This window comes from Lacerta agilis, chromosome 3 (genome assembly GCF_009819535.1).
Source record: "Lacerta agilis isolate rLacAgi1 chromosome 3, rLacAgi1.pri, whole genome shotgun sequence".
Taxonomy (NCBI): domain Eukaryota; kingdom Metazoa; phylum Chordata; class Lepidosauria; order Squamata; family Lacertidae; genus Lacerta; species Lacerta agilis.
In genome coordinates, this window is record NC_046314.1 from 15,938,284 (window position 1) to 16,010,372 (window position 72,089).

Sequence of the window (72,089 nt, forward strand, 5' to 3'; positions counted from 1 at the left end):
CCATTCCTTGGGGGCAGAAAGTTTGCCGGCTCTTAATTGAAACGGCTTATTCAATAAAAGGTTATCGCATCTCCTCTCTCTGTAACAAAATAAAATCAATCCGATAAATGACAAGTGTTGCAGAACGGACGTGAGTGAATGCTGCTTGACATTAGCCCACGAGGAACCTGGGTGCAAATCTAATGTAGGCGAAGCAGGGACATTTAGCATTTCACTATGGTACTTACCTGCAGTCTTCAGCAATTAATCGGCCCAAATGGACGTAGCGTATATTGATGGGGATGCTTAAATCTTGTGATGGGTTATTATGGCAAGAAAGCTGTAAACTAGGACTTGCTGGTCTTCCAGGTATTGTTAGACTCCAGTTCCCATCAGCCAGCATGGCCACTGGTCAGGGATGATGGGAGTTGTAGTCTACAAGCATCTAGAGTGGCATAGGTTCTCTATTCCTTCTCTTTGTCTTTAGCAGCTTGTGTCAAGCAAGAATATGAAACCATTCCACCACTCCTTGAAATTGTCTTCAGTGAGGGCTGAATGTGGCTTTTTTAAGTACCTGGAAGCCATCAGTTCAAGCCCTGCTTGGTGTAAATTGTGTTCCTGAGTTACCGGTACTTACTCTTCATGAAAAGATGCCTGTAAATGAAGGATTACCGTATGTCTAATCTTTTTCTCTCTCCGCGAAACCTCCTTCGTCCCATTGGTTTCAACGGGAGCAGTTTAAATCAGTGGCTAACAGCCGGATCCTATTAATGTTTACTTGAGAGTAAACCCCACGGGGACCATTGGCGCTTACTCTAACATGAACACAGGTAAGACTGGGCTGCAAGTCTCCCACTGAACTTAAAGGTATTTAAAATGCTTAATTCATCCAGCTTGTCGTCGTCAATGGTGATGATGTTGTTCTCTTTCTCCGTGTGGCAAGCATTCAAAATTAAACAAGATATGGGTTTTTCAAGATGGAAGATATTAAGGCTTGCTTTAAAAACGAAGCCCTGTCTTCTTAATATTTCATTTTTAAACAAAATTTAGGAAAAAATAAACGAGGAGTTATGCTGCTGAGCTGACCCTCCATACAGTGGCGAAGCTACATGGCACTGGGGGCAGAGAGCAGGCGGGGGTGTGGCTGGCATGCATCCCAGATGCGTGGCGTGTGTCTCAGGGGCATGGTATGCCGCCCACGGGTGCGTGGCATGCGTTCTGGGGCGTGGTGCGCCGTCTACAGGGGCGTGGCACCCAGCGCAGTGGGGGGGGGGTAAACATCACTTGTCCAGGGTGTGTGTGGCCATGATGGTACCCCGCTACCCGATGGTGCCGGGGGCGGTACACTCCCCCGCCTCCCCGTTCCTCCCCCAGTTCCTTCATAGGGGAAAAATATGTTGAGTATGCATTTATTAAACAAATCTGTCATCATTTATTTTTCAGAGTTGTGTGCTAGGTAATATTATTATTATTTAAATGTATTTGCCCTCTTTCTCACAGCAACCCAAGGTTGTAGTTTTAAGCATTGGGCTGGGGGGGGGGGCGGTTGGAAGCTGAGATCATTTTCTATGCTCAAAGCATAAGGGGATGTTTAGATATAAGGGGCTCCAAGGTTTGCAGAAGTACAAGGGTGGGTAGATTAAAAAATGAGGAATGAACACCCCCCCCCCCAAAAAAACCCATGCAGTAGTGGACTGAGCTTACTCATTGACTAGGGAAGCCTTGCAGTTTGAGAGGGGATGGAAAACTGGGTAATAGAATGGTGATTGGGTGGAATATTCTGGAAGAAGGCTTAGCTAGCTGGCTGTAATCCAGATTTGTCGCAGTTTCCCCCCTTTTTTATTATTTCCATTACAGGCCTTTGGAAGAAGTGCTGTCCCACACACAGTCAGTTAAAAAGGACCCTGCAAAACAATTTCTGTATTTTATCCATTTTCAGTAATTTTCTTTCAGAGGAGGGCTTACAGATGTAACGTAGGCTGATGAGGGTTGAGGCCTTATAGATGTAACATGGATTAATTCTGAGATATGCTCTCGGGAAGGTAGTTTACGTCAAGTGGGGCTGGTGTCATCTCTGGGATCTTGAAGCACCCCAGAGGGAAACATAATCAACTCATATGAAATTCTTTGTAGGGGTGGGCTTGTTTTTTTTTTTTTTTGCAGAAATCTGAGAGGGTTCTGTCTCCGTTTCAGAAGACCAAAGCTTCGCAAATGCCTGCACATTTTCTCACAGACTTGTGACATGTTGGCTCTCACTGTAACGAACTCATAAAATAAACGACTTTTGCTTACACCAAATGACTTGAAGCCATTTCTCCCATCGGTTAAATTCTCCTTTGTTGACTTGAAGATATAAAAGCTGTTGTTTATGTGAACGCATCTTAGACATTTTAAGAATCACAAGTATATTAATTTATGGCATTTTTCAATATACGCTTGGTTTTTAAACCTGCAGACATGCACTTTCCAAATTCAAACCCTTTCAATTTTATGGGATCAATCTTTCACTCTTGGGGGGGAAATTAAAGCTAATGGCCCATATATAAATGCAATGAACAGTGTTATGCAGGCTATTCTATCCTACATTGCCCCCTGTCTATTTTACTGCTTGCCAATCCATTAACCTTCAGTTATGGTATGGTACATGGAAGGTAAACAAGCCTTGCCTTGCCAACCTAAGGCTTTTCACATTTCCTTTTGTAATGATGAAGTCGTAGTGTGATTTTACAATTCCTGCATTCTTCTGAATGTCCCCCCTTCATGATGAAACAGGGCATTTACTATAGGACAGGGACGCAGGTGGCGCTGTGGGTTAAACCACAGAGGCTAGGGCTTGCTAATCAGTTTGAATCCCTGCAACGGGGTGAGCTCCCGTTGCTCGGTCCCTGCTCCTGCCAACTTAGCAGTTTGAAAGCATGTCAAAGTGCAAGTAGATAAATAGGTACCACTCCGGTGGGAAGCTAAATGGCATTTCCGTGCGCTGCTCTGGTTCGCCAGAAGCGGCTTAGTCATGCTGGCCACATGACCCGGAAGTTGTACGCCGGCTCTCTGAGCCAATAAAGCGAGATGAGCACCGCAACGCCAGAGTCGTCCGCAACTGGACCTAATGGTCAGGGGTCCCTTTACGTTTACTATAGGAAACTTAACTATGAGACATTAATTTTTACTCAAGAGTATAGTGTGTAAAGTAGAATAGATGATGAATTGGAAAACGGGGAATAAGATTTGATTTGGAATTCAACAGGGGGGGGATCTGAGGAAGTCAATTGATGATGAAATTAAGGAAAGTAAGAATTTCTGGTCCAGGAAAAGGGCCAGGCTTAAGCAATGATTTATACAAGTTAATTGGTTAAATTTGAACAGCTTTTGTATGTGCTCCAGTGAGAGGGGGGCTGGGTTATTTGCCCCCCTTGGTGGGAGAAGGGGGAGTATTAAAAAATTTAACCATGTAATGTTCTGCGATTTAATTTGTAAAAACCCTATAAATTTTTAATAAAAAAAATAATTTTTACTCAAGAGTAGACCCACTAACCGTCAGTGGATCTACTCTGAACAAAAGTTAGTTGAATGCAATCCTGTATCCTAGAGATCAGATACTGGAGACGTGGCAGCGAAGGCATTAAGAAGTACAGCAAACGTGCAGTGGACAAAGAAGGTGACATTCCAGGGATTGTGGCCGATGCCAAAATTGTGTACGGTGAAAACTCATTGGGTTCCATGGTGGGTGGGAATGCCAAGGACATTTTGCCACATGCACAAAGCTGAATGTGCACGAGTTAAATGCGCATACGTTGCTGTAACGTTCTCTGCTTGGAAAATGACACGAAGAAAACCCATCTAGTACTGGGACGACTTAATTGTAGCTTCAGATGAATACATCTGGCCAAAATTACATACTTTGTGATGTAAATAAAGCTATCTCCTTCAAGGTTGACATCTGGGACAGAGGTTATTTTGCTGACCACAAACTTCTGGCTCCAGTCTAGCTTCTCTACCCCCATCCCACTGCCACGTGCAAAGAAAATCCTACCACTTCCTGTCTTAGGATCCACCCTTTCTCTTGCCCTGGAGGCATATTAAGAAAGGGTGCTGTTGCGTATTCATTCAATGGTTATAATATCTGTATCACTATTGTCTGTATTCACATTAGGGGAAAGTAACTGCCTTCCTGTTCTAGAAGGAACAGCTACTATTGGTTCATTCAAGTTGCTGCATTTGGATCCTCAGTCTTATTGGTTCCCACCAAAAGGCAGCTTTGTGATTGCTTGACATTGTTCCCTCCAAGATGTATCCTTTCTAGCCAGTCTTTCTGTCCCTATAAATGTAGCATCCCTCTCCTCAGTTCCCCTGTCTTGTTTGTCTGAATAAAGAGTGTTACATGAAGAAGCTGTCTCCTGCCTGCTCTGTCAGAGCTGAAATCACTTGCTGAATCACGATCCCCATGTTACAACAGGTGGTTTCGGACAGCCATGTCTCTCTAGGCGAGCCCTACACTTTTGCACATGTTGCAAGTTTGATGTGCAGCCCTAAATCACGCAGAACTGGGGGGTGGCTGTTGCATTGCCAAGCTAATCATTTCTATACCCCCAGTTCTGTTTCACCACAAACTTCAAAATTTCCAGGGTGGCTTATGATAGATGCAGTGGTGGACCTACATTTTGGGGGCCCTGAAGCCTGAACTGTTAAGGGGGCCCCTTCGCAACCAGCAATGAGATCTGGGTAACCACTGCCATCTTCTTCAGTGAGGTTGTGTGCAACATCTGTGCTACTGACTCTCAAACTTTGGGATTGTTGAAATATATAAAAGAAAAATAAAATTATTGATTTGAGTCTACTAGCTCCATTTTTTTTTAAAAAAAGCAATGTGGATTAAAGTCGCTTCTGGGGCCTCTATGGGATTAGGGGGTCTGAAGCTTAAACTTCATTCGTTTCATAGCAGATGAATCCTTGAGTAGATGAGTTCATGGAAAGTATCAGATAGTTTTGATGAGCTTTTCAACTTGCTTAGGCTCTAGAATGGCTTGTAGATGCATTCGCCATGGAACTGTCATGGATTCAGGAATCCAGTCTAATATAATATTACTATATTTTGGCCATAAGAGCTGGACCATAAAGAAGGCTGATCACCGAAGAATTGATGCTTTTGAATTATGGTGCTGGAGGAGACTCTTGAGAGTCCCATGGACTGCAAGAAGATCAAACCTATCCATTCTCAAAGAAATCAGCCCTGAGTGCTCACTAGGACAGATCCTGAAGCTGAGGCTCCAGTACTTTGGCCACCTCATGAGAATAGAAGACTCCCTAGAAAAGACCCTGATGTTGGGAAAGATGGAGGGCACAAGGAGAAGGGGACGACAGAGGATGAGATGGTTGGACAGTGTTCTCGAAGCTACTAACATGAGTTTGGCCAAACTGCGAGAGGCAGTGAAGGATAGGCGTGCCTGGCGTGCTCTGGTCCATGGGGTCACGAAGAGTCAGACACGACTGAACGACTGAACAACAACAACAACAACATATTTTGGCCTCGCTTGTAAAAGTTCAAGTAACATTTGAAGGCCGTCAACCTTATGGGGTGGTTGATGAGAGGATAAACTAGAGAAGAGCGGTCCATCAGACTCCTCACTGGGGGAAAAAAGCATTTCATGCTAATTGAATTTCTTGAAAGTGTTGGGCCAAAACACATTGATTTTCAATTGTCACTGGAAACTCTATCCTTTTTAAGGACCTAGCTTTCATTGTTCACATTGGGCAGCATTGATTTTGTTGTTGTTCATCACTATTAGAAGCTGTGTATTGTTGAAAGTAACTGAGAAATAAGATTAGTGGCCTTTAAAACTGGTCCGAAGGGAGACATTTTATTTTACTGCCGGAACAGGCTGGTCTTGATAAGGCATAATGAGGTACTCTGCTTATTCTTGCCTTTCTCAGTCACTCTGCAGAGTCTTATAACTGAAGGACAACCATTCAGGAAAACTCATTGTGGAGTTTTCCACCCCAAATGGAAGCCTCCTGTTTATTGCTCAGGGGCAAAGATTCTAGGTGATCTTTAAACTAAGCCCAACTATCTTAACTGACCCACTTTCCTTAGGTCAGGGTGATAGCGATCTTTCAATTTCCCCCAAATGCTCAGTCACTGAGCCAGCTGTATATGTAGTCAGAACGGAACACGGATGAACAGGTCATCACTTCTAAGCGAATGGCTCATTAAAGTCAACTTTATCTACAAGGAGGGGGCTAGAATATTTGCGTTAAAACTGTAGACTTCCGATCTTCTCGGGAATTATATACAGACAATTCTGCAGTGTTGGTATTGTTCTCGCAGGTAATAAAATATACGGAAAAGAAATACATATCTTGGATTATGAGCACAGCCAGCTTCTTATTAAGCTGTCTTGATAGCTAGTATTATTATACTGCAGTAACTCAGCCCATTCATCTGTCAACATCTAAGTAATGTACATTAGTGGACTGCAGACACTCAATTTGTTATTTGTATGTATCTGTTTAAGGAATTTTCACAGACCCCAAATCCTTTATGGTGTATGAAATGGACTCTTTGTCACAGTGAAGTAATATGAACATCAGTGAGGAGGAGCATTGCCTGGTTGGACACAGAGGAATGATGGGAGGAAACTGCTGGGAAACCCCCATGGGAAGGAGGCTCAGAGCCCAGGGAGTGGTGGTGGGGTGACAATGAGTGGTCAGAGGGAGAAGACTGGGAGGAGGGGGTGTCAGAAACTGAAGGGGTTGTTGTTGTTCAGTCGTTCAGTCATGTCCGACTCTTCATGACCTCATGGACCAGAGCACGCCAGGCACCCCTATCCTTCACTGCCTCTCGCAGTTTGGCCAAACTCATGCCATTCGCTTCGAGAACACTGTCCAACCATCTCATCCTCTGTCATTCCCTTCTCCTTGTGCCCTCCATCTTTCCCAACATCAGGGTCTTTTCCAGGGAGTCTTCCCTTCTCATGAGGTGGCCAAAGTATTGGAGCCTCAACTTCAGGATCTGCCCTTCCAGTGAGCACTCAGGGCTGATTTCTTTAAGAATGGAACGGTTTGATCTTCTTGCAGTCCCTGGGACTGTCAAGAGTCTCCTCCAGCACCATAATTCAAAAGCATCAATTCTTCGGCGATCAGTCTTCTTTATGGTCCAGCTCTCACTTCCATACATTACCATTGAAGGGGTAACAGGACTTATTGAGCTGGGAGAGTGTGGCAGAGAGGCAGAAGATGAAGTAGGAGTACAGGAGGAGAGAAGCCAAGAGGCAGAGATGAGTCAGGCTAGTAAAGAGTCACGGGTGTCACCCTCTCCTGCTGCGAGGAGGTCCCCTCCACTCTTCTCCCCCAGAACCAAAAGAAGCATGAAGTGGGAGGAGCAAAGGCAGGCACGCAGCTGCAGTCTCCGATCGCTCAGAGAAAATCCTGGAGAGGAGGAGACATAGATGGCTGTGGAGAGATAGGGACCTTCATTCTCGGCAACTGCTTCATGGGGGGCCAGACCTGCGTGAAGATCCTATTTTTGCTAATAAAGAGTTAACTCCAACTTGCTCGGTGTGGATTCCTGCTAGCTCAGCCCAGCCGGCAGCAGAGACATTGCAACTTAACCATAGGGGAGAGGACCAGTCAATGGGGATATCAGCACTGTGTAGGTTCAATCTAATATTACCCACCACCTCATCCCTGCCCCTCTCCCACTAAGTTAGCAATTCCCTGCTGCATACCTCATCCATCACTACAGGTGATGCCCAACTAGTCCATTGATTTTAATGGGTCTATTCTGGGTATTCTGAGTTTTGAGCATGTGTTCTCCATTAGTATGTAGTATTTTGTTACAGAAAGCCCAGGTATATCTGGTCTCTGGTCATGTAACCTTCAGAATATCTGGCCAATGGCCCATCTAGACCAGCCTCCTGTTCCCACAGTGGCCAACCAGATGCCTATTGGAAGCTAGCAAAGTAGTGCAACAGCCATCTCTGATTCCCACCAACTGGTTTTCAGGGGTCTGCTGCTTCTGACAGTGGAGGTAATGCATAGCCATCATGGCTAGTAGCTGCTGATGGCCTTCTCTTCCTTGAATGGAGTTGCTGCCATTGAACAGCAATGGAAATGGAAAAAAACCTTTGGACAAAGAGATGGATACAGGCCACCATCTTGGATCCAGAATAATGTTTTCTTGATAAAGTTGGCTTGGAATGCTTTTGGAATCAAAAGAACTTGCCACGTTGCCTAAACCTGTGTCTGTTAATTAACTGAATGGATGCATCGCACTAGGTAATCACAGTGAGTAATGGGTGGTATTAATGTAATCTGAGCAGTGAATCATAGCCTAGTACTGTGGAGGATTGCTGAGCCCTGATTCCCCCCCCCCCTGAAGTGAAATTGGCTTTAACAAGGTGATGCATGCAGATTTCTCTGTTGATACAAATCTAGTGCACAACCCCTTTTAATTCTATTTTGATTAAATAAGAAACAGGAGGCTTAATGCTCTTTGACCAGTTTATTGTCAATCCCCTAAAGTAGGGATGGAGAACATTTGGTCCTCGAGATGTTGGGCTACAACTCCCCCTGAGCACTGGGCATGCTGGCTAGGGGTAACTGGGGTTGGAGTCCAACGGTATCTGAAGAACTACGTATCCCTCATTCTGGTTATACATAAGTCTTAGCCTAATGGAGTTTGCGACATCTGAGATGAGCCAATCTGCTGGAACCTCATATTCTCCCAGTGTGGTGTAGTGGTTAAGAGCGGTAGACTTGTAATCTGGGGAACCGGGTTCGTGTCTCCACTCCTCCACATGCAGCTGCTGGGTGACCTTGGGCTAGTCACACTTTTTTGAAGTCTCTCAGCCCCACTCACCTCACAGAGTGTTTGTTGTGGGGGAGGAAGGGAAAGGAGAATGTTACCCGCTTTGAGACTCCTTCGCGTAGTGAAAAGCGGGATATCAAATCCAAACTCTTCTTCTTCTTCTTCTTCTTCTTCTTCTTCTTCTTCTTCTTCTTCTCTTCTCCTGTACGTGGATTCCCTCATTTCCATGATTTGCAGTATCCATAGTTTGCTGCAGAATTCAAATGGCACAAATTATACTACACACAAACCAGAAAGCCGCAGTCTGACAGCAAACCAGCTTCAAACCATAGTTTTGAATCTCCCTTCACCCGAAACCTAAATCTTCCGCAACATCTTAAATCTCTTGATTGCCTATCAATCTCCTGCTTAATTTCTTCCCTCCCGCTGTGCTCAGGGCTGGCCCTCCCGCCCATGAAAAGTGGCGAGGCAGTTGCCGCATGGTGGCAGGCTCTTAGGGGTGCCACTGCGTGCCACTGGACATTTGCTGCCAGGAACCCACCACCTGGCACTTGCTACTGCTGGGCGCTGGCTGTTGCTGGGTGTTTGCTGCTGCCTCTTGCTCAGCTGCAGCAGTGAGAGAGCCCCCTGCCTCCACAACCATGCCCTGCAGCTGCTGTGGCCCACCTGCCACTGTGTCTCCTCTGCCGCCATCTGGAAGCAAGCTGCAGTGGGTGCCACAGCAGTAGGGTTGCGGCCATGGTGGGACATTGAATAATAATAAGAAGGTGTTTGGATTTGATATCCCGCTTTATCACTACCCGAAGGAGTCTCAAAGCGGCTAACATCCTCCTTTCCCTCCCTCCCCCACAAAAAACACTCTGTGAGGTGAGTGGGGCTGAGAGACTTCAAAGAAGTGTGACTAGCCCAAGGTCACCCAGCAGCTGCATGTGGAGGAGCAGGGAAGCGAACCCGATTCACCAGATTACGAGTTTACCGCTCTTAACCACTACACCACACTGGCTCTCTACACCACACTGGGCCAGCCCTGCCTGTGCTCCTAGCCTACTTTTATTGAAATATGTGTAGATGACAAAATGGTCAATGCTTATTTCTTTCTTTCCTACAGGTATCCTCTCATTTTGCCGAATGTGAAACTTTCTGGCCTTTGCCTAAAGCAGGAAAGTTGTTTCAGTCCTATCTTGTATGCAGTACTGCCATGCTTGTAAACGCAAATCGCCGTGACAGGAAATGCTTCTGGAACTGACAAGTACCCTAAGAGAAGGCTTCAGATCACTTCTGGTAAGTAGTAAAATCAGACAAGTTCAAATATCCCCCTTTTCCCCCAGGTACCCGTCTGTAAGGATAGCTAGCAGAGGAAAATGAAGTCAACTTCCCTCTCGTCTCCCAGAATCAGAAGAGGCATGAAAAGGGCAGGAGAGATATTGGCAATGTGCAGACGTAGTCTCTGATAATTTGGGGAAACTCCTGGAGAGGAGGCAGATGTAGGAAAGTGGGGACCTTCAGTCTCAGCAACTGCTTCATGGGGCAAGACCTACCAGAAATGAGTTGCTGTGCACAATTAGTTTTTGCTAATAAAGAGTTATCTCCAACTTTCACAGTGTGATTTACTGGCTGGCTTGCTCTGTGACACACAGGTTCCCCATCCTTGGGATCCATGGTCATCATCATCATTATGATCACAGAAAAGATCTCAACATATATAATCAGAATAAAAACAACAACCCAACAACAACACCTCCCCCCCGAAAAGAGCCACATTTTAAAAGGGGATAGGATGTCAATCAGGTCAACCAAAGGCCTGGTAAAAAAGGATCATTTTTGCCTGTTGCCTAAAGGTGTATAATGAAGGCACCAGGTGAACTTCCCTGGGGAGAGCATTCCACAGATGGGGAGCCACTGCAGAGAAGGCCTGTTAAAATGTGAGAAATGGGACTCACCGTACTCTCCTGATCTACATCCCTAAACTGGTTTGGGCATTCACGACTCAAAGCTCAATATGAATTCACATTCCTAGGCATATCATTATGGGTATCTTGTGAAGAGAGTGCTTGAATTCTGTAGCCAGAATAGCACCCTCTGGATATTATAAGACAATTTTCGTCATCTCATTGAAAGAGGTGGGTTTGCTTAGTGTGCAGAAGGGATGTTTAAAAGGGAAACATCAAATACCACATACTAATATTACTATAGAAGAAACATCAGCATGCTGAAGGGTTTGGTACCTTGGCTGTCCTTTGAAAGATGGGCCCTGGGAGGCAGGAAGGGGAGGAAGACAATGCAAGATATTACCCTCTCCAGAGGGCATGCTTAATGCTCCCATGGGGAGTTATCAGGTGACTCTTGAGTCACTAGCCTAAAAAGAACGCCCTTTTCCTTTTTTTTTAATAAGAATTTTATTGGTTTTTTACAAAACAGAGAACAACAAAACACATACATCAACACAAACACAACAATCAAAACATAATAAAAACAAATGCAAATCCCCATTAATACACCAATAATTCTTTTTCGGGGGCAGCAAGATGGCGAACAGCACCTAGTCAGCGTGAGCTCTCTGTTTTTATCTTTTAAAGACTGTTTTAATGAGCATAGAAGCTGGATAAAATTTAGGCACTCCATAGCACTTTTTAGCATTTTTAGTTTACTAATTAGGGGGATTCCTTTCGTTATTGTGGGAGATATCTACTGACCTTGAAGCTTTGAGGCGATTGTGTGAAGAGAGAGATGACTCAGCAACCGCGCAGCCCTGCTGATAAGAGGAGAGGAACTGGGAAACGTACTAGAGAATCAGAGGATATAGAGGATATAGAGGAATTGTTGTGCCTGCCTCTTGCCAAGCAAACGAAAATTAGTGAATTTTTCCCTGGGAAAACAAAGGATATTTTTAATATCCCAGTCTCAAACACCTTCTCCCCGATAGCAGAGATGACTGACGAGGATGTTATGCTGAAAGAATCCCCTGATAAATTGCTCACTAACCCCTCAAGCAACAACACCACTAAATCAAAAAGGTCTAAAAAGGATACAATCTCTGGTATCCAACCGAAAGACTGCATTAGAGAAGGAGAAAGCTGCCTCTCTGATATATTATTTGAACATTCGACTACTTTAGACCTAGTTGCCAAAACAGTGGACTATATCTTTAAATTCATAAGAGACATCCGAGGATCCCTAGAGAAGATTATCACACTTGTATCCTTAAAAGGTAAAGACAGTCCTCCAGATGCCTTACCTGAGGATAGGACTATACAAATGCCCAGAGCACCTGATTTACCTCACATAATTTCTCAGGCCGCCTGCAAACATGAGAATGAACAAATCAAGGAAGAACAACTGTTTATATCTTCTCATAACCTTTTTCTGCAAGCTACTAAAGTCTGCCTAACTGTTTGCCCCTTCAGAGGCCAGGTGATTAACTGGTACTCCAAGAACGATGCAAGGAGGCATCTAGCCGGACTTTTGGGGGTAAATCCTCGCTCCATTGATCTGAAATATATTGATCACATAAGCAGCAGGTCTCATACGCAGAGAGTCCTGCTCTCCTTTGAATCCAAAAAGTTCCCTGCATTTATTATGTCTTTAAGAAGCACTTTAATTAACTTCGGAATCTTTGCTACAAGAGTTTTTACTAATACTAAGATTTGCCCTCTTTTACCTAATTGCTTGCTCAAAAAGAAAGTAGTCAAGCCTGAGGGCCCTCCAACTACCACAATTTCAACTTCTTTGGCCACAGATCTAATCAGCTGGACTGATGCCCCCCTTCCCCCACTGACAAAGGCCACCCATCTGGAGAACTCCATAGAACATGAACTACTTTTATCTTTCTCCCACCTGCCAAAACCAGAACGAGCAGAGATAACAGACAGATTGGATGAGTTACTACTCTGTCTCCGTAACTCAGAGGATCATGCTCAGATAAATAAGACGAACTCCTCCCCTAATCTTGACCAGCCTACACAAGTCCAAGTGAATCCTGCTGTAATGATCTCTAATCCTCAAAATAGCTGCTCACTTCGTATGGATGCCAAGTCAGTTCAGGATACAGTGGGAGATTCGACAGCCCTTTGGTCAAACTCTGAGGCAGTGGCAAGGTTGAACGCCCTTTTGGAGGCAAACCGAAAAGGATGCCCCCTACCTGCCATGCATTGTATGTTCCCCTCAACAACCGTAGACCCAAAAGGTCCATCTTCCTCAATTATAGAGCATACCCTAAATGCAGACTCTATGGACCTGTCATTAAGTGATACCCCCATGCACCAAGACCTATCCCCACAGTTACCAACAAATAAGCCCCAGTCATTGACTGTTGCTGCGGCAAGTGGCGCCCAGAATCTGACTGGCAAGCAATCTACAATTACTTCTTTCTTTCAGCCTATTGCTCCTCCTCGTAGCATGCATCCCCGGGTGGATTCCTCTGTGCTGATTCCGCAAGGGTCAGCATGACCCGAAGGGGAGACCATGAGGACACTTACATTTTTATCCTGGAATGTAGCTGGTATTAAATCTAAGTTGATGGATCCATCCTTTGTCGCTTATATAAAAGGCAGCGGCATCCTTTTACTGCAAGAGACATGGGCTTGTGAGGATTTCTTCTTATCAGGGTACAAGGGCTTCTACCTGAGTGCGAAGCAGGATCCTTTATCACCTGGTAGACCGCAGGGTGGGTTGGCTATTTTTGTCTCTTTGGCCATAAATCTCCAGGCAGAACAAATCAATATTAAGTCGCCATTCATGCTAGGAGTAAAGCTACAAATAGCAGAGGAAGTGTTTGTGGTGATCAATGTTTACCTGTACCCAGTTTACAAGAAAAACCTGGTCGACCAGAGATGGAAGGAAATTCAACTGACACTTGAAACTCTCCTTGAGAAATATCCTGAAGCCACCTTCCTGGTCGCAGGAGATTTTAATGGCCGATTGTCCTATAATGATAAATCCTTATTCACTAAATATGAGAAGTACCCATCATTACCCATTATAACTACAGATCTTTTACCCAGGAATTTTAAAGACAGTGTTGCCACATATGCAGGCTTTAAATGCAGGCAAACCTTGTTGGCTCTTAATTTTTACCTGCTAAATGGAGCTCTCAGCTCTGATTACCCAGCTGAATTTACTTTCTGGTCAGGTTCCCGTGCCTCTACCATTGATTTTATTTGGACATCATTAGATTTGTTTTTTTTTTTATAAGAATTTATTGACATTTTTACTTATAACCACATACAACCTTAACCACACCTACATTTATACACATACAAAACAAATACAATTACACATCTAATACAAAAATTGCCATGATTTTCCTTCTTAATTAGACATCTCAAAAAAAAATTTCTTTTTCCAATCTTGACAGTTGACTTCCCCTGCCTTTTCACCTTCGAGTTTATATCCATAATCTACTTTTTAACCTCTTCATTTAAAAAATTAAACTTAATTATATATATAAAGAAAAACATTCATCTTAATCTTCATCTTAATCTTAATCGTCTTAATCTATAAACTTAAACCACTTAAATCGACTTTATTTATACTACATCCTCATAAATCCTCACCGATCATCCTCATCAAATCTATCTCTTCTATCCTTTGAACTGCTGCTAATAACATAAAAACTTGAAATATCTCTTTTCATGTTCAAACAGATAATAAAACAAACTATTGTTGACAGTGTTCACACTCCAATTTCAAAGTACCATAACAGATTACTTTAGATTTTGCTTAATACTTCACCCCACACCCCCTCTGTCCATTCTTCTTCTCCTGATGGCATCAGCACTGAACTTCCATGCAGCTTCCCTCTCCAAACGTCCACAGATCCAGGCATAGTCCAAAGCTCTCCTTGCCACGAGCTCCGAGGTGTCCAACTCTCCCTCTCTCAGCTTCTCCGGTTCTTTGTAGCATTCCTTTTCTTCTTGTAAATACCTTAATTCTCTGTCCCTGGCCCCCGAGCTCACACCTCGGGGACTGGATATAGCAAATCTTGACATCGCCTTGGGGCTGCCACCCCCAACAAGCGAATTTCTTCTCCGAAGTAGCTCACTCATTTCTTTCCATCTTTCCATCCATCCTCTCAGCTCTTTGACAAGATTTTCTTCCAAAGTGTCAAAAGTTTTGTTAGCCTCCTCTGTGGGCAGTTGGTTCCATTTCAGGCCCCCACACAAGACTTTGACTTTTCTGTAAAGTAGTTCCACCTTCAAGGCAGTGAGCCTTTGTTCATCTGTTAGTCCAGAGTTCAATACCAGTTCAAGGACGAAACCCAGCATACTGGCAGAGGAGGAGGAAGTGGGTATCATATTTCTTCTCCTGTCTCTTTGTTCGTCGCCATTTTCCTAAGCTGGAGCGCAAACACCGCAACTTTAAATAGAGATATTTTCCGCTAGTTAGCTTCCCAAGAAAAAAGTTTGCCAGTCTCATGTATCGATTTTAAATACTTTATAACCAGTTCTGTGGCAGCAATCCCTCAGATTGGTTAATTTCTTGGGCTCGAAGGGAGGGAGGCAGGCTGCCTTTCTCCTTCCCCCCGGATCGTTCCAAAAACACGATTTCTGCCAAGATTATTTACTCACGACCACCGGGTTCCTTTAGCTCCATTCTTCACAGGTAGAACTTAGACGCTCACCGCGGGCTTTGCCGCCGCATTTGCATCCCGGTTGGGGCATATCCCCGTAAGCCCGGCTCCGTTGTCCCTTCACCCCCACTCCCCCTTTACAGGGGGGCAGGGGAAGGGTTCGGAGCCTCCGCGGGCGCAGCCGGGGAGCCCAGGGTGCGGGACGCTCTTCCCGCACCCCAACCGGAGCCGCGCGCTGCGGTAGCGCGGCTCCTAACCCCCGGGATGGACAAGGCGCTTCGGACCCGAAGCAGCCTTCGACCACCCGGCGATGGCGTCGCCGCCGGAAGTGGACATCATTAGATTTGATCCCTAAAATTTCCAACTTTAGGGTGGTAACGAGACTGGAAAGTGATCATTTCCCCTTAGAACTCTCCCTGAACCTGGCTGGAGAACTGGTCACGTATTCCCGTGTGCACTTAACAAACGATCAGTTGCAGATGAGGCCTACTGCCTTAAAATGGACCGATAAAATGGCTCGACGGATAAATGAACTCCTTTGGTCTGATCAACTTCAAGTGACAAGGGACTCCCTTATCCAGGCAGAAGATCCACTGCCAATATATGAGAACTTAGTAGAACTGCTAAAACCAACCATGGCACGGGCCCCGGTAACAAATAGTAACCGTTTTTCTCATAAAAAATGGTTTGATGAGGAATGCAGGTACTTCAAGAACTGTCTATATAATGAATTTTTGGCATATAGGGCATCAAATGATCCCCTGCCTAGTAGTCATCTTATGAACCTCAAGAGAAGATATAAAGCATTATTAAAGGAAAAGAAGCTTGCGGCAGAAAGAAATAATTGGAATAACCTTTTAAAAGCTGCGGAGAATAGAAATCCCTCCTCCTTTTGGCACCTAATTTCCCAATATTTGGGTAGACCATTGACAAGAATAGAACCCCAAATTTCAGCCGACACCTGGGAAAGTTTCTTTTCCGACCTATATGCAGCCCACGCTGTTGGCGGAGGAAGGATAGAATTGGGCCCCTTGCCTGAGTGGGACCCAGTTACCTGCTCTGAAGTGGAAACACTTATAGACCAATTTAAGGTGGGCAAGGCACCTGGAGATGACCTTATATCCATTGATGCCATCAAAGCCAACAAGGATTGGTGGTGCCCACTCTTAGCAGTACTCTATACTTATATTAACAAAACAGCAAATTTCCCCCCAAGTTGGAATTCTGCGCTAATTGTATTAATACACAAGAAAGGTCCGCGCACTGATCCGGCCAACTTTAGGCCAATCAGCCTGCTGAACGTTATTGGGAAGATTTACTCAAGATACTTGCTCAACAAACTAACGACCTGGATGGAGAACAACAATATCATCGCAGAGGAACAGGCGGGTTTTCGCCCTGGAAGATCGACAACAGACCAAATTCTAATCCTGAACCATTTGGCAGACAAGTATGCTGGCAAAGGCCCAAAAGCTCTCCATGTCGCCTTTATTGACTTTAAGCAAGCCTTTGACCAAATTCCCAGGAACCAGCTATGGACAAAACTGGCAGCGACATCTATCGACCGCCGTCTTCTTCTCCTGATTATCAACCTGCATACAAATACCTTCTTGAGAATTAGGTTAGATAATAAGGGGTTAGTTTCCAATCCGGTTGCCACCACTAGGGGGGTAAGACAGGGCTGTTTGCTTGCCCCTGCCCTGTTCAATTTTTATATTAACTCGCTAGTGGCTCATATGGCCAATGCTGCTTTCCATCCTCCAAAATTAGCAGGCCGAGCTTTGAATGTCCTCCTGTATGCGGACGATGCTGCCCTTTTAGCTATTTCCCCCATTGGGCTGAGGAGGATGCTTCGAGCACTTCATGAATACGAGATCCAACATGAGCTCCAACTTAATTATGCCAAGACCAAAATAATGGTCTTTGCTGCTCGACCGAAACTCCATTCGTGGTCGATTAATGGTATTCCCCTAGAGCAGGTTAGCTGCTTCAAATACCTGGGCCAGGTAGTACGATCAAACGGGTCTTTCTTGGCACACAGAGAATATATAGCCACAAATGCATCTAAAGCAGCCTTGCTGATTAGATCCCTGTATGCCAAGAAACAGGCACAAACAGTGGAAGTTGCCCTGAGACTCTTCCAAATGAAAGTCCTTCCACTATTACTGGTGGGCATTGCTTTGGGCTCACGTAGAGACTTTGAAAGATTGGAATCTATCCAATCACAATTCCTTAGGGCCATTCTCAGGATCCCCCCTTCCGTTGCGGGTGCGGTCATGAGACTAGAGACCGGCTGCCAAGCCTTTAGGTATGTGGCCCTGAAGGCAAAATTATGGCTATGGCTCAAGTTGTGCTTTAGACCGGTGGGTTTGGCCCCCCTGATACTGAAGGATAATTTTAAATCACCATGGGAAGGGGAGGTGGTGGAGGAAGTGCAGAAGTGCGGACTGTCCTCCCTCTATATAGAGTCCATGACTTATAAACACGCTAAAGCGGTGATTGCTCAGAGATTGGGGGATATCGCCAGACACGAGGACATAGCCCGCGTGAAACCTGGGATGTTTCTGGGGGAGCAGGTGTATCGGGCTGCACCAGCCTGTTACCTGGCAGATATCCACTATGTGGAATACCGCAGACTTCTCACTGCGGCAAGACTGAACGTTCTTGATTCAGCGGTTTTGAGGGGAAGATTTAGAGGAGTTCCATATGATCAGAGAACGTGCCATTGTGCTTTAGGAGAGGTAGAATCCACAGAACACATTCTACTGAGTTGTCCCTTTTATAACGATTTAAGGCAGTATCTCATAGCCCCATATTTATCTCAGTTTAGTTCTCGTTTAAGAGAAAGGCAGGTAGCATATCTGCTGAATAAGCCCACTGGGAAAATAGCCTTATCTGTGGCTAAATTCCTCTTCCTGGCACTCAAGTGTCGGAAGCGCAAAATCGAATGTCTCGATGTGGGTTATCTGTATGACGTTTACTAGTGCTGTCCTATTTTTTATTTTTAATTGTGTATCCCTCTGATGTTTTTAGTTCTATAATTTTGTATTGAGAAATGTGTTTCTTCTTTCTGACTATCGGTCGAATAAAGGATTTGTATGTTGTATAATTCTTTTTCTTGTTTAACACACACACACAAAAAAATTATTGTTCGAGTCTATACCGGGTGACTTCCCCCGTTTTCTCTCCTTTGGTTCCAATTCTAGTTTACTTTAATAACTTCTCATCTCTAAAGTTTAAATCATCCAAAAAATAAACAAAACATACTTCTTAATATTTAATTTTTACTTCAAAATAACCTATCACTTCTTAACTCAAATCAGACATCTTATTTCACTTACACTGCTGCTAATAAAAAGACTTAACATATCTCTTCAATAATTCCAAATCTTAAATTCTTAACACACTGACTTCAGGGTACCATAATAAACCATCCTAATTATATTTTATATATTCTCACCCTATCCCTTTTCTGACCATTTTCCTTCGCCATCTCGGGGTCTCCCCCCAGACATTTCTCCATCTCCCTCCAACACCATTGTCCAGAATGCCTTCTTTTTCTGTAAATCCACAGGTCCAGACGCAGTCCATAAATGTCCTTGCAGGGGGCTTCAGGATATACAAATCATCTTCTTCCAGCATCTCCGTTTCAAAGTTCCAATCATCTTCCAGTTGTAGATTCACAAATCTTCTTCCCATCATTTCTGGGCTCTCACCCCAGAAATTGGATATAAATTGTATTCCAACCCTGCGTCTCTCACACCAGCAGGATTTTTCAACTTCTCGGAGTTGCGCAGCCTCTGTACTTTGTTTTCCAAAAACTTTCTCAAGTTCCCTTGCAAGATTCCTTTCCAGTTTAGCAAAGTTCTCAAGAGTCTTTCCTGTAGCATATAACTTTCCTTCAACATCCTGGTTCAACAGAATTAATTTCTGATTTAACAGTTCCAACTTCAAAAGAATAATCCTTTGTTCATGTGTCAGTCCCGAGTCTAGAGCCAACTTAAAAACGAAACCAAGCATGGTAGAAATAGGCAGAGGGTTTCAAGTTTCAGTACTTTTCCATCTTTAACCATAGATTTTAGCCGCCATTTTCCCCCGAGTCAGGGTGGAAAGATTGCAATCCAGCAATTTCAAAAAGAGATATTTCCGATCTCTTAATTCCCCTAAAAAGTGATTTAACCAGTCTCACTTGTCAAAACCTCCGTAGAAACTTTGTATCCACTACTTCAGCAGCAGCTGAAAACAATGTTATCTTCTTCCTTAAACAAAGGGAGGAACGGGCTTCCTTTTTCACGTTCCTCCCGGAGTGCCAATTAGCAAAAATTTATCATCTAATTATCTCTGTACTCACGGCCTCCGTGGTTCTCTTTTTTTTTTCTTTCCAATAGGTAGAACGACGCGCTCAGTGCCGGCGGCAGCCGCCACATCACCGGCCCAGTTGGGGCATGCCTCCAAAGCCCGGCGCTGTTGTCCCTTCACTCCCGCGCCCTTTTACAAGGGCAATGGGAGAAGGGTTCCACGCCATAGTGGGCTGGCTGGAGTGCCCATGCTGCGGGACGCTCGACCCGCGGTTTAGCGGAGCCCCGCTGTGCGGTAGCGGGGCTCCTACCCCCGAGCCGGCCTGGGTTGCTTCGCTGCCGAAACGACCCACGACCGCCCGCAATGGCGTCCTCGCCGGAAGTCAAGAACGCCCTTTTCCAAGGTGTGATGATCCTATTAGTTTTCCTTTTCCTAAAGTATAAGCAGAACCCACAGTCACTTCCCTTAACTGTTACAAAACAGTGGGTGGAGTCATATAGATGCCCAGAAAGGCTGGCTGTAACATTTAAATTATGGCGTGGTCAGGCGGAGTCCCCCCCAAACCCCTGGAAGCCCCTGAGGGAAATAATGACATGGGACGACGTTCTATGGCATTGAAATTGGCCACAACTTTATTAAAATTCAGATGTAGGGAGACCTTGGCACAGGCATTGGGTGTTCATCCTTCCCAGCCCCCCAGCCGGGGTTCTGGGTAATTTCAGGGTTATCCAGCATGTGTGGGGATTGGGCTAGCTCTGGAGAACATATGTTCAAGCAGATAGTGTGGTGTTTCTAATTGAATTACCACGGCACGTTACTTAAAAGAATAGAGAAAAGACAAGACGTTTGAACCAGCAAACGACCTGTATGAGGATAAATGAGCAAGAGAGAGAGAGCTCCCTTCAGCCCTCATACAGGTACTTTTTATTGAAAACAAAACCCGCCTTCCAAGATTCAAATCATCCAATCACAGTGTCCAGAGCAAACTCCCCCCACAGGCCATGTGCCATGAAGAAGAACAAAGAATCTTTGAACTTAGCAGAACTGTTTTGATCTAACCCTACTTCCTAGGCTACAGGTAATTAGCATTCCAAGATCAGGTAGAAGAAAGACACAAGATTGATAGGAGGAAGTGAAAGAACAAGCATCCTGGCCATATTGACACTTCCCAGGCCTCCAGGATGTTAGCAGATATACTTCAAAGAAACAAGAGGTACAGATGCTCTGAGGTTATCAAAGATACACTCATTGCCATGTAGTTGTAAATTAAACAGCAACCAAATTGGAAAAGAGAGACGTGACTCTGTTGCTAGCCAGCAATGGAGTTTTAAGACACAGCCAATTAATGCAGCCAGATTCAGGTCATGTAGGATAAATATGAAAATCATATTTTGCCACCGGAACCAGAAAGGAGCTTTGCACTCAAGCACAACCAATATTGGTCTCGGAATGTCCAGCTCGACTTCCACCATGTTCTTAGGCAATTTATTTATTCCTTATTTATCCCTGCATGAACACCACATATCAACCTTTTTTTTTCTTTTTTCTTTGTTTTGTTTTGTTTTGTTTGTTGCTGTTAATAACACATTACTGAAGCAATGGCATGGTATCATCTTCATCCGCCTGGAACTGTTGTTGAATCACGTATAAATCCCTTGGAGACAACCCTGAGACAGGTCTAGGAAAGAGGTTAGAGAAAAGATTGCAGAGAGAGGGAATGCATTGTATCAGAAAAACATATCACAACTAAGCTAACTAAAATCATTCTAACTAAGAAAATTAGAAAACATTAACCATTCTAAAATAAGCAAAGACTAGCAATATCAAAATGAAATTAGACTACCTCATATCAGGAAAATCTTGAATAAGAAATAAGCATACAACAATTAATAGCAATTATGAAATAAGCATACAACAATAATAACATCATGAGATAAAATCATAGAATACAAACACAATGTTTACAGAAAATACAAATCAATACAGAAGGTACAATCAATACATTGAAGCAATAATAGAATCAGCAATCAACTGAAGAATGATGGATTTCTGATCAATGGTAACTAAAAGAAAGGTCTTCTGGGTAAAAGTTCTTTTTGCTAAAAAGTCTCTTAAACTTTCTGGATCACTCTGATCTTCTTTTTGAAGACTTGGCATCTGGAACACAGTCTTCAACTCTCCTCAGTTTAGTTGTCCAGTTATGATTGTCTGGTTAACTTCAGCATTAGGATGAAACTCTGGAACAGGAATCTTACAGGATTTTGCACGTCTGTGGTCACACACTTCAGCTATCACTGCACCATAGACCTGTTAAAGCAAAAACAATTGCTCCTTTGCTCCAAAATTAGAGCTGAGCGATATGATTAAAAATCTGTTTCATCTTCATACAAATCAAATGATTGAGAAGAACCTCTATCCTGGAACTAATACTCTATAGAAAAAACTTATTTAATTAAAAAACTATAATTGAGATTGTTTAGATTCTCAATAATAATATAAGAAATACCTGTGAAAAGAAATATTTAATTAAGGAAATCAGAATCAAATTATTCTGTTCAAAATTCTAAAAGAAATTTTTAGTCTATTAGAGAAATTTTGATTAGAAATATATTTTTAGAAAAACATAGTTCAGAAAACATCTAGGGATATAATACACCTTTTTTATTTTTATTTTTTATTTATTTTTTTGTTCATGCACTAGAAAGGAAAAAAAATTCATAAAATACTATTATAAAACCATTTAACTGTAATAATAACTATGAAATTAAAGATTGGAAATCAGTAAAGTAGAACTTCCAAAAAAACTGAATAGCACTGAGTAGAAAACTCCATTGGCAGTAGACAGGAAAAGTTTGGCTTGGAAACACTAAATTTGAAGCAAATAGCCGAGTAGGTAAATTTACTCCCGAGTAAGCTTTCTTCCAGCAGGAAACCTGTAAACGCAACCTGAGAACTTGAGTTTCCCTCCTAGGGGAGGGGCAATTCTAAACAAAAGATTAAAGCAAAGATAATGCACCACTGTAGATAAAACTTTAGAAATCTGAAAATGAAAACTTTAAAAATATAAAATATCACTTAATTCTAAAACTAGTTAAAAACTTTTAAAGAGTAACTTCTGGGAAAAACCTTATCAAAGGAAGAAATTTTTTTTAGAAAACATTCACAAAGATAACAAATAGATTAAACTGTGACACACCCTCTAGCTGTGAGCAAAAGAAATAACACTTTCATTCCAGTTTGAACCACTTTGAGGACTAGCAACTTAGCTACATAAAACATCAAAGAACAAAGAAACAGAGATTATAGTAATGCATCTGGATCTGTTTTCGTCTTCAGAGTGAGATCAACAAACCTCATATGGGAAAAAATATTAATAGAAATAAGAAACATGAAAGAACCTGGATAGTAATAAAATTGAAGTGTTAGACAACCATTTAAACCACATAAACACCAAATAGAGAAAAACACAACTAACAATGATTTTCCAGTATTCCTGAAGCCTTGTACTTAAGCTAGAAACAAAACAACATTAGGATTAGAATTGAGAATTCTTTAGAAATTCTTTAAAATAATTCCTTTCCATGGAATCTTGCTGTAGGTCTAAAAATCATAGCCTGCAATTGAATAAAGTTTAGCACCATAAAACATTCTAAACTAACTTCAATACAGGAAATTCTGAATTATTATTTTTTGAAAAATCATTTTTTTTTTCCTCAACTGAAACTTGCTAAGGCAACCTATGCATGGAAAATAAATGTCGTTAAATCATAATATAAGGAAATTCTAACATTATATTCTAGAAAATTCTACATAGGCAAAAGATAGTGTGCTTAAGCTAATTTCTACAAAAAATGCTGAAAATCGTTCAGAAGCTTTGAATAGGAAAAAAACATAAGATTGTTAAAATCTTAAGAGTCATACAGTTGGAAAACAGAGTTAGAAGAGACCATAAAAGGTCATCCAGTCCAACCCACTGCCAAGCAGAAAATACCATCAAGGCATTGGGAAAAGAAAAAAAAACCCTAAATATGTAACTGAGTATAAAGTTTATATACTGTAGCTGACTTCAGAGATAAACATTATAACTTCAGCTCATTCCAAGGCTAGGAAATAAATAATTCCTGTAGGAAAAAACGTCAACCTTGAGGGAATTGCATTTCAAAGGGAAGACCTGTGAAAGCAACCATGAGGCAATTCCTCACACAAAGAGATAGAAGTGATCTTAGCTAATTTGCACTGAACTAAGCCCTTTAAAAAAAAAAAACTCTTTCCATGAATGGTAACAGCTCTTTGAACAGCAAAATCAAGCTCAAAAAATATACAGAAGCCATGAGATAGGAACTTTTGGCACTGATTTAAAAAAAAACCAAGTAGCTATGGCTGTTAATATTTTTTCCTCAATGCAGTAAAGCAGCTTCTTTACAGCAAAACAGGAATTTCTCAGTCTGAGCTGTTTGAAAACAGGTGTTAAGCAACAGTTTTTAAGGCAGACTGAAAAGGACTAGATTAAAATCTCAGCAGCTTTTTACAAGGAGATATTTGAGCAACTGAAAAGAAATTTTTACTAGTCAGTGTTCCCCAGGAAAGAAATGCAGATTTCTTACTTCCCTGGATCATAAGAAAACAATCGAGTCTTTTTGGAACTCTAATGAAAGGCAGAGGTGCTTCGGAGGAACAATAACATCAGTAGCGAAGCAATCTGAATTAGGATTCAGTGGCTTAGACAGAAAAGGAAGCAAGTCTCTGCTATTCTTTACATTGCAAGACTTTGCCTGATGGCTTTGAAAAATACCTAGAGTTCTCATTGGAGATCTGTAGCCATCTGTTTCACTAAACTCAGTGTGAGCAGAATCCAAAAACTTTTCCACGGAGAGATTGCAATCATTTAAATTTACACCTCTGAAACCTTTGCAACTATTGAAATCAGTAGCCATTAAATTCTCAGTGATTTCAGGCTCATTTAGAGAACTAGCAGGAAGACTGAGTGAGCTTTCCTTATCATTCTCACTTTGAAAACTGCTGGAAATTCCTAAGGGCAGTGTTTCAACAAACTGCTGTTTGGCACTTAATGGAGAAACAGACACTGATTTTTCCTCACTAGGAACAGAGAGGATAGCTTTTTCAAAAACAATCTCTGTAGCTCCTATAGGCAGAGAAATAGCGGAGATTGGACTGGCAAACTGTGCCACTGGCAGAACTTCTATATCAGGCAGAATGCCAGCAATTTGCTTACTGCTTTCTACTATCACAATTGGAGTAACCACCTTTTGCAGATCCTTGCACACTGAAAGAGATAAGGATTCACAGATTCTATGTCCTTGAGCATTTTGCCCAATAGGACAGACTGCCAAAAGAGGCATGGCCGCAGAGATATCCTCACTATTCTCCTCCTTCATGACCTGAGTAATTAATTGTTGCACAGCAGTCCTTGGCACCTGTTCTGCAGAAAAATCAGCAGAATAGGAAGATGGTATTAAGTTTTCAACAGACTGAGGCACAGGAAAATCAGGAGGAGGAGGAGAAAGGCAAGCCAATGGACTAACAGTCGGCTGACTTTTTTCAGAATTTAATAATCCTGGCAGTTGCGATGGAGGTAACAATTTTGGAGTTTTTGAGACTGCCAGAGACTGAGATACAGGTCTGGACAATTTTGCTATTACATCACGGCACTTTCTCCACACGTGCAAGATTTTAACAGACGTTTCTGGAGATTTACGCAAAGCTACCCCTACTCTCTCCCATTTCTGAACATCTAAAGATCCACCCTCTGGGAACCACCCACAGGTTTGAGCAATCTGACAAAGCATTTGTTCAATTAATCTATCATAATCGCCAGTATAACCAGCAGAAGCTAATAAAAATACTAAATCTTGTTTATGTTGCAATTGAAGGTTTGATAAACCACCACCCATGATCTTACCTGAGTTTGGTGCGCACCGGACTCCTGCAGAGCGATAAGATCTTTAAGCCTGTTTAACCCCTTCGACAAAGGCAGATTTAAACAGCACCGAGGAGGTATGAATTGCAAAGAAAGGGAGTTCGTTTTTAAAACTGTCCCTTTTAAAATAATACTTAGCCTCACACGGGGCACCAATCTGTGGTGTTTCTAATTGAATTACCACGGCACGTTACTTAAAAGAATAGAGAAAAGACAAGACGTTTGAACCAGCAAACGACCTGTATGAGGATAAATGAGCAAGAGAGAGAGAGCTCCCTTCAGCCCTCATACAGGTACTTTTTATTGAAAACAAAACCCGCCTTCCAAGATTCAAATCATCCAATCACAGTGTCCAGAGCAAACTCCCCCCACAGGCCATGTGCCATGAAGAAGAACAAAGAATCTTTGAACTTAGCAGAACTGTTTTGATCTAACCCTACTTCCTAGGCTACAGGTAATTAGCATTCCAAGATCAGGTAGAAGAAAGACACAAGATTGATAGGAGGAAGTGAAAGAACAAGCATCCTGGCCATATTGACACTTCCCAGGCCTCCAGGATGTTAGCAGATATACTTCAAAGAAACAAGAGGTACAGATGCTCTGAGGTTATCAAAGATACACTCATTGCCATGTAGTTGTAAATTAAACAGCAACCAAATTGGAAAAGAGAGACGTGACTCTGTTGCTAGCCAGCAATGGAGTTTTAAGACACAGCCAATTAATGCAGCCAGATTCAGGTCATGTAGGATAAATATGAAAATCATATTTTGCCACCGGAACCAGAAAGGAGCTTTGCACTCAAGCACAACCAATATTGGTCTCGGAATGTCCAGCTCGACTTCCACCATGTTCTTAGGCAATTTATTTATTCCTTATTTATCCCTGCATGAACACCACAAGATAGCCCACCCCCTGTTCGCCGCCGCTGGAGGGGGAGGGCAATGACGACCTCTGGGCGTATGACCAATGCCTCCCCCTAAGACCCCTTTAACGGGAACCCTGGTATTGCCACCGTAATGGGGGCGGGGGTCACCCCCCACACCCCCATTTTAGGTAGATGATCTTAATCTTTTAAATGTTCCCTAAGACTCTCATGAAGCATTATCAGCACAGAATGCAGATGCTGATGAGAAAGTCTACTTACATCTCCATCCACTGTCTCTCTCACTGGCTGAATGATCAAACCAAAGGAGATCTCTATGCCTCTAGAGCCCTAGCGACCAAGGAGCCAGCAGAGGGAGGTGTCACAATGAAGGGCGTGTCACAAGGACCTCCGCAACCTAGCAACCACCAGCACTTAACTGACACTACTCTCAACTGACACTACCAAGTTTGCTTATATGGCTTTTAATCCAAGTTCAGCTTTTTACAAAAATGTAAAATGAAATTTATCCCTTTATATTCAAGCTTCCGTTGTTCCTGCACCTTCTGAGCATTAGCTGTGTAATCTACCTCTCTGCCTCTGGTTGAAAGGCCTGGTTAAAATGGAACATTTTTGCCTGGCGCCTAAAGGTGTATAATGAAGGCGCCAGGCAAACTTCCCTGGGGAGAGCATCCCACAGACGGGGAGCCACTGCAGAGAAGGCCCCGTTCTCATGTTGCCACCCTCCGGACCTCTCGAGGAGGAGGCACACAAAGGAGGGCCTCAGAAGGTGATCTCAGGGTCCGGGTAGGTTCATCATGCTTTGACCAATTATTTCTGCTTAGAAAGTATATGAATCAAATACAAAGTTTTCTCATTGCAGATTAATGGGAAGTGTGTGGTGGAGGGGTAGGGCACCCACCCACTCTTTTCCCATAGGAAGGGGTCTTGGTAACCTGTTAATTGCAAGGACACTGCCATGCATGTATAAACAGGGGAAAATGTATTACAGAATTAAATGTTGTTTTCTTGTGAGATTCATTATAGTTAAGCCTACCAGAAATATGCTTTAATTCTTGGAAGGATGAACATTAATTTAAATATGGTTCAGCTACAGGACAGGACAAGCTTAATGAATTAACCATCTTTTCTCCACAGCAGGGTGTTTGCTGGTGGGGGGGGGAGGTAGTGCTAACCAGACTTTATTTTAATCAAGCTTTATAACTCTGACTTAATAAATCTTCTAAGTAATTTAATTTTGCCTCGCTGAAATGTTTAGTGCTGCACGTGAGATTTTTAGTTCTTCCCCGTTTCCTCTCATATAACTACTCACAGTAAGCAGAGATGAGAAGTGTTTGCAGTGAGAACAAAACAAGATTGAATTGCCTAAGTGTAACTTGTGTTGCTTTTTAGGTGCGATGTAATATTATGTGCCTTGCCGGCTGGCCACAGAACTTAGACAGCATTCAAAATGGTATACGGCGAATTCTTCCACAGACCGGGACAAGATGAGGAGCTTGTCAACTTGAATGTGGGCGGCTTCAAGCAGTCCATTGGCCAAAGCACATTGCTCAGATTTCCCCATACGAGACTCGGGAAGCTGCTCAAATGCCATTCAGAAGAAGCTATCCTGGAACTGTGCGATGACTACAGCGTTGCGGAGAAGGAGTACTACTTTGACCGGAACCCTTCCTTGTTCCGCTACGTGCTGAATTTTTATTACACAGGGAAACTCCACGTCATGGAAGAGCTCTGCGTCTTCTCCTTCTGCCAGGAAATAGAGTACTGGGGAATCAACGAGCTCTTCCTTGACTCTTGCTGCAGCAACAGGTACCAAGAAAGGAAAGAAGAGGGACACGATAAGGAGTGGGACCAGAAAAGCAATGCCGGAAGCCTGGATTCTTCTGACGATGAGTCGTCCATCTTTGAGAAGGAGCTCGAGAAGTTTGATAAGCAATGGTTGGGGGAGCTGCGCAAGAACATATGGGTCAGAATGGAGAACCCTGCCTCTTGCTTGTCCGCCAAGTTGATTGCCGTTTCCTCCTTGAGCGTGGTCGTGGCATCCATTGTGACCATGTGCATCCATAGCATGCCGGAATTCCAGAAGCTGGATGCCAACGAAAGGGAGATAGAAAACCCTATTCTGGAAATAGTAGAGATCATATGCATCATCTGGTTCACCTCTGAGCTTATGATCAGGTTGGCTGCTGCTCCGAGTCAGAAAAAGTTCTGGAAGAACCCGCTGAACATTATAGACTTTGTCTCCATCATTCCGTTCTACGCCACTTTGGCCGTAGACACAAAAGAGGAGGAAAGCGAAGACATCGAGAACATGGGGAAAGTGGTCCAGATCCTGCGTTTGATGAGGATATTCCGTATACTGAAGCTGGCTAGGCACTCTGTTGGGCTTCGGTCATTGGGTGCCACTTTGAGGCACAGCTACCATGAAGTTGGACTTCTGCTTTTGTTCCTGGCTGTTGGGATTTCCATTTTCTCCGTCCTGGTCTACTCTGTGGAAAAAGATGATGACACATCAGAGTTGCAGAGTATCCCAATCTGCTGGTGGTGGGCCACCATTAGCATGACCACCGTTGGCTATGGAGACACCTACCCGGTCACCCTTGGAGGGAAGATCATTGGCACAACGTGCATCATCTGTGGAATATTAGTGGTAGCTCTTCCCATCACGATCATTTTCAACAAGTTTTCCAAATACTACCAGAAGCAGAAGGATATTGATGTGGACCAGTGCAACAACGACCCCAAGGAGAAGACAAACGAGCTCCCTTATTTTAATATTAGGGATATTTATGCAAAAAGGATGCACTCCTTTATTTCTAGCCTTTCTTCAGTAGGATTTGTAGCCAACGATCAAGATTCAACGGACGCCTCAAGCATCCAAGATCTTGACGATGTTTATAACACAACATCTTTGCAGAATGGTACAGGAAAATGAGTTGAATCTCTTTTCTTTACTGTTTCCTTCTAATATTAGCACAGCTTTGACAAAGAGCACTTAAATTCTCAGGGTATCTTAACTCTCTGCCATATTAGGGCATTCTTAGCTCTGATGATGTTGCACATTCTTTACAGTTTAGATGGGGCTTAGGGATAGATAGACTGTGTGTGGTGGATTAGTTTTTTTTGTTTTTGTTTTTTACATGGCTTCAGAAAATGGTATCGAGTGTGCTTGGTCCAGCAACCGAGTCTGATAACCTTTTAAGGAATGTGTGGTTTGAATGGATTGTGCATTGTGAAATAGTGAGTTACTAGCACACGGGAAACATGCTGGGACAAATGTAATTTTTTTATTTGGGTGATTATACCTGAGAATGAACAGAAGTGCATACGAAACCATATTTGCTAAGAAACCAAATAGTCCTAAACTAAGCCAGGGGGCCTGTTAGCATCTGAGGTTAAAATTCGATATTATACAGGGCTAGGGAAAGGCTTTGCTCCTCGACCGTAGTTCATCCAGGCCTTCTTTGGTGTTATGGGTGGGTGCAATTCACTTGCGCTTCCTGTTTGGATTTGATATCCCGCTTTTCACTACCTGAAGGAGTCTCAAAGCGGCTAACATTCTCCTTTCCCTTCCTCCCCCACAACAAACACTCTGTGAGGTGAGTGGGGCTGAGAGACTTCAGAGAAGTGTGACTAGCCCAAGGTCACCCAGCAGCTGCATGTGGAGGAGCGGAGACGTGAACCCGGTTCCCCAGATTATGAGTCTACCGCTCTTAACCACTACACCACACTGGTATAGCCAGGGTGGGCAGCTTGCATGCAGCCTTCAGCCTAATGCTGTGCCAGTGGAGGAAGCCTGGTGGGAGATACTGGGAGGAAGGAAGGGAGTGGAACAGAAACCAATGGAGTGATGGATAGAGAAGAAATTGAAAGCCCCTTGGCAAGCAATGTACAGCAGTTTAAACATCTGGTGAGTGTGATCTGTCCTTTCTCCAGCAGCCTGCTGGGCTGGGAGAAAGAGGAAGGGGATGAAGGGGTACAGGGAGCGTGATTGGTCCTGGCTGGTTTTGGGTGTAACCCCAACCATACCCAGTTCAACCTTGCCCACCTCTGGCCTTCCCTACCTGCCAGATCCAGGGAGAGAAAAACGGTTCCAAACTCCCACCTTTCGATGTGCAAACCAGGCACAGGCACCTGTTTCAGATGCATGTGTTGCTTAGCTGCCTGATCTCAGGAAAGATGTGCGCATTGACACTTTATGTGCCAGCCATTCGTCCTTCATTTCTCACTGCAGGGTTGGGCGACCATTTTTTTTTTTAACCTACCTACTTGTCTACACACACAAACACGAACACAGGCAAGCAAGAAGCATTATTCAAGGGCACCTTCCAATCCGGCAGAAGCACTTGAGGAAGGTGTTGAACAAGCCTGGGGTGGGGTGGGGTCCAATGAGAAGACTGTGGTTCACTAAGAGAAGCCAGGGGAAGAGGCTGCATTCAGGCCTCCATCTTTGATTTAGTGTCTGAACCTACCCTTAATCCATAGATCAACATGGTGGATATCAGGGTCAGGAAATGAGTCAGCCATATTATTCCTTCCAACTCACACAGTTCAGTTCACTTTTTAAATGGACACATAACAGAGCTGGAAGGAACCCAGAAGCCATATCATATATTTCCTTGTCCCTAGCATAAAATTAAACTGCCAACTTGCACAAATCCGAATCATAGCATCCCCCGATCAGAGAGAAGGTGCACCCCATAATAGTGTTGGCCGAGCAGTTGACTTGAGGCAATTTGTACAAATTTGGCAGTATACTTCTGTTTTAATTTCTGGATCCTGGGACTTCTTAAGTGAATCCATCCTAGCACATAGAAACACATTTCGATTTATTTTTCTCTTTCTGATTAATTTCTACTTTGGGGAAGGCAGATTGCTCCCGCAGCTTGCAATACTACGGACTATGTCAAGCTGACCACGAAGCCAGACTAAATGTCAAGTGTTTGCCCCTGTTTATGGGCTCAGGGTTTTATATCCTCTGTGTACTTCCTTTGTTTTGGTGATGGTGACAGCAGGATGCATGACAAAGCAGTGAAGCATTTGCTCGGTTCTCCGCTGATTGCCGTCGGAGGAATTCATCAAGGCTGACTATAAATGGAATAGGGGTGCTATCATCTTTGTACGTGAGATTGCAAGTCGAAATTCCGATAGCCACCCTGCCACTAAAGTCCACAGAGATCCTCGTAATCACCTGGAGGAGGCTAAATTATCTCATATGAAATCACACATTGCGTACACACAGCAGGAGCTTTCCGGAGCAGCAGAACCTACTACTGCAAGGGAGATTTGCTGGTGCACACCATTTTTGGTCTTCGCAGCAGAATGGCCGAGCCCCCAAACCTCCATTTAAGGCAGCCAAATTGCTCGGCCGACACTAAATAGCTTAACTTAAGCAGCCTTCTCTTGTCAATCATTCTCACAAACCAGCCTGGCGGTGTTTAAAACAGAGAGACTAATGATTCAGATACCGTTAAGAGTGGTGATGAGGGAAACTCTGTAATGTTAGCTGAGAGTAGAAGTTGAAGCCTCCAGTATGTTTTATGCTTCCTGAGTAATTTTTATTATTCCGATGCTCTTCTGCTGTTGAGGGCTACCAGCCAAAAACGTTCTGAAGTCTTGTGAATCTACTTTGCTTTTTTGTTAGAGCTCTGAGATCCGCCAAGCGGAATCAGGCAGAAAAGACGTACAATTTAAGGATTAAATAACACCGAATCCAGGAATTTGTGTTGGGTACCTGAACTGAACTTTCTGCACTTCCACACAGAATCCATGATTCTGTTTACTCCAGCTTTCTTCATTGCAGCAGTATAATAATATTTTTTTGGGGGGGGGGGGGGGAATGTGTCTCATTTTATTATTCCCACTGTTAAATGACTGGAAGTCAGAAGTCCTTCCTGATCTGCTTTGGGTTACCCAGAGGTGTACTTATAGCTGCCGATTGGCCATCTGCCAACCCCTTCTCTCAAAGTCATAGGCACTAGGAGAGGCAAAACATGGAGCTTTCTGACTTGGATATATAGGGGCTAGTAGACAGCTTTCAGTGAAAAGACTGGTTTGGGGAGAGGGATTTGCTGGAATACTGGAGGATGGGGTGATAGGTTTGCAGCTTAATAGCTTCTGGCTTAATACAGAGGTAGTAGTTACTAGTGGGCTGGACACTTCTAGCTGAATTTGTATAAGCAACTCAACTTTTCCCCAGTGGTTAAGAAGGGGCCTTTGAGGGAGAAGCACAGGTGTAAACAGTGGACATTAAATTGATAGCAATGACTAGGGCAATGATGGAGGGCACAAGGAGAAGGGGACGACCGAGGATGAGATGGTTGGACAGTGTTCTCGAAGCAACTGGCTTGAGTTTGGCCAAACTGTGGGAGGCAGTGGAGGATAGGGGTGCCTGACGTGCTCTGGTCCATGGGGTCACGAAGAGTCGGACACGACTGAAGGACTGAACAACAACAGTGACTAGGACTGGGTGATATCTGGTTTTCAACATCATGATATATCACCAGATAAACATTGCGATATACCGATATACCACGATGTCTGAAATAAGGATGGCGCTATACAGAGGCATTGACTGGCTTCACGGTTTTCCCCACGTTGTGATTTTTGCATAATACACACACACACACACACACACACACCATGATTCATGATATACTGCCAAGTCAAAAGTGGACTTCAAACTGGTTTTGGATCATATTTCTCCCATCCCTAACACACATCATGATTTGTGATACGTTTCCAGGTCAAAAATTATGAAACCAGTATTGCAATATGGGCTTCAAACCAGGTTTGGATGATATATCGCCCAGCCCTGGCTAGCTGGTGGTAGGGTGGGCATGGCAGACACATGCAGCTTTCTTTGCTGTTCCACGTGCCAGCACAGACTTTACCTTGTCTGAATACAAGTGAAGCATTGGGTTTGCTGCATGCAACAGTTTTCTTGGAATACCTGGCAAGGCTGTTGTGCAGAGACACACCCTGGAAGACATGAATTGCTAGAAGTATCGTTAGTTACCAGGTTCTTCTTGGTTCAGCTGGTGTATGCAGTCATGTGTATAGCAAGTCCCTTCAAAACCACTCCTTTTAAACAACTTTTGTGAGTTTTGAAGGACATCAGTGCAGTAATTTCAGCCTCAGCAAGCGCAGCCAGCTTACAGCATGCTGACTCATACCGCCTGTGCCTGAGTCCCTTATTCTTTGCGAAATCACCAAGATCTGCTAAAAGTCTGGATAAAGTTCTTTCAATGCTCTCAGATTAATCAATAGCTCTTATAAACCCATTACAACTTTTTCAGTGCGCTGAGCACCTCTCTGTCTTTGTGTTTTATTATTACTTTTTAAAGCCCCAAAGAACCACATCCTGCAATTTGTGTGGCACACTGATAAGCGCTCAGAAATATTGCTGTGACTGATGCTACAGAGCATATGCTTCCTACTCTTTCCGAATCTTTCAGTCTCAATGCGGTGCAAATCCTTTAAAAAGTTGCCTGTTTTCCGCAGTGCTGTTTTCATTTCCTAAGATCTTCTCTGCTTGTGTGCTTTTGTCTGCAGAAAGACACAGAGGATGGGAAAGTCTATGGGAAGCCAAGGCTTCAGAGCCTTAGTCCAAACAACAAACCCATCTCAGTGGCTTTTATTGTTAACTTGAGAAATCCTTGTGCTAATTCACAGGAGAGATGAGTGTTTTGGGAGAGCTGGGCCCTTTCCTCTACTGTGCTTCACTTTAGACCATGACTATTTGCATATTGACCTGTTCCGTCTCCGACCTGGGGCGGTTCACCCCTCTTTGGGCAACCTGGCATGCCTTGGCTCCCCGGGGCTCGCCATATTGATGCCGAACTTAGTGCGGACACCCGATCGGCATAGCCCACAGCAGCCCCAAACTCCTGAGCTCAAGCGATCTGCCAGACTCAGCCTCCAGGTGTAGCTGGATTACAGGCCCAGCTCCTGCCCACCTAGCAGTTCGAAAGCTCGTCAAAGTGCAAGTAGATAAATAGGTACCGCTCTGGCGGGGAGGTAAACGGTGTTTTCGTGCGCTGCTCTGGTTCTCCAGAAGCGGCTTAGTCATGCTGGCCACATGACCCGGAAGCTGTACACCGGCTCCCTCGGCCAGTAATGCGAGATGAGCACCGCAACCCCAGAGTCGGACACGACTGGACCTAATGGTCAGGGGTCCCTTTGCCCTTTATTTCCATATTGTTAGCCAGAGTGAGGCAACTGCCTCGGGCAGCTGGTTTGGGGTATCATGAAAGGCCAAGAATGACCAACATGGTTCCTGCTAGATCTTGTTGGTGGGTGAAAACTCCCATCAGCCCCAGCCAACATGGATGAAAGTCAGGAATGATGGGAGTTGTAGTTTCTGCAAGACATCACATTGTCTACCCCTGGAACAGAAAAAGAGAGAGCAGCCGACCAAATGAGTTTTGTAGTTGAGCAGGGATTTTGGCCCAAATCTCTACTCCAGAATTGGAGAATTCTGGCCCATGGGTCTAATCAGACTTCCCCATTTACTCCCAAGGTTGAGGCCATTTTGGCCAAGCTTTGCCCACCTGAGCTTTACCTGATGTCACACTGGTTCTTTATTGTTCAAATCTACCTAAAGGGAGCTGGCTTGCTTTTGAATATGAAATTGCTAAGTTTTGCAAAATGTTCAAGTTTTCCCTGGTGCTATGGGTAGGGACTGCCATTTTGGATGTAATGACTGGCTGTGAGTCTGAAAGACTGCAAGCGTATATAATGCTGGATTGTATTCAAGAAAGTGTGATATGTTTTTCCTTGCTTTAACCAACCATGAAGCAATAGCTGCAGGAGTTCATATAACTTGAGAGTAAAAATTATCATTTCACTTTGTGCAAAATTGCATCTTGACTGCAGCCGCTTCCAGATCATAATACATTAGGCAAAATATTTGGGGTGGATGAATTTTGGCAGGAACCGATAACCTTATCTGAAATTATTTCTACTCTCCTGATCTTTCTAAACCACAGTAATCTTTTGCAATGTGAAAGTAGGAAGAGTATCAAGTTTCTGTTTGTGATGGAAACTCAAGAAAGCAAAACTTTATTCCCTGGAGTAAAGTTAGAGTGGATTACTCAGAGCTTCATGTAACGTGGGTCAAGAATGTATACATGGGGTAAGGTAAGCTGGATTCTGTGACTAACAAATTGTCAAAAATAAGCAAAGGTGCATATTCTGCATAGTTTGCATAATTCCTGTTTTGTTTTCTGTAGCCTGACTTAAGAGGTAAGGACTTATGCAGGGCACAGGAGACCCTGCATGCTGTCCACAAACATTTAAGCCTTGTCTTTATAACCTTGCAAGTGCTGAAACTCAAGCTAATGACAGCCAGCCCTGGCTATACTTATCAGTACTGTGGGTGAGATTCTATCCCCAGTTCCCATGAGAAAGTTGGAGTCGTACTCCAAAATTTTAGTTTCTTGCCATCGGAATTCATTTGTAACCTTTGTTTTGTTCATGCGTATGCCTTATAATTTGGTGAGACGCCGTTAAGTTCTCCCCTTTAATTATTACAGATGCTTTATATGTTGTTTATTTTTTTTAAAGTGCTCCAAAGCAGCTACACAAAACGTTCTAGTTTTATCGACTAGATTGCTTTATCTACTAGCTCGTAGTGGTGGCCAGCTGTGGCCCAGGGGCCGTAAAGGGGGCAGTGGTGAAGTTTTACACTACTAGTTCAGGGCATAAGAATTCATAGCAATTTTTTTAAGGGAAGCATGTTGGTGTTCAAGCACTGTGATGCCCTCTCTCAGGCAGGCTAGAGACAAAAAAAAAATCGCACCATGGCACAGGGGGCAGGGGAGGGGGCATGTTTTCATTTATTTATTCTGAGCATCTCTGCCCTTCTCTTCATTGTAACGTAACAGTCCGACTGCCCTGGCTACCAATTAGTTCCCAGGCCCAATTCAAAGTGCTGGTTTTGAGCTATAAAGCCTTAAACGGCTTAGGACTGCAATACCTCAAGGACCGCCTCTTTTCATATGAACCTGACCCTGAGATCATCTTCCGAGGCCCTTCTTCGTGTGCCTCCTCCTTGAGAGGTCCAGAGGGTGGCAACACGAGAACAGGCCTTCTCTGCAGTGGCTCCCCATCTGTGGAATACTCTCCCCAGGGAAGTTCGCCTGGTGCCTTCATTATACACCTTTAGGCGCCAGGCAAAAACATTCCTTTTTAACCAGGTCTTTGGTTGATCTGAATGACATCCAATGCCTTTTTTAAATGTGTTGGAGGGGGGGTTATTGGGTTGTTTTTGTTTTTATTACGTGTCTTGTATTTTTATATTGTGATCTTATCCTGTGAACTGCCATGAAATCTGTGGATATCGGGCGATATACAAATTTAATTAATAACAACGACAATAATAATTTTAGATAGTTGTAACTTGCCCTGTGACCTGCAAGTGAAGGAGGGTAATAAAACAAATCAACACGCAAGGGCTGATTTCTGGTTTTCCACTGTTCAGCAATATAGGATGACACTGAAAAGAAGGAGAGGGCTACTGCTGAGCTGCAATGAATCACTTTGTGAATTTTCGAAAACACAGCCCTTTTGGTGTGTGGCAGTTGCACCAGAGAGGCAGAGAGGTAGATTAGATAGCTAATGCTCAGTAGGTGCAGGAACAACAGAAGCTTGAATATAAAGGGATAAATTTCATTTTACATACTTGTAAAAAGCTGAACATGGATTAAAAGCCATATAAGGAAACTTGGTAGTGTCAGTTGAGAGTAGGGTCAGTTCAGTGCTGGTGGTTGCTAGGTTGCGGAGGTCCTTGTGACACGCCCTTCATCGTGACACCTCCCTCTGCTGGCTCATTGGTCGCTGGGGCTCTAGAGGCATAGAGATCTCCTTTGGTTTGATCATTCAGCCGGTGAGAGAGAAAGTGGATGGAGATGTGAGTAGACTTTCTCATCAGCATCTGCATTCAGTGTTGATAATGCTCCATGAGAGTCTTAGGGAACATTTAAAAGATTAAGATTGGGAATAATTTAAAGGCTTCAGCCAGCCCTTCTGGGCTTCTGTATGACTCCACCTACTGTTTTGTAACAGTGAAGGGAAGTGACTGTAGGCTCTGCTTACACTTTAGGAAAAGGAAAACTAACAAGATATCACGCCTTGGAAAAGGGCGTTCTTTTTAGGCTAGTGACACAAGAGTCACTTGATAACTCGCCATGGGAGCATTAAGAATGCCCTCTGGAGAGGGTAAAGTCTTGCATTTTCTTCCTCCCCTTCTTGCCTCCCAGGGCCCATCTTTCAAAGGACAGCCAAGGTACAAAACCCTTCAGCAAGCTGGTGTTTCTTCTATAGTAATATTAGTATGTGGTATTTGATGTTTCCCTTTTAAACATCCCTTCTCCACACTAAGCAAACCCTCCTCTTTCAATGAGATAATGAGAACTGTCTTATAATATCCAAAGGGTGCTATTGTGGCTACAGAATTCAAGCACTCTCTTCACAGGATACCCATTATGATATGCTTAGAAAAGTGAATCCATCTTGAGCTTTGAGTCGTGAATGCCCAAACCAGTTTAGGGATGTAGATCAGGAGAGTTCTGTGAGTCCCATTTCTCACATTTTAACAGGCCTTCTCTGCAGTGGCTCCCCGTCTGTGGAATGCTCTCCACAGGGAAGTTCACCTGGCGCCTTCATTGTACACCTTTAGGCGCCAGGCAAAAACGATCCTTTTTCACCAGGCCTTTGGTTGATCCGATTGACGTCTTATACCCTTTTAAAATGTGGCTCTTTTGGGTGTGGGGTCAGGGGTTATTGGGTTGTTTTTATTTTGGTTATATATTTTGTGGTTTTATATTTTGATTTTGTTCTGTGAGCCGCCCTGAGACCTCCGGGTATAGGGCTGCATATAAATTCAATAAACAACAACAACAGTGTAAGTTACAGGTGGGTAGCCGTGTTGGTCTGCCATAGTCGAAACAAAATAGGAAATTCTTTCCAGTAGCACCTGAAGTGTGCATGCACACGAAAGCTCATACCAAGAACAAACTCAGTTGGTCTCTAAGGTGCTACTGGAAAGAATTTCCTATTTTGTTTCAACAACAGTGTAAGTCATGGTATAATATATTGTTGGAGTTTGGTATGTGTAGCAGCAGAGTAAGGAAAGAAATAGTTTGGTGAGACTGCTTGTTGTAAGATTTTATTTTATTTTTAAAGTACTGCTGGCAAGCAAAGGCATTCCGAATTCATGTTTACAGGATCCTTCAAGGATTCCTCTCCAGGTAGAGATGGGAACAACTGAGGTCTGAAATCCTGGAGGGCCACTGCTAATCATTGCAGACAGTATTGAGCTAGGCGAGCCAGTGGTCTGACTCAGTGCTATTTTTCTACAAAAAGAGGTGCTAAAACTCACCATGAACGCCTGCCTTGTTCTCTTATACATGGGATGCAGGTGGCGCTGCGGTCTAAACCACTGAGCCTCTTGGGCTTGCCGATCACAAGTTCGGCGGTTCAAATCCCTGCAACAGAATGAGCTCTCGTTGCTCGGTCCCAGCTCCTGCCAACCTAGCAGTTCAGAGGCAAGAAGATAAATAGGTACCGCTGCGGCGGGAAGGTAAACAATGTTTCCGTGCGCTCTGGTTTCCATCATGGTGTTCCGTTGCGCCAGAAGCGGTTTAGTCATGCTGGCCACATGACCTGGAAAGCTGTCTGTGGACAAACGCCGGCTCCCTCGGCCTGAAAGCGAGATGAACGCCGCTACCCCATAGTCGCATTTGACTGGACTTAACCACCCAGGGGTCCTTTACCTGTTCTCCTATACTGGCGGTGGCGCCCACCTGAGAGGTGCCGGAACTGAGTTTCAGGCCTGAGTATAATGCACTTTCCTATCTTCTCTTGGCTGCCGAGACAAATAGCTGTAAGCTTTAGGATTGGATGACTGTCTCCAGCACAGACAGAAAGCCCAAATGAGTGTGGGAAATGAAATCACCTATGATTCATTGTGGGATAAACTAACTTCCTTAAGTGAGCTGCAAGAGCATGTGGCCAGTAGTATAGGTTTGTTCCGATGCCCCATCCCCTCATCTGGAGGGCTCCCCCCCCCTTCCCAATGAAATGCTAATACGTACGTGCAAGGTTGCCTAATAGATTGCTATACATGCTGACTGGGTACCTGTCAAAACATTGCTGCATTTCCTTAAGAAAGGCTGGCACAAAGCTAATCGCTGCTAATGTGCGGTGTGTGGAACTGCGTCCAGGGCTTTGCTGCATTACAGGAATGTGTGGCTCATGCAGAGTGCTCTTGTGAGAAAACAGTGCTTGCTGCTGCTGCTGCTGCTGGAATCCCTTGGGCCAAATGCTGAAAACTTAATAGTTGGCGGGGGAAGGTTTTTGTTGTGTGTGCGTGTTCATTAGTCGTCTGTGCAAAGCAGTACCTGTGGCGCTGCAAGAAATGGTGCAGTTAGCATTAACTGCAAAGAGAGAAAAAAGCCTTTGAGGTTGCTGCTTTCCTGTTCTTGTATCCTTTGGGGTTTTTTTTTTTTTGTTCGATTATTGCATTTGTGGTTTAATTGTTTTGGATTGCAGTCTTAACCCTCTGCCCACTTTGCTTGCAGTAAGTCCTCTTGAACTCAGTGGAGTGCATTTCTGAATCAACATGCACAGGACACCGCAAATATATTTTTCTGAGCTGCCTTGGGGAAATTAGTCTTATTCTATGTCCTCCCTGGGGGGCTCTTGGACGGGTGGCACCCACCATTTTTGCTCATCCCGACAGTTCAGATGCTTGAAATTTCTCTACAGGGAGCTGCCTATGTAATGTCTTAATTGTTTACACAGTTGCACAGGGTTGCCATACGTCCGGGACACCCTCGACATGTCTTCTTTTGATGTGCCTACATGCCCATCTGGGGGGATTTTTGTTTGAATTTTAAGCAAATCTCTGGGCTTTTGGAGGGTTGGTTTTTTTTAAAACTGTGTTATGTGAGTGGCTCGGGTTCAGGCTCAGGTGCGGGCAACCTGGGCTCTGGCTGTGTCTTGGGCTCTGGTGTGGACGGCTTGGCCGAGTGTGTGTGTGTGTGTGATTGTCTTAAAAAAAGCTCAACAACTTCTTCTTCTTGAAAATAATTACAGAAGTTCAAAATATGCCACGTTGTGTCAATACCAAATTACCATTCCAATTCAAATATAAATCAGTTAAAAAGCCAATTACACATTTTAGATGGCACCCCCCGTGTGCTAAGAGTTCAAGGTAAGATAATTTCATTTAATTCTGCTTCCAGAGTCTTATTTAATCCAGTTACATTTCAATCTTCATCCTAATCCCTTATACAACAGCTACAGTGTTTTTAACTTCCATTCGTATTAACACATTTAATAATTTGTATTCCTGCAACTTTTTTTTGTGTCCGTGTTTTTACTTCTGGAAATATGGCAACTCTACAGTTGCATAAATGCCATCCCCTCCCATCCACCCCCTAAACCTCCCCCCCCCCACTGATTTAGGGCTGTTTACACATTACTATTTACTCTGGCACCATCACAACCCCACTGCTGGTGTCTGAAGCCATGTACACAGAACGTTTGCTGCAATATGTACCTATCCTATAGTTTCTTGAGAAACGCTGCTATTGGATGCATTTTCCATCCTGTTTGAAAATGTAAGCCTCGTTCACTTCACAGTTAAGCTGAGGTGCGTACAGCAGAGACAGCCATTGCCCATGTGCAAAAGACTGCATCTTCATTAAGAGGAGTTAGGAGGAGCTTCCATCCCCGCCACCCCCCTCTGTTTTCCAGTGGTTTTCCTGTGGTGAAAAACAACCTCTCTGCATTTTTAGCCGCAAATGCGTACGTGGTCTTCATTTTGCCAAGGCTTTGTCGAAGACAGAGGGAGAAGGCAAGGCTTAGCGTATCATTCCTCTCATGTAGGTTTTTCTGCTGATGGGGAAACTGCTGATACAATTACATTTTCTGCTGATCTTCAGAGGTGGTCATTTTGGAACCTACGCTCATTTCAGATCCTGCCAAAATGGCCATTAGTACTGTACTTTTTCTCCTTTCATCATTTCGGAAACGCAGCCAAGCTTTTGCCTGCCACTGAAAAAGATCTTTGCAGTTATTTACTTGAATTTTCAAACTCTTAAGTCATGTTGTTATAATGTTTGTCTACAGTGGATCATCAAAGAAAATGCTGTCTGGGTTGCAGCTTAAAAAAACAACAACACTCAACATCAAACAGTTCTTAATTCTTTTCTGGGAGCAGCTACAAGTATGGTGATTTCATATAAACAATGAAAATCACACTAAATCAAATTGCAACCTTTCCCCCTATTCAACATTCAGAGGGGGGATCTGAAAGTCTTTGCATGAATGCTGTTCCAAGCAGTAAGAAGTTCTAGGGCTGCAGTTCTTACCTGGGTTTGTCTTCCTTTGGAAGGAGGTCATTGGAGGCTTATGGTGTCTTGGAATAATTGAGATTATTTACAAATATTAAAAGAAACGCAGCTTAAGCACTCCAGCTGAGAGGCAGATCCAGTGCCTCGGCCAAGTATACCTGAAGGACCATCTCCACCCCCATCGTTCAGCCCGGACACTGATGTCCAGTGCTGAGCACCTTCTGGTGGTTCCCTCTCTGTGAGAAGTGAGGATACAGGGAACCAGGCAGAGGGCCTTCTCAGTAGGGGCGCCTGCCTTGTGGAACACCCTCTCACCAGACGTCAAGGAAATAAACAACTTTCTTGACTTTCAGACCATTTTGACCAAAATGGTCAAAGGCCTGGAAACGATGCCTTATGAGGAACGGCTTAGGGAGCTGGGTATGTTTAGCCTGGAGAAGAGAAGGTTAAGGGGTGATATGATTTGTTGTTGTTCAGTCGTTCAGTCGTGTCCGACTCTTCGTGACCCCATGGACCAGAGCACGCCAGGCACGCCTATCCTTCACTGCCTCTCGCAGTTTGGCCAAACTCATGTTAGTAGCTTCGAGAACACTGTCCAAGCATCTCATCCTCTGTCGTCCCCTTCTCCTTGTGCCCTCCATCTTTCCCAACATCAGGGTCTTTTCCAGGGAGTCTTCTCTTCTCATGAGGTGGCCAAAGTACTGGAGCCTCAACTTCAGGATCTGTCCTTCTAGTGAGCACTCAGGGCTGATTTCTTTGAGAATGGATAGGTTTGATCTTCTTGCAGTCCATGGGACTCTCAAGAGTCTCCTCCAGCACCATAATTCAAAAGCATCAATTCTTCGTCGATCAGCCTTCTTTATGGTCCAGCTCTCACTTCCGTACATTACTACTGGGAAAACCATAGCTTTAACTATACGGACCTTTGTCGGCAAGGTGATGTCTTTGCTTTTTAAGATGCTGTCTAGGTTTGTCATTGCTTTTCTCCCAAGAAGCAGGCGTCTTCTAATTTCGTGACTGCTAATTTCGTGACTGGTGATATGATAGTCATGTTCAAATACAGTGGTGCCTCGCAAGATGAAATTAATTCGTTCTGCAAGTGCTGCCGTATAGCGAAAATTTCGTCTTGCGAAGCACCAACGGGGGAAGAGCAGTTTGACGGGGGGGGGGATCGCGAAATTTTTTCGTCTTGCGAGGGAAGCCGATTGGAAAATTTGTCTTGCGAGACAGCCTTTCGCTAGCGAATGCCTTTCGTCTAGTAAGTTTTTCGTCTAGCAAGGCATTTGTCTAGCGAGGTACCACTGTATATAAAAAGGATGTCATATAGAGGAGGGAGAAAGGTTGTTTTCTGCTGCTCCAGAGAAGCGGACACAGGGCAATGGATTCAAACTACAAGAAAGAAGATTCCACCTAAACATTAGGAAGAACTTCCTGACAGAAAGAGCTGTTCGACAGTGGAATTTGCTGCCAAGGAGTGTGGTGGAGTCTCCTTCTTTGGAGGTCTTTAAGCGGAGGCTTGAGAGCCATCTGTCAGGAATGCTTTGATGGTGTTTCCTGCTTAGCAGGGGGTTGGACTGGATGGCCCTTGTGGTCTCTTCCAACTCTATGATTCTATCTAGTCTAAACTCCTGCAATGCAGGAATCTTTTGCCCGTTCTGTTTACCTTCCTTACCTCCCGATTCAATCATTCCTACCCGTCCCAGCAAATTAAAGAGAAGGTGTATGGGCAGACAGATTCATGGGGGAGTGGAATACGATTATAGATTTCACAATGACTTGCCTATTTTGGGAGAGAGACTATGAATGTAGAAAGGGAATGTTCTCATTCTAATGCAGCCTCTTTGAATGTACGTTTTAAATGGCCATACATATCAACGCCATCACAATTTCATTTAATCTTTTCAGAGGGAGCCCAGGCAGTGAGAGGGAGGGATTTAAGAATTAAACATGCTTGCTTTATTTTAAAGTTTCCGTTTGTATGCACACGCATGCTTTTGGTTTGCATGGAAGATAAAAAGTCATTCCAGTTATTGTCGGCGACTCTTTATGTCTAGCAATTGCCTTCCCTTCCTGTCTTTCTTTGAATGAGCAGGCAAGGGGAAAGCTCACTAAGAGCTTGGCACACAATAATTGCCCATTAATCGTGAAACTAAGGCCCATCCTCTAAAACCTTTTCAGTTTCGACACCCAGTGCTCTTCAGCCCTCCATGGGGTTAAAACAGTAGAAGCAAGGGTGAGTATAAATGGGTGAAAAGAAATTGGTTGGAAATAAATGCACCCAAGAAGACTCGGCTCCTTTGGAAATCTTGGGCTGTGTTAGAAACTTCGATATACAGGTATAAGCTAGATGCCAAATGGCTCCTTCAGGCAAGGTTGCAGTTGCCAAAATAGAATGTCTAGTTGCCATTTTGGGGCAAGAAACGTCTTATTTTTCGAATGATGGACTGACTGTGGTTGATTCTCAGTGAAACAACTGGCTAGTTCAGATGGCAACCTTGAGATGGGTTAGGAGCTTTGAAAACAGAAAGAGCATTTTGGTTCCTGAAATTCATCCTGATTGTGCAGATAAGATATAACTGACAGAATTCTACAGGATGGGTTATTAGTGTGTGAAAACAGTCCAGGTCCAGTGATCCCCAGATGGTGGAGATGCCAGGTGTCGTCCTGGCACCCAGGCATCTTCAGTTGGTTGCAAGTAGTTGGAGACTTCCGGGTAAAGATGCATAAAGTTTTGCTGCAAAATGGGTTAAATAGAGATGATGGAGGTCAAAAATAGGTGCTGGGTATGACAAGGCTATGTAAAAACGGAATCCAGTTTCTGGTGTTTTAAAAAAAGCTTTAGACACAGACTGTCCAATGCTTCACTTTTTATATGAAGGGAAATATATCTGGAAGAAAGCATTAGGACTCACATGAGACTGAAAATACGGTTGGATTTGGGGTTGCAATGGATAATGTTGTCATGTGATTAAGTGTGCAAATGTCACGTGTTTTTAATATTTTTTATATCTACTTTTAGGTTAGGTATTTGGTGTGTAAAGAAGATGAATACAGCTATCACTCAGTTTATTTTTAAAAAAAGTTACTAGCAGGTTGGGGGGAGGGCTGATCTGGATTAGACCCAGGTAGGAAGGCACTTTAACCCTTTGTCTCCCACTGTATTCATGAGCCAGATTGGGGGCCCTGCACCTTTTTTTGCTCAGGAAAAAGTGCTCCCATTCCTACCATTTGAAGCTTTCCTTCGGATTCAAACAAGAATGCCTCCCTCCTTGATCTGGATCATGGTTAAAGCCCCCCCCCCCCGCCTCTCCATATCAAGGGCCCTTACACCTGCTATTTACTTTGTAAACATTATTTTAAAAAATGCTTATTATGTGAATTGCATGCATTTCATCTCGTTTGGCCTTTAAACCAAGGGATAAGTGGATTCCTCTTGCATTAACTTGATGGATTAGTGTCACTGTTCCAATGACCCAAATGGAACCAGGATCCAGGGTGCTTCCAACTTCACAATATGAACATTGGCAGCTATCCTCCTGAATACCATTTGCTGGCAACCACGGGAGGAGAGGGTGTTCTTATGCTCGAATCCTGCTTGACGGTTTCCAAAGGCATCTGTCTGGCCACAGTGAGACAAGGATGCCGGACTAGATAGGCCACTGGCCTGATCTTAGGCCCATATGTTCTTAACGTGGTTCTTGTTGTTTCCTGCAAACCTTGGGAGACTGTCTCTCTGCTCCCCTCTGCACTGTTCTCACACAGCTGCATTTACAGACAGTAGCTGTGCCAATAAGTTGCATGATGCTTATATCCCGATAGGAATCTTGGCCATGCATTTCCTGGTCTGCTCAGGCTGGCAGTGTGGATGTGTGTTGGTTACTAGGTAGGCAAACAGATCTGATAGGAGGCCAAGGATTAGTGTAGCTGCTGCCGATGTCACAAAGAAACTGATTGTGAATCAAAAGGGGAAGCGGTGTTCCTGTCCAAGGCAGTTCTGATGGAGGATGTGTTTTTGGAGCCTCCCTTGGGTGCAAGGTTACCCAAACACAAGTCTGTTTTTCCCCTCTGCTGACTTCCCATTCTCAGTCACCTTCAGTATCACTCCTGCTGGCAAAGCACAGGCAATGCTGTCAGCCACGTAGAACATCAAAACAGACACTGGTGCACATTCTCAATCACCAATAAGCAAGTTCTAGACATCAGCACCCAGCCTTCTGGGTTTACCTCAGGATGAAACTACATTTTATTTTATTTTAAATAATAATATTTTTTATTCATTTTGTAAGATATAAAAAAGATAACATAACATTACATAAAAAGGAGAGAAAAAAGAACATTATATTGTTCTTACATAAACATAACTTGCTCTTCACATTATTGGGTGACTTCCCTCGCCCCCCCCCCAAATCTGAATTTCATTTCCATAATATTCTCTAGCAGTTTCTATAAAACTAACATCTTAACCAATATTTTCTTCTAACACATCTATAATTAACCTATTTCCTAAAATCATAGCAAAAACCTCTAACTACTTCCCTAGGCAATATTAAATATTACAATATTTATTCAAATAAATTTTAATTTTCTTCCAGTCTTCTTCGACTGTCTCTTCTCCTTGATCGCGGAGTCTCCCAGTCAGTTCAGCAAGTTCCATAAAGTCCAGCATCTTCATTTACCATTCATCTATTGTTGGTATTGAAACTACATATTAAGGCTAAACATGATGCTCCTAGCCCTGTGTTGGGCTCTTGGTGCTAATGTGGACATGCATTTGCTGAGGGAAATCTGTGATTACAGGTTGGGGCACATAACCCTTCTCACCACATCTATCTTGGGGTGTGTGTGCTTGTTTCTTTGTCTCTGCAAAATTCCTCCCCCACTTCCCAGTATGTTTTTTTGCGTTGGCTTTCCTCCCTCTGGGCTTCAAGACCGCAAGTCCCAGCTGTAGGGAAAACCATTTTTTCAGGGATACCTTAGTGTTCACAAGAGATATTTAGCCCCCATCTCCATCTCGCCTGTTCACATGTGTTTGGAAAAGGCGTTAGACTGCATTGCGCATAGCTCTGTTCTCCGGAAGGGAAGCCGGGAATTAGGTTGGCATTGATTATAGCAAGTCATAATGAAGCGATGCACTTTGTTGCATTCAGACAAAGGTCCTCAGTATATTCATACTGCAAATGAACACTTACCAGATTAAAATGCGCAATTGATAATGTTAATAAAAGCTGTCATGTCAGCGGCAGAGGCTGCTCCGTTAGGTTGAATGGGCACTGTTCCAGCAGCCTCAGTCTGACTCCCACCACCCCTCACCTGCCTGCCTTCTTACTTGCAACCAACCCAGAAAGTAGCACTCTTTAGTCTTAGTGTTACCCTGATGGAACTCAGCAGGGAAGAGTGGGAGGACAGAACTAGATTTAGTTGGTTCTGTCTGTCATTGTCTTTGGCTCCACCTGCTTGTGGTCACCCTGCCTTCCGCTCCACCAATCCCAATGGGCCTCAGCCACCACCATTCCAAGGTAAAAAGCTAAAAGGATGGTTAAGGTCAGTCAAAGGCGACTATGGAGTTGCAGCGCTCATCTCGCTTTCAGGCCGAGGGAGCCGGTGCTTGTCAGCAGACAGCTTTCCGGATCATGTGGCCAGCATGACTAAACCGCTTCTGGCGCAACGGAACACCGGGACGGAAACCAGAGCGCACGGAAATGCCATTTACCTTCCTGCCACAGCGGTACCTATTTATCTACTTGTACTGGTGGGCTTTCGGACTGCTAGGTTGGCAGGAGGTGGGACAGAGCAATGGGAGCTCACCCCATCGCGTGGATTCGAACCACTGACCATCCCATCGGCAAGCCCAAGAGGCTTAGTGGTTTAGACCATAGCACCACCTGCTCCCATATATAGTGATCCTTATCTTCCATACACCTATGTACCCTTAGCCTAGGTACTTTGACCTGGATACTTAGAGCACATGAAACGGATCCAGCCTCTGGAAAACACACCAGAGTCTAACTTTTCATGTATGTTTTTCCACTGCAAGAAATCATTAGCATATAAGAAATAAAGTACATGGATCTGAAGAAAAGAGCGATGGGTGTCTAAGAACATGGTTTTTAATTACAGGAGGACTATAGGAGTCAGGTCCTAGGGGTCAAGGTCCTTCACCCTCCTCCTATAAAATATTTGAGGGGGCTGCCCCCCCAAGTTGATGGGCATTGCCATTCAAATGGTGTGTGTGCGCCACATCTTGTGATCAATTATGTGGGGCAGGGCTTACCTGGGTGCCCTCATTATTTTATTCAAGTTGGCACCCCTGAGTAGGACAGTCTAGGATGTCTCATCAATTGGTTCAGTACTTGTGTGTATGAGGTTAAGCACTTTCAAGTCCCATTGATTTCGGTGGGAGACATTTAAGCACGTCCACCCGCTGAGAAGAATGACATTTGGATTACTTTTGGGCTGTGCATGGTAAATTGCAAATTGCAAATTCAAACCCAGTGATAAAACTCTGGATTTATTTATTTTTGTCTAAACGCAATGGGCATGCTCCAGTCCACTGTAAGAGTGTACCGCTGCTGTGCAATGTGTAGGGTCCCGCTTAACCCTTCTGTGCATGCAAACAAGACTGCATGGGCAGGCAATGCAAGAGGCCATTAGGGTGAGTTGGAGGGACATTAATGCCTCTCAGATCCTTATCCAGTTCTCCCCTTCAACTTGGCGCAAGTCACTTGTGCCATGGAGCCCAAGTGACTTGTATAAAGCAGAACTGCCTGATGAACTCATGAGGCTGAGCTTTCATCTCCCCCAGCTGCTCATACATGATAGGGTGGTGGGCAGGGGAACCCCATGGGCATTCTCTGCTCATGGGCACTGTAGATTATGCTGAATGGTATTGAGTTTTATCATTGTAATGTTGTTGTGATGATTATATACACCAGTGTTCTTGACAAGTTTCAGGGACTGTGCTGAGAAGGGTTGCACTGGGAAGGAATGGTAGGAGCCTCCCCTCCCCCCCCTGATCCTGATCCTGAATCTTCCCAGGAGCAGGAGGACAGTATAAATTTAGAACAGTGGTTTGCAGAGGGGCACAGTTCAGAAGGCAGAAGCTGGGAAATACTGGATGGGAAACAGCTAGGAGAAGAAACACTGGGAGAGAGAGAGGGTTAACAGATTCACAGTCTCTGGACAGCATTCGCCCTCCCTTCTCCAAAGTAACGGAGAGCTCTGAAAGTGGCAGAACAGAAAGCACAAACTCAGATTACAAGACGTAGAAGTGACATAGATTAATAGGGACAGAAGGGGGTGTGATCCTTAATTGGGAGCACCGCCATTTCTAGGAGATGAGTTCTTTGTTCTCTTACTGTGATTATTAAAGTTCCTAACTGGTAAGAAGACTCTTTTCCCTTTGTTCTGCTTATCTATTGCCAGGGGTGGAGTGGGGTTCCCTGAAGCCTGACAAGACAGAGAAATGCAATTCAATTTCACCCTTGTTTGTGTTTTGTTTTGTTTTGTTTTTATAAAAACAACAACATAGAACCAAAAGAAATGTTGCACTGATATTCCGTGGCTGAAATTTCCCATGGATGTACTTTGGAATTCATTGTCCTGGGGGAGTGCAGGGCAGGGGCAGGGGAACAGAAGAACAACCACATCACGGTGACATGCTAGGGCTGGGCGATATAACGCCCAAAACCGTTTTGAAGTCCATATTGTGATGTCGGTTTCATAATTTTGAAACTGGCAATATATTGTGAATCATGATATGTGTGTGTGTGTGTGTGTGTGTGTGTGTGTATACGTGCTATGCAAAAATTGCAATGTGGGGAAAACCATGGAGCCAGCCAACGCCTCGTGATGTTCAGCTGGTGATATATCATGATGTTGAAAACCAGATATTGCCCAGCCCTAGTGACGTCATCATAGGTTATATAACCTTGCCCAGTACATAAAGGTTTTGAAAGTTCTGTTATAGCAGGATTGAGGAATCTCCACTTGGATTCCAGCTCCAAGCAGCATGGTCCAACTATGTGGTGTGTGTGTGTGTGTTCTTTATACAGAGAAGTGTGCTCTTGTTCCCCTGTCTTCCGACGCTGTTGGTGCTAACTTAATTCTCAGTACGAATAGATTAAAAGCCCCATCACCATGCCCGGTTCCATGATTTCCCAGGCACATCGAGGAACCGGCCGTGTCTTGAGTTGCTTTTTGAAGAAACCCGGGGCTCAGCATTAAAAGAATATGTGTTTGTCTCCTTCATATAGAGCGTGCATCTTTAGTCTCTTCGAAGACCCACCTGTGACGGGACCTGTAATCTGCTGGTTACTCTCTGGCACTAAGCACAGCCAAATGAAATCCATGCACAGTGAAGAGAGACTTCAGCACCCAACTAATCAGAATGGTGAAAGGGAGCTCTCTTACACAGCACTAGGGGAGATAATCAGAAGCAGTAAGTGGCAAACACGAGGCCGTACGCTGACAGGATTTTGCTACAGCTTATTGTGCATTTGCTGCTACAGCTTCGCACCACTCCCCCATCCCACTAAGAATAAGCCATACATGCCATTGATAGCCTCATTTTATACTTTCGGCCAGCAGGAGAGTTTCTGTAGAATCACCTAACCCCATATGACCTAATAATGTCCATTTGTTTGTGTGTCCCTTCCCTCTCCCCTACATGAATTAACAAAGCATCGGGTGCTGCCTAACTCTGCCAAATGCTTCCTCTCATGATTGCCGCCATTTCCTCCCGCTGCTGAACGATGACGATAATATCCATGTATTGTGACTTATACTTGATACTGCTTGCTCTTCCTTTGCTTGTTCTTGTTAAGAAATGTCCATTTTAAAGAAGGAGAAGGAGAAGAAAACTTCCAATAGGCCAACTGGGCAAATATCCCGGTAAACTACTTCACGATAAGGCGGGCTACCTCAACACCAATAAAATTTTGTCATGACCACCAGTGTCCTTTTGTTAGTGTGTGTGTGTGCTTGTATATGCAGCAACAAGTGAAAACCAAACCCGCTTAAAAAAACACACACAACCCAGTCTAATAACATCTCTCAGTTCTCAGTCCCTGGTTCCTTAGCAGACCATTCGCTTCAAGTGAAGTGCCAAGAGTTCAATCCTTGGCATCTCCAGATAGGGTGGCCTAAAATCCTGGAGGGCTGCCGCTCATCAGTGTTGACAATAACTCAACAAGATGGACCAATGGTTTGACTCGGTATGAGGCAACTTCCAAAGTAATGTGGATGGTAGATAGACCTGGGCGATATTACGATTAAGAGCCTGAAACTGATATGACGATTCCCCAGCTCCTGCCTGTGCTGGGCTGGGCTGGTAGTTGTCGTGATGTACTGCCAGCTCAAATTGCCTCAATTAGCTGGGAGGTGGGCAGTTTAAGGAAGGCCGCTCCTTGGCTGATCAAGCAAAAGGAGACTGGACAGCTTTCTTAAAGTGCCTGCGCCTCAGCAGAGCAGTTTAACCAAGCTGTACAGCCAGTGGCGGAGGAATCTTCTTGGCCGCCCGGGGTGCCGTGCGGAGGCACCCCCTGGGGGCAGGGCATGTGACGCATGCATCGCGACGTCACGACATGTGCGTCACGATGTCACGGCGCACGTTGGACGGGCTGCGCATGCGCAGAAATGCCGCACATGCACAGTCCATCCGGCCCCATGCTGCTGCTCCTGCGGCAACCCACAGAGTGGGCAGCGGGTCGTGGGGCTGCCCCGTCTGTAAAGCAGCATGGACGGGGCAGCCCCGCAGGCCGCCGGTCGCGGCGGGAGCAGCGGCGCTGACCCTGATGCACTGCTCATGCCCGCAATTTTCGGGCACGCACAGTTCATCCGTCCTGGCGCTGCTGCTCCCGTGGTGACCGGGAGAGCCGCCAGGCGAGCAGCAGCTCATGGGGTTGCCCCGGCCGTCCATGGAGCAGCACGGGTGGAGTGCCAGGTGGCAGGGAGTGGCCGCCGAGTGTCACTCCCCCTCCCCTGGAACCTGGGGCGCCCCGCCCCTATTGCCCCTCTCTTGCTACGCCCCTGTGTACAGATCCTGCTCATGGGAGCCTGAGTGGTAGGGGGCTTGCTCATCTCGGCGAACTGGGCAAGCCTCCATTCCACTATGGCTCCCATGAGCAGGAGCGATATGGGGAGGGATGGGCAATTTCAGGCTTTGTGATATATCAGCATGTCACAATATTTCTTGGTTCTGTGATCTGCTTTCTAATGTCATTGGGGCGTCCAAACTCTCCTAAATGGCATCCACATTGCAGTGGGGTCAGGAGGAACTGTTGAATATATGCATGTAAACTAGACCAGAAGCCCACTTCCGCCTCAGCTGTCCCAGATTTGGCTGCTTATTCCAGCAAAGTAATGCGATTCCTCACGTCAAGTCCTTGGCCATGTTCCTCCCTTCTCAGAACCGAAGCAAGAAAGAGAGAGCTGTAAACTAAAAGCTATACACTTCAAATTCACCCCCTTTTTGTGCATGCAAGCGATGAATGTGTTGGTGACCCAAAAGCAATTTCTGCAGCAAAAAAAAGGATGTTGCAGGAAGCCCATTGACCAACATTTGAACACTGTGTAAGAAATTGATGGAGACCCATTTGGTGAAGACCCCTGTGTTGTGTAATATGGTGTGTCCAGTTTCTGTCAATTTTTGAAGGAAATTCAGAACACAAAAAGGGGAACAAGGACAAAGGAGATCCATATCTTCAGGGTTGGCAGTTTAATAAGCATTGGCCTTGGCTGAGCCAATTATATTATGTGCGTAGCCGTGATAAATGTGAGTAATGGGTCTTTCAGGAAGTCTGGCACTCAATACCTGACCATTCTTGTCTCATTTTTACCATTGGGTTGGTGAATTAAAGACAGGAATCACTCAATATGTCTGGGACATCCACAACTCCCACGATCCCTGAATGTTAGCCATGCTGGTTGAAGCTGATGGGAACTGGGAGTCCCCCAACTTCTGGAAAGAACTACATTGGCTGCCCCTGCAGAATGTCAATGCAGTATATTTTACCTGTCAACGTGAAACTAAATTCTCTGGGATGTCTCAGTTAACAAGGTTCGATATGCCTGCCCTTTATGTAGTCATTACAAAATCCCTGTTTCTCCATACTAATAGCATTCAATGTGTCTAAATGTATTGATTTCCACAGTGCAGTCCCATTGAACCCAACCCTCCTTCCCCTTAATCTCTTTTCATGCCATAGAAACTGTCAAGTATTGTATTTTATTATTATTATTAATATCCCAACCTGCTGTTGGGAAAGATGGAGGGCACAAGGAGAAGGGGACGACAGAGGATGAGATGGTTGGACAGTGTTCTCGAAGCGACTGGCATGAGTTTGGCCAAACTGCGGGAGGCAGTGGAGGATAGGGGTGCCTGGCGTGCTCTGGTCCATGGGGTCACAAAGAGTCGGACACAACTGAACGACTGAACAACAACAACAACAATATCCCAACTTATCTCCAAAGGATCTCGATGTGGCAGGTATTATTCGTCTCCTGCCTGTTTTATCTTCACAACAAGGCTGGTCTAAGAGACTGCGACTGGTCCGAGGTCACCCAGTGAGCTTCATGGCTGTTTGGGCATTAGAATCTTGGGGAAGAATTCAGTGTTGCACAGTTAACCATCATTCCATCTGCTTGTTGGAATGATCTCCCACTCTCATGTACGCCCTTCTGGGGGTTCTCCCAATCTCCCACCAGAGCTGATTGTGGGGGCACCAGAGGTTGGAGAATGGGAAGCATCATCATCATCATCATCATCATCATCTATTTCTACCCCACCCATCTGCCTAGGTTTCCCCAGCCACTTTGTGCGGCTTTCAACAGAACATTAAAAACAGAATAAAACTTCAGACATTAAAAACTTCCCTAAACACGGCTTCCTTCAGATGTCTTTTAAAAGTTGGATAGTTGTTTATTTCCTTGACATCTCATTATTATTATATATACCCAGCCCATTTGGCTGGGTTTCCTCAGCCAATCTGGGCAGCTCCCGACAGAATGTTAAAACATGATAAAACACCAAACATTAAAAACTTTCCTAAACAGGGCTGCCTTCAGATGTCTTTTAAAAGTTAGATAGTTGTTTATTTTCTTGCTATCTGATGGTAGGTCATTCCACTGGACAGACGCCACTACCGAGAAGGCCCTCTGCCTGGTTCCTGTAATTTCACTTCTGGCAGTGAGGGAACCGCCAGAAGGCCCTCGGAGCTGGACCTCAGCGTCTGGGCTGAACAATGGGGATAGAGAAACTCCCATTGCACTAGCAAGATTTGTGATGGCTCCAATTAGCACAGCTATTCAGTTGAATCTGGCCCCTGGTCTCGTCCTTTTTTGAAAAGCTATTTTTTTTTTATTAAAGCTTGAAAAACAACGGAGAAAATACACAGAAGTTAACATCAAATACCAAACATTTTTTTTTTTAGAAAGGAACAGGAAAAGAAGTCTTTTGATTCTCTATCAGCTTTATAAACTTCTGCAAAAATCTTACTCCATAAAAGCCAACTCTTCTACTTTCCATTAACAAACCTTTTTTTCAGTCTTCACACCCGGATCCTAATCCAAATTTTAAATCAGAGATGGCCAAGTTTTAAATCAGAGATGGGCAACATTTCCCCCTCCAATTTTTGTCACTCAAAAGTGAATAGGGTCACCTGTTTCCCCACTCTTTCTCTGGGGCACTCTCCTTTCTCTCTCTTTCCTATGCCTCCTTCCCTCCCGCCCTGCAGGGACAGATCATTCTTGCTTGCTAGAGGTCTCAGACTGAGTACTCGCAGAAGGCTTTTGGAATTAGGATTGCATGGCGAGGTCCTGAACCCTCCCCCATTGTAGAATAAAGACACTTGACACCAGAATTTAATGGGCTGAAAAAGGCCACAACTTTATTGGTTACGGAATATGAGTGGCATTGGTTTAGGCATTGGAACCAATGACTGTATCTGACTCCTGCCCGCCTGCAGGGAGTCTAATAAGAGTTAACCACCGATAGGGGGAGCCCTGTTGATGCACACCAACTAGGAATTCCCCCAGGGTCACCGATAGGGGTCGTGCTATGGCCTTGGCCCCTGTCTGGGCTTCAAACAGAGGACACGCCCCCCCGGGATTCCTTTAGCGGAATACCCTTGAAATAGGAGGGGTAGGTGATGGCCGCCACCTCCCCTCACCTCCAACCGAATACTCCAATGCCTAACCGCCGAACCTTACAAAGTTGTGACGATTTGCTACGAGGTAGGCGACAAACCGAGTGGCTGGTGCCAATTTGCCAAGTGGAAAAATAATTCCTACCAGGCCCCTTCAACAGGTGACCGACCGAGGTCCATAGCAAGGTCAAAGGATAAGGACCTAGCCTTAGGGAGGGATGGCAGGAGAACTGCACAAACGGGAGCAAGGTGAAAGAGAGCGAGAGCTTGGCCGCGGCTTGTTTAAATGAGCTAAGCCACGGCCCCCTTGGCCGATCGGAATGGCCGATACAAAATGACACGGCCAGGAACTCCCTGTGACGCGGAGCTACCTAAGCCCCGCGTGCATGGGTTGGGCTCATGATTTGCCTGCAACGTCGACTTTCTGCGAGAGGAATCGGCTTTCTTGCTAGAGGTCTCAAACTGAGTACTCTCAGAAGGCTTTTGGAATTAGGATGAGGACCAGCTGCAGTTCAAATAGAAATGATCAAAGTCCCTAAGCTCATGCATCTTGCCATATATACATCCACACCAACATGTCACCAAGATCGGGGCGATTTCCACCATCGTTTTTCGCAGCAGGAGGCTCACATTCTTTCCCCTTCTTATTCTCGATAATAATTAGAGTTTTTATTTTCGCATTAGTCTTGTAGCAGCATGGGTCATAAACAGCAGGCAAGCAACTTTTCTACGTGATTGATTATGAAACACGGCCGTGGGTAAGCGTTGCATGAACAGCTAATTGAAAGTTGCCTTCCATATCTGAATTTGCGTGATGCTGGCTCATGATGAATAATCGCAGCGTCTGATATATATGCATATACAGTACAGCTCCAGTTCGCTTCTTAAATATTTTCCTTTACTGATGCTTCACCCTCTAGTTTCTAAGTTATTTTGACCCCTATGAACTGAAAAAAACCAAGGCTGTTTTTGCAAATGATGTGATCCCTGTTTTCTTGCAGCTTAATAAATATCTAATGGCTGTTTTGCTCTACCACAAAAGTGAAGAGCTTTTGTAGACTTTTTTTTTTTTTGCAGAGAAAGCAAAGGGGCTACAATCAGCTATACCTTTAGGCTGGAATAAACCCACCCACCCTTTTCTGATATTTGGGGTGACCAAAGCCTAGAGGTCCCAGCCCAATATTTCTCTTACCTTGCTAATGTTGCCTATTGTATTCTGTAAGGTAAAGGTAAAGGCACCCCTGACCATTAGATCTAGTCATGTCCCGACTCTGGAGTTGCGGCGCTCATCTCACTTTATTGGCCGAGGGAGCCGGCGTTCAGCTTCCGGGTCATGTGGCCAGCATGACAAAGCCACTTCTGGTGAACCAGAGCAGTGCATGGAAATGCTGTTTTTACCTTCCTGCCAGAGCGGTACGTATTTATCTACTTGCACTTTTGATGTGCTTTCAAACTGCTAGGTGGGCAGGAGCTGGGACTGAGCAACGAGAACTCACCCCATCATGAGGATTCGAAGCACCGACCTTCTGATCAGCAAGCCCTCTTTCTGTAAAAACGAGTGAATCTCTGTTGTAGAGCAGAACTGGTTCTGTACTCACCAGAAAGAAAATTCTGGTTAGGAACTGGCAAGCTCATTGGCTGCCGCTGAATCACAGATTCATGTTTCTTAAGGGATGTTCATACATTACATTCAATGAGTGTACAGTTTTTGTACCTGTCTGTTATTATTATGGTTATGATTATGGTAGTGGTGATGCTGCTACTGATCAGTGCTGTCAAGTATCCCGTTTCCCCCGGGAATCTCCCTTATTTCAAGCAGTTTCCCGCTGCTATCCCTTATTTTTTATATCCCTTTAATTTCCCATTTTTTCAAAGGAAGCAGCTCCTCTCCCCCCCCCCCCCGCTGGCCAGGGACTGGGAAGACCTTGCCTCCTTGCAGCCTCAAAGCAAGCGGGAGCCATTTCCTGTGCTTACAGATGCCGTAGCCCACGGGCAGCGTTTCCAAAGCCTACTGCGCTCGTTCACACCAGTGCCGCCCACTTTTGCTCCTGGCTCCGCCCACAACTGCCATGTGACTGTCCCCAGGATAGGTGAGGCTGCTGATCCCATATTTTCAAATCCGAAACTTGACAGCTATGCTAATGATTAGCGTCTCAGGGTGGTTCACAGGATAAAATCACACTATTAAAAACACAGAATACATAATAAAAAATAAAAACAAGAACAGCCCAGTAAACCCCCCCCCTTTTTTTAAAAAAAAACCACACACATTTTAAAAGGGCATTGGATGTCAGTCGGCCCAAGAGGACAGTGGCGAACGGAGCTGCTTGGCTGCCCGGGGCGGAAAACATGGAGGCACCCCCGGGGGCGGGGCATCGCTCCGCAGCATGCATGTGCTGCGACGTCACGACGCATGCGTCAGGACAAACGGCGCATGTGCGCTGCTGCTCCTGCGGCAAGACAAGCGGCTGACGCAAAACAAAACAGCCAGCTGCCGCTGCACCGACTCAAGCAAGGCTTTTGCCGGGCGGTGGAGGTCGCCGGTCGCGGGGCCCTGAATGTCACCCCCTCCAGGGTGGAAACTGGGGCGGCCTGGCCCCAACGCCCCGCCCTTGCTCCGCCCCTGAAAGAAGAATGTTTTTGCCTGCTGTAGGCTTGCCATATTTCAAAAAGTAAAAAACCAGGACACCCTGAACGTTCCCCCCCGGACGTCAATTCTGCCTTTGAAACCTACAAATACGTGTACATGAGTGGAGACAACTTATATCTGTGAAACATTTAACGCTTTTGCTATTATTGTGAACCACTTGGATCTCAGCATGGAAAAGGAGAATACAAATATTAAGTCTAATCAGTGTGTGAATTGATGCTCTAGGTTACATCTTCCCACGGTGAGAGAAACATTTAGCTTCCTTTTAAAGATAGGTTGTCATGTAGGCTTATCTCAATGACATGTTTTGCAGTCAAGTAAGAGAGGTTTTAAAACCACAATAAATCCTGTTTAACTTTGAAACAACAGCAGCATATTTTTAACCAACACTGTCAGTCCTTTTTCTTCTTCTGCAAAAAAATAAAAAAGATAAGGCCCAGTTTTCTGGGCCATCAATGAGTAATGGCCCAGGGTAAGAAAAAACCCCCACCATCTCTGCATGAACTGAACTGAGATGAAAAATCATTATCATTTACATAATAATTTATACTTATCTTGTTTAAGCAAACACAAGATGACTTTATCTGCCTATATGTAGTTTTCCTTTTTTTCCGTTTTCCTCTTGTGAAGGGAATGCATTACGTTCCTTGTGGAGATTTATAATCCCTGCCATCTGAATTTATACCGCTGGCTATATTTCAGAAAACAGAACACCTCAGAATCCAGAGCTTTAAGCTTCTCCGGGAACAAAATTTATTTCTCTGTCTGCAGAAAAATGAGATGAGAAGCAGAAGATGTAATGATAAGAGAATGCAGGCATGTAAAGGAAACTGGTACCTGGAATCCCCTGAATGGAATATTCCCCTTATGAGCATATGGAATTAGCATAGGGTTAGCAGATGTCCCCGGTTCCCGGGGACAGTCCCCAGATTTGCAAATCTGTCCCCGGGAAATGTGGCAGCGGCAGCTTCAGCAGCCCGGAGCCAGCCTTGTGGTGCAGTTGGCTCTGGCTGGCTTCAGGAGCTGCTCGCTGCCGCCGCCACTACCGAAGGGGAACCGTGGACGTTCGGCAGTACAGATCTCCTTCCCCCTCCCCCCCTTTTTTGACAGATCGGGGGAGTCTCGGGAGTCTCAGGCAGGCAGGCGTTGCCCAGTTGTTGTTGTTTTTAACTGCGCATTTATGTTTCACAGGGTACAAAGGAAGGGCTTTGCACCTTCCCTGGCAGAGAAACGGCGTGCCTTGTGCCCCTCCTGGAAAATGGCCACCCACCCACGACTCCCAAACCTCCCCATATCTGTCAAAACGGGGAAGGGGGTAGGAGATCAGGGAAGGCTTGGTGATACAATGACTACTGCAATTGACACAAGATAATATCACCAAGGTAACAATCTGTAAACAATAAATGTCATTTTCAGTGCTTGTTTCTTCTCTTTCCAAAATAGATTTTATGTTGAACAATTGCAAACACTAAAGCTCAATGACTAAGCTTTTTAGCGACGAAACGTCAGATTACCGGAATGACATCCAAGCACTGAACCACTGGTATATCACAAGTGGACTCTTATTACTGGATTTGTGATTGTTCAACATAAAATCTTTTTTGGAAAGAGAAGAAACAAGCACTGAATCACTGATATATTAAAAGTGAGCTCTTTACTTACTGCGTTTGCTGTTGTTTAAGATAAAACCTATTTGGGAAAGAAACTACTTTTGCCATTTTTATGGACATTTATTGTTACTTTACAGATCGTTGCCTTGGTGACATTATCTTACGACTCAATATAAGGCCAGCTCTTCATGTTCCTAAAACACAGCTCTTTGGCTGCTTCCAGATGACCTGTTTATTGAGCATTCATTATGTTCTGTTTTCAGGGGGGTGAGATGATGTTGCATCATGGAAACACCATTCCATGCTTTTTCATGACATTTTCCTTGTTGAAAAAAAAAATCAGTTTTGGGAGGGATGCGGGCTTATTAAGAAGGAGTTCTAAATCAGCTTCAGCTGCACAATTGGAATTTGCCAGTAGTGATTGACTTCCACCCCCAAAATAGACAAAACAAAATAAAAAATAAAAAAAATCCTTCCTGTAGCAGCTTAGAGACCAACTAAGTTTGTTCTTGGTATGAGCTTTCGTGTGCATGCACACTTCTTCCGATACCCCCAAATAGAAACAGCCTCGAAGTTCCCTTTTCCTAACATTGCCCCACTTATTTTATTCAGGTAGAGAGGGCTTTGGAACTGATATTTTAAAAAGGCATTGCCGAATACGAGGTATTCCAAAACTGCTCATCATTCTATAAATATTTTGATCATATCATATGCCAGCATTGTACCAAATTCTTTCGGTGCATAAATTAAATCACGCAGCACAGCTGCACTGGATTATGTGTTCAGTCTGAGAAGCATCAAAGAGGCAGCATATATTCAGTATTCAAACAAAGCTCGCGAGGAAATGAATTGTCATGCATTGCATTTGTTGGGAATAGTTTCATCGGGTGATGTTTTTAAGGAGAGATGATATTTGCTTACATAAATCAGAAGAAAGGACAACATGTAGCTTGGTGATGAATTAAATATCCTACCTCTTGGATAGCCTTTGTTCATTTCTGTATAATTTTTTAATTAATAAAATTTCCCCCCTACATCTTGCCAAAACTTTTTGGGAGGTAGGGTGACCAGTTGTGCATTGCCAAAAAAAGAGGCCAAAATATTGCAAAGATTTGCATATGGCGCCTTACCTATTAACCAGACTTGGACTGGGCAGTTCTCAGATAGAGGACACATTCAAAGGCAATTGTCCCTTCAAACCAGAGGATTGCTTGCTGTGAAGCAGGACACATGGCTAGCCTAGACAAGGAGTATAATCTCCAGGGTGTAACATGTCTTCTTGAAAAAATGCCTTTAGGCTTATGTAGTCTTCTTTTATTAATCTCATAACGAATATCCACAAACTCTCCTAAAAACTCTGGCAGGCTAATCTAAAACCAACTTGAGTTCTTGGTTTGTTGTTGATTTCTGTGGGATTCTGCAGTTCCCAAGTTCCAGCTCTCATCCAAATGCTCATTGGCACAGCAAATCCTTTCATCCTACAAAAAATACACAAAGTTATTTTCCTATGTATTTTAATCATGGCTAGCTGTATTTCCCCCCCCCCCCCCATAACTGGTTACATACTTCTTATTTTGTTGCTGGCTTTTACTTGTGAACCACTTTGGTACAGTTGTACCTCAGGTTACAGACTCCGCTAACCCGGAAGTAGTACCTCGGGTTAAGAACTTTGCTTCAGGATGAGAACAGAAATTGCATGGCGGCAGTGGGAGGCCCCATTAGCTAAAGTGGTACCTCAGGTTAAGAACAGTTTCAGGTTAAGAACGGACCTCCGGAACAAATTAAGTTCTTAACCCGAGGTACCGCTGTATTCTCGAAAGTCAGTACAGTGGTACCTCAGTTTTTGAATGTCTCTGTTGATGAACATTTCGGTTTTTAAATGCTGTAAACATGGAAGTAAATGCTTCGGTTTTCAAGCGCACCCACAAAGTAAAACATGAAACACGGCTTCCGTATTGAGTTTTCCATATTGAATTTTCCGTTTTCAGGCTTCCGTACTGAGTTTTCGGTTTTCGAACGTTTCGGAACTCGAACAGTCTTCTGGAATGGATTATGTTTGAAAACCGAGGTACCACTGTATATAAATATTATTATTATTATTATTATTATTATTATTATTATTATTATTGCTATCAACGCCTAGCATTTCAGTTTGAATAAGTTTCATCTGCTGTATTATCATTCACATTTGCAATTACTTGCATTTTATTACTATCTTAATGTAAGGTGCTGTTGGAAGCTGCCTTGAGCATTTTAAACCCGAGCGTGGGGCCAAAAATATTTTAAGGGAATTGGGTAAATTCTGCATGAGAGAATGATTAATTCTTAGCCACGCTAGTCCAACCTGCTGCAAAGCAGGAATCTTTCACCCAATGTGAGGCTCAAACCCACAACGCACCGGCAGCCAAAAGAAAACTCAATTTAGTTGGCTGACATTAACTTCATAGCCATGTGAGAGTTATTGTGATTAGTGACAATGACACAAACTGGTCCCGAGTGCTGGAGAATCCATGCGCTTTAAAAAGAGAGCTTCTTCTCCTTGTCGGTTCTGTCAGGGGCGTGACAACTGCATCTGCAGAGTTAATCGGTGGTGTCAAACTATATGCAAGCCCCACCGGGCTCCAGGTACAGGCAGGGAATTGGTTTCCCCAAAGCACATAATGACAATCTAAGGCTTGTCATTCTAAGTTATGCCATTGGTTTGGGTTAAACGTTTCCTGATAGCGGAGCAAAGAGGAAAAAAAGACAAGAAAACATTGGAAGAGGTTTATAGTTGGCAAGCAGTAGTTTTCAGTATCCACCCAATATTCAGAAAAGTCTTCTGAAAGATCCACAGCTGGAGTTCCCACATTCCCTAGGTGATGATGGCTTTATGGATGGGGAAACAGTCAGTGGTGTAGGAAGGGCAGGGCATAGGGGGAGTTCTGCCCCGGGTTCCAGGGGAGGGGGTGACACTCCCCGGCCCCTCCCCCACTGCCCAGCACCCCGTCCGGACGCAGCAGCCCCACGAGCCGCCGCTCACTCGCCGGCTCGCTGCGGGAGCAGCAGTGCCGGCCTAGATGCATCTGCCCGGCGCTGCTGCCCCTGCGGTGAGCCAGCAAGCGAGCAGCAGCTCATGGGGCTGCCTGACCTGCCGCTCGCTCGCTGGCTCACAGCAGTGCCGTCCGAATCCACTATGCATGCCCGGAAATTCCAGGGGGGTGCCTCCACGCCGCCGCCCCATGCGCAGTCCATCCCGCCGGCGCCGCTGCTCCAGCGGCAACCCGAGTGAGCGCTGGCTCCTGGGGCTTCCCCATCCCAATCGCGTGGGGCAGCCCCATAGTGGCGCCGGCGGACGGACCCTGGATGGGCCGCGGGGTGGAGTGGCTTTGCTCCACGGCTTGCTCAGGTCCGCCTGCGGGGCAGGGCAGGGCGAGGCTGGCCCATGTGTCATTCCCCCTCCCCTGGAACACGGGGCAGACCGCCCCCACAGCCCCCCCCTTGCGACGCCCCTGGCTTTGGTAACTTGGCTTTGGTAACTGAGGTGGGAACGGAGTGCTTTGCTGTTTTGCTTCAGGAAGCAAAATGCTTTGGGCCAGGCCTGACCGTGGGTGGGCTTGATGAAGAGGATCAGAATATTAAAAAGAGGAGAAAGGCACCCTTGAATATTTGCTTGTGCAGAGCAGAAAGCGTTTTGTTTTCAGTGCTACAAAAACAGTTGAGCTCAGACAAGAGAGAAGAACCGTTTTTTGCTCATTCACCTGAGTATTAGCTGCAACTGTTCCTTGTGCGAAGCTTCTGAAGCGGCCCTGTCATTTAACAAAGCCTTTCAGATTGATTTTGCTTGTTTGCAGCGAGCTTCAGGGAGGATTTCTAATCTGGCAGAAGTATGGGGGAGCATTTAAATACCAGGACAAATGGGCGTCCGAGGCAGCTTTTTAGCAGGATCTGTAATATGTCAAAGGTGTTCAAATAAATTAGACTTGGCCACAGCGTAGCTGAATGAGGGCACCTGAGGACGACCAGCAGGAATCGATGTAGACGAGGAAGGTGTGAAGAAGAAAGATGCTTGATTGGATTCAATGGGAGCAGAAGCCTAGTTTTTTTTCCCTCCTTGCCAAATTCTTCTCTTTTTTTTTACACTGAAGATCTGGCTTGAACCTGACATCATGTTTTGAGTTTTGAGCTAATGGACACCTCTGAGAATGGAAGCATTGGTGCCGGCTCCCTGGGTACCCGAGCACCCAAAAAAATCCCCATGAAGAGCCTGGGCGGGCACCCACAAATTTTGGCTCCAGGGGCATGCAAGATGCATGTCACCCAGGCCCCAGTGACCCACAGTTGCAGGGTCAAGCTGGCACTCCTGACTGGAAGTGTGTGTTTGTGTATGGGGAAGCTTCTTCCCTCCGGAGCTTCTGTGACTTCTTAAAAACAACAACACTGTTCTGATGTCATGGAGCAGTTGGACGCTGAGGGAGAGCTGGGAAGCAAGAACCCTCTCCAACAGACCTGTTGTGACAGACCAGCTCCATCAACCATGCCTTCTCTCCTCTCACCTGTCATCTAGGTTTGGCTATTTCATCAGGCTGCCTCCCTCAGTGGGAGAGATAGGAAGCAGGACTCATTCCACCCGCTTTTCCAGAGTCCCAGCCCCACCTCCTGCCTCTGAACTATGCCAGCTAGACAATGGTCGGGAAATTGGAAGGGATGCAGATGGCACTGTGATCTAAACCACTGAGCCTCTTGGGCTTGCCGATCAGAAGGTCGGCGGTTTGAATCCGCACAACGGGGTGAGCTCCCGTTACTCTGTCCCAGCTCCTGCCAACCTAGCAGTTCGAAAGCACACCAGTGCAAGTAGATAAATAGGTACTGCTCTGGTGGGAAGGTAAACAGCGTTTCCGTGTGCTCTGGTTTCTGTCACAGTGTCCCATTGTGCCAGAAGTGGTTTAGTCACAGAAAGCTGTCTGTGGACAAATGCCAGCTCCTTCGGCCTGAAAAGCGAGATGAGTGCCACAACCCCATAGTTGCCTTTGATTGGACTTAACCATCCAGGGGTCCTTTACCCTTTTACCTAGAAATTGGTGCCTGAGTTTTGATTTTAGTTTTCCTCTTCCCTCCTGCTCCCCTTTTCCTTGTTTGTGTGTTTATTTGAATGTAGACCTGCAGTTAGGAAGTGTCTTGTTTTGATTTCATGTAAGACACTCTGGGATTATTTTTTGGCTGAAGTACGAATGCTCTAAATAAACGAATATTATTGTATTTGTTCAATGTGCCCTGCTTTCCTTAGAAGTAGAAATACAAGGTCATTCTCCCTACCAGAGCACTGGAAACTTATGAGTCACACCCCCCACCTATTGATTTAAAAATATACATATAAGGCGAGGAGGGAGGAGTAGGCGGAAGAACCCGACCACCTCTTGCCAACCAGCTTCAAAACTAAGACTTCTGTCTTTTTTCATTGGCTCACTTCCAACTGATAAATCATTTATTTTTTTATTTATTACCTAGCACAAGCCTACAAAAAAGGAAGAAAGAAAAAGGAGCCTCCTTATTTAGCACAGCCATAACACACTGATTTATTTATTGACGGTTTGGCTGGGATACAGAGACAATGATGTTGATTGCTGAGATGCAGATGGATTCCCCCTCCAATAATGAACTCAAGAAGTGAGCACGGATGGGATTGGGGCCAGGATGGGGGCCACGCAACAGAAATGCAGCGGAAGGGGTGGGCAAGGTTGTCAGAAGTACTTTTTAAAAAACCAACTAAAGAAAAAAGAAACCAAGGGGTTGGAAAAAAAAAACTCCCCCATGACCTTGTATACTCATTGGCTAAATAATGCTGAGTGACAGTTGGGGGCGGGGAGGAGAACTGGAATGAGGGGGAATGGAGTATGCCGGAATTAGGTATGGCTAGCTGGAGCCCTGAACAGGATCACTTCCATAAGGAGGTGATATAATAATAATTTATTACTTATACCCCACCGATCTGGCTGGGTTTCCCCAGCCACTCTGGGCGGCTTCCCAGAATACTAAAAAAACATTAAAACTTCGCTAAACAAGGATGCCTTCAGGTGAGGTAGGCCACTTTTTGTAGTTTCTATTTGTAATCCCCTATCACTGGCTGGATCTACATTGATCTTATAGAGCATTGTTTTTAATAACGTTTGGAAGGCTTAATGGTGGTTTTCCATTGCTCTGCAGCACCCTCTGGTGTCACATTTCAAGAATGCATTTTAACGTTATAAATGATGAGTGTAGATCCGACCACTGTGTATTTATTTCATGGGTGGGGAATCTCTGGTTTGGGAACCAAGTGCAACCTCTGTGGACACTTTTGTCCAGTTCTCAGGACCCTTTCCAGGGCATATTTCTTCTTGGCCATGACTTCTACCCTCCTGAGGTGCTTTTGCCTGGTTGGAATCTGTCCTTGAACTATGGCCTTGAAAGAGGATACATTTGCAGACACCTCAGTATTTTGCATTGCTGGAACCTAGCCTACCATGCAAAGGTTAGAGTCATAGAATCATAGAACTGTAGAGTGGGAAGGGACCCCAAGGGTCATCTAGTCCAACCCCCTGAAATATAGGAGTCACAGCTGTTTCTCCATTCACTTTTTACCACAGGCATACATCTCTTGAAATTGAAATTAATAAGATTTTGGAACGGAGAAATGAATAAAATAATCAAACCATCAATTCTAGCACATCAATTCCAGGCCACCAATTCCAGTATTTGAATGACTGATATTGGTAATTGTCTTATAATTTGGTATTGTTACAATGAGGCTATTATGGGATGGTATATAAGAGAGAGAGAGAGAGGAGAGGAGAGAGAGAGAGAGAGAGAGAGAGAAATTTACATGTCACTGAGTATGCATAGTCTGATAATTTGTACTAAAATGCCAACAATTTTATTTATTTATTTTTCCAAATTATTATTGAACCTGAGAGACAAGTAAGCAAGAACAATAACGAAAATCAGTGATACCGGTATATTCCAGCTAAAGGCAGGGCATGCAAAGCCTAAACAAATGAAATAATAACACCCAGTCCAAAATGATTACAACCGTATTTCTCTATACAGTGAGGGGTGAGATACCTGTAAATCTGAAACTCAGCTATATGAATGAAAATCCCACTGTACTGGCTAGAAATTATCGGGATCTTCCTGTCCCTTAGAGACCCATATGTTATTTTTTCTGCAATTATTACACTCCAGAGATTTTTATACCATTCTGGTTTTTTTAATTGGAGAAGAATTGAATTTAAGAATGGAAAAATGAAAAACTGAGAGAAACCAATACCGACCGATTCATCCTACTACAGCTATTTTTCCATTCAGAAGGAAAACAGAGCTGTGTCTAGAGAATTCCTTACATTTGTGGAAACTCCTTCACACTGCTAGGTTTCTTTTTTTTGGGGGGGGGGTTTACACCTGATGACAGGGTCCGAATCTCCGCATGGGGATTGCACGAACAGTAGGTTTTCTTTTACCCATGGTCTTGTGCATTGCCCAGAGGTAATAGGGCATGGTATTCTGCAGAAGATTAATGCCGCACCACAACGGCCACCGCGATATTTATGTGCATCCCCCTTCTGCACAAATGCAATGAAGATGATGCACGATGCAGCTCGCCCGAGAGAATTAAGCAATTTTCTGAGCTGGCACTCAGTTGTTCATGGCTCCATTGCTCTCTGTCTCAGTTCCACCATTTGAAACGAGGGTAATAAACTGTCTCTGCAGAAGGGCTGTCAATGAAAAGCCGGGTGTCAGATGATGGAGTGGGAAGAAGACAGCGGTGGCTCCTGGAGAACCAAATTTAAGTCACAGCAAAGCAGGAGCAGGGGCGTCGCTAGGGGGGCAGTAGGGGCGGTACGCCCCGGGTGACGGGAGGGTGGGGGTGACAAGTGGCGGCCCCTCCCGCCACTCCCATGCGCCGCCGCTCCCTCCGTCACCCCGGGAGCAACAGCGCATGGCCAAGCAAGCACCCCGTCCGTTGCGGCTGCTCCTGGGGTGACCGGTGGTGTGTGGGGAGTGGCAGGAGCACAGCCCTAGAGCCTGTGTTGATCGTGCTTTGGAGCAACCCTATATATGAGTAAAAATAATGGCCCACCCTCCCACCCAGTGTTCAAAATTCCCATTGTTCTAGGCACATTTTGTGACCAGGAATGTCAAAAGCTGAGCAAAGTGGTCTCGATTCTTTTCTGGGAGCCTGCATGCTTGCTCGTTCACACTAAACCATGGTTTGGGTTATGGTTCCCAAGGACAATGATATGCAGCAGGTCTGTCTTAATATGTCTTTGCCTGACGCTCGAGAGCAGATTTTGTGGCAACAGTGGGGAAGTGGTGACAGGAAAGTACCACCCATAGCGACTCTGAGAAATCCCCTTGCGGAAGTTGTTGCACAAAGTGCTGCACATTTAGCAAAACTGATGACAGTCCCCTGCCTGCAGGCTTGCAGTCTAACAGAGAAGATATAAAGGAAAAAGCAATGGGGAGGGTAGAGGAAAGCAAACATGGAAGCAGCTGTACATTTGCTGTCCAATGCATAGGGCCAGACTGGTTTCCCCATTACCATGATGTTCTTTCTCTCTAGGTGACCTTTCTGGTGGCTCAGGTCACAGTGAGCTTCCTTTTAACCCTACAGTCTCAGGTAAATTGTAGTTGGAGCAAAGTGTCATTTTAAGGATCGAGGTGAATAATAAGAAGAGTTTGGATTGAGATCCCACTTTATCACTACCCTAGGGAGTCTCAAAGCAGCTAACAAACTCCTTCTCCCTTCCCCACAACAAACACTCTGTGAGGTGAGTGAGGCTGAGAGACTTCAGAGAAGTGTGACTAGCCCAAGGTCACCCAGCGGCTGCATGTGGAGGAGCGGAGACACGAACCCGGTTCCCCAGATTACGAGTCTACCGCTCTAACCACTACACCACACTGGTGGGAAGTAAGGTCCTTCTCTGGTGTAGGGTTGGCCTCCCTCTTGCCATGATGTTCTTACTGCGATGCAAGAGGTGGAGGCTGCAATTATCCCCAAGGATAGCGTTCTTAAGACCCAAGGAGCTGCAGGGTGCTTCTCTGCAGAATGAAAGAAATGCTGGATGCATAACAGAGAGAAGTCGCATCATGTTGACTTTTTCGCATTGGATATGAAAATGTGACTCGGTTTCGAGATAGTCCCGCCTTCGAGACAAGAGGGAAGATGCAACGCATGCAAACATAGGAAGTGTCTGGCTGAAAAGCACTGTGGACTTAACTGCACCGTGCATGGAAAGTTTGACTAGATGTTCATTTAGAATCTGAAGCCAAGCTAGTGAAAGGAAGAATTTCTAAATATTCATTATGGTTCACTGGATTGCAGTCGTGCCATCAAGGTTATGCAGTATTAAATATTCATAAAATGAAGTCCTGGGGAAAAAAAGAAATCCAATTGCAAATAATAGCAATAGAGGTGGATTGCATTATTTATGATTCCATTTGTTAAAATAAGGCAATGAGACTTGATGAAAGGCATTAAGTGGACTAAAATTAAGGTAATTTAAGCATAAAGCAATGGTTCTTTTTTTTAAGGGGGTCCTTTTTCTTAACAATTGGAGCCTTTTAAGTTAATTGAAGGGCATCAAAAGGCAGAATAGCTCTGCTATTTAGCTACTGTTGAATCTGCCTTAGTTGTCCATTAGTCCATATAACGACAAGGCTTCTGGGGGGAAAAAGATCGTCTGTGGCCCGTCACGTGGTGCGATGTTCAAAAGCAGATGGTGGAAACCTAAGAGGGAACACAGACTACGCTTTCACAGATCATTAAACTAATCCAGTAGTTTGGCAGGGCTAGGGTCAGCAGCATTTGAACACGGCTTCATAATATCAGCCAAGGGTAGAGTCAGACAGCCAGGAGCCATGCCGCCGTTGCTTAAAAGTTATCTCTGTTATCGTGCGGAGAGGAGACCGGTGTCTGCAACTTCTGAGGCCCGCACTGCTCAAGGGCTTGTAGAGAGGTAGCAGCACAGTATTTCACCGCAAATCTAGAGCTGTTTGGTTTATGCTTACAGAGGCTGGTGAGAGGCTAGTTTTCTTTGTAAGGTAACTGATAATTTAGCTGTTCCCCCTTTTAAAAATAAAAAATAAAAAAATTGAGAAGAGCTATCGCTTTCCTGCTACCTAACACAATTCACAAGCTGGTGGCTTGTTGAAGCAGAGTCTCTCAGCCTTACCTACCACACGGGGTTGAGTTCGGCTAGATGCTTGCTTAACTGTCCGCAGTTTCTTTGCAAGAGAAAATGGGGATCAAAGAAGTATACATTGAAGAAGAAGAGGAGTTTGGATTTGATATCCCGCTTTTTCACTACCCTAAGGAGTCTCAAGCGGCTAACATTCTCCTTTCCCTGATTTGAAGTCTCAATGCCATCCAGGGTTCAGCACAACCTTGCAAGACAGGACATTTTCAGTGGCGAGAACCAGGTTTGGAACGCAACTTAAAGCAATATGTTGGTACTTCCTTCAACTCTGTTTCCTGAAACACCCGCAGGTAGGAAAGAAAATGAATTTATAGGGCACACCAAAATTACCTTCCAAAAACTGTACCTAAGAGAGAAGTATTCCCAAAAGTAGGGGGAGGCTGGTCCCTCTGCCATCTTCTGTGTAAATCAAGCAGTGGGGTACAGACTTTAAAATAAATAAATAAATGAAAACAAAAAATGCTATCGGAACAGTTTTCTAAAAATGAGTTGTATTCATGATTCTGTTGAAGAGTCGTGTATTTTCTCACCCACAAATATCGGTGCTAAGCAGACAAGGAAACGGCAAAAATGTGATCTTTCAGGCTCCGTAAACAAAATGACAATAACATTCCTATCTGATTTAAGTTGCCAGTGTTAATAAAACCAGCAAATTGGGGGGGAGAGATGGCATTTGAGTTGGAGGCATAAAAAAAAGCCCCGAGCTCATCCTCTAGGTTTTTGAATTTCAAGGACCATTAACTTGCAACCAGATGCACAGTGGCACCTGTCTTGACATCTGAACTTCTCATATCCTTCTCTAATGGCCAAAGAAATCGAACTCCAGATCTGCAGGCGCTTGCGACCTCCCTCTTAAATGAATAAACCTCCAATGTATTCATTGCAAAATTCTCAGGGGCAGAGAAGAGGAGAAAACTCTCGATTCTTTTTCTCTTCCTCACTCCCGTCTTCTCCCACCAGAGGGTTATTTATTTATTTCAGAAGCTGACTCTGCAGAAGAGCTAGTCATTTTTATGACTGTGAAATGAATATTTGCATGGAAGAAGCCAAATAGTTTTAAGCGTTTGGGTAAACACATGCCAAGACCGGGAAGCACAGCAGAGAGGCCAGTGTCCTCTGATGTAACAACTCCTTGTGACTGGAATCTATGATCAGCAATAATTTTCACAACATTGATTTGATTTGCTCTGCAAAGTTAATAACCCAGGTAAGGCAGTAAAAAGAAACTCCTTAAGGAAAGTCAAGTTAAACGTGCTGCTGCAGTCAGCTCATAATGGCTCTTTCAGAAATCCAGTGGAGAAACTGAGTGATGGATGTTACCTTGGAGGTACCAACAGCACTTGACCTCAGAGTATGAACAGTAAAGAATCAATTGTTCAGATAGCCAATGTATTCTGTGTCAGGAGGCCTTTGTAAATTGACATACATCTTCAGTATAAAACTTGATTGATGGGAATGGATCCAGCACTGCTTGGATCTGAAATGTCACAACAACAACAACAACAACAACAACAACAACAACAACAATTTATTTGTACCCCACCCATCTGACTGGGTTGCCTCAGCCACTCTGGGTGGCTTCCAGCATATATAAAACCCTAATAAAACATTAAACCTTAAAAAGCTTCCTTATACAGGGCTGCCTTCAGATGTCTTCTAAAGGTTACATAGTTACCCATCTCCTTGACATCTGATGGGAGGGTGTTCCACAGGATGGGTGCCACTACCGAGAAGGCCCTCTGCCTGGTTCCCTGTAGCTTCGCTTCTCACTGTGTGGGGACCTCAGTGTCCGGGCTGAATGCTGGGAGTGGAGACACTCCTTCAGGTATACTGGGCTGAGGCCATTTAGGGCTTTAAAGATCAGCATCAACACTTTGAATAGTGCTTGGAAACGTACTGGGAGCCAATGAAGGCCTTTCAGGACCAGTGTTATATGGTCTTGGCGGCCGCTCCTAGTCACCAGTCTAGCTGCCGCATTCTGGATTAGTTGTAGTTTCTGTAGTTAAACCATACTTGTCCTTGGTGCACTTTGCCATTGCAGAAAAACCTACACTGTAGGTTTTTCAAAATATTGCATTTGCAAAATAAAAGACAATATGTGGGAGGGTATTTATAGTCCCTCCAGGCTGATGTGGCACCATTGCACTTGCAACCTTAATCCAACAAATGGGATCATTGACTTGCATGGACAGCACAAACAGCTCAGTTAGTAGAATGTAGTGCTGAAAACAAACAAGGTTGCAGGTTTGACTCCCGTATAAGACAGCTGCATATTCCTGCATTGCAGGGGTTGGACTAGATGACCCTTGGCATCCCTTCCAGCTCTGCAAGGTTATTGATTCTATGATAACAGCCAGGCTGAGATAAGCTAAGATACCGGGCTGTGCAGCGGAAGTGTTGCAATATTCTCCCACAGACAAATGCATGGAAACAATGAATGCAGAGTACCTGGATACGAGCCCTTTGCAGCAAAACGTTGGCTTTAAAATTCAAATCTGTGAGTCATCGTGGGAAAGAGTTGTCAGAACATGAACACAGTGGCTAATTCCTGCTGCTTTCACCTGGTGACTAGTATTTAGAGGTACTGTAAATTGTCTCTGAGCCTGTAGGTGGTATACAGTGTTCTGTGAATGGAAGATAA

At 44.5% G+C, this 72,089-nt stretch overlaps 1 protein-coding gene across 2 annotated transcripts; it reads left to right on the forward strand.

Annotated features, from left to right (window-relative positions):
- Window positions 1-9,893: 9,893 nt before the first annotated feature.
- KCNS3 (potassium voltage-gated channel modifier subfamily S member 3) lies at window positions 9,894-50,688 on the forward strand. Of its 2 annotated transcripts, XR_004426177.1 has the most exons (4): window positions 9,894-10,063; window positions 27,863-29,391; window positions 50,085-50,269; window positions 50,655-50,688. XR_004426177.1 is itself a non-coding variant. In XM_033142906.1 (3 exons), exons 2-3 carry the CDS (start codon window positions 27,921-27,923, stop codon window positions 50,120-50,122), a joined length of 1,509 nt encoding a protein of 502 aa, XP_032998797.1. In that variant the 5' UTR covers window positions 9,894-10,063; window positions 27,863-27,920; the 3' UTR covers window positions 50,123-50,511. The 2 variants fall into 2 exon arrangements, 1 of the variants encoding a protein (XP_032998797.1); XM_033142906.1 differs by lacking the exon at window positions 50,655-50,688 and having other exon boundaries at window positions 50,085-50,511.
- Window positions 50,689-72,089: the final 21,401 nt, after the last annotated feature.

What these genes read in the sequence shown, in the direction of transcription:
- KCNS3 (XM_033142906.1), top strand. Translation starts at nt 27,921, where the DNA reads ATGGTATACGGCGAATTCTTCCACAGACCGGGACAAGATGAGGAGCTT. An exon ending in CACAACATCTTTGCAGAATG is followed by an intron (nt 29,392 to 50,084) that starts GTACAGGAAAAT and finishes TCCTTCATATAG; the next exon opens with AGCGTGCATCTTTAGTCTCT.